Source organism: Echiichthys vipera, assembly GCF_963691815.1.
Source record: "Echiichthys vipera genome assembly, chromosome: 10".
Taxonomy (NCBI): domain Eukaryota; kingdom Metazoa; phylum Chordata; class Actinopteri; order Perciformes; family Trachinidae; genus Echiichthys; species Echiichthys vipera.
In genome coordinates this window covers 4581891-4653979 of record NC_139835.1, presented here as the reverse complement: position 1 = coordinate 4653979, position 72089 = coordinate 4581891, and the positions used below count along the sequence as shown (strand labels likewise).

The following is a 72089-nucleotide window of genomic DNA, read 5'->3' as shown; positions in this document are numbered from 1 at the left end:
ATTTTACTGATATTCAAAATGACTTCAGCTGTGCTCACACAGACTAAATCCACTGCTGGAACACCATGAAGTTTGTGATCTTTGAGAGGAAAACTCGCTCACTCATTTTCTACCTCTTACCTGGGATCGGGTCGCGGGGGCAGCAGCTCTAGCAGGGGATCCCAAACTTCCCTTTCCCGTGCCACATTAACCAGCTCTAACTGGGGGATCCCTAAGCGTTCCCAGGCCAAAGGAGCAGCGGCTCTACTCCGCGTTCCCCACGGATGGCTGAACTTCTCACCCTATCTCTAAGGGAGACTCCAGCAATCCTCCTGAGAAAACCCATTAAGGCCGGTAAAGCAAATGCAATACCGCCCCCTGCTGCTCCGATTCTCCGACCAAACTCACGCTCCATAGTACCCTCACTGGTGAACAAGACCCCGAGGTACATGAACTCCTTCAGTCGAGAGGAAAACATTCATCATTATTAGTCTAAAACTGTATATTCAGAATAGTGTTCAAAAGCTAACAAAACCAATTCAAATTTAATTCAATTTTATTCATAGTGCCAAATCATAAAAATTATCTCAGGAAATTTTCCATAGAGAGTAGGTCAAAGGACAAAGACCCAATTCCCGTAACAGCAACATCAAGCATCATCGATCATCATCGAGCATTATCTGTATCTGTTAACCATATGAATTATCTGTATCCGTAATTTGAAGTGGGCGGAAATTTAACAAGGACGTGGGTCTTCATATCTTGGAATGGGCAGGGCTTTAACCGGTATGTTAAGCATGCAAATGATATGGTTGATCAGAAATAGTTCTATTCATTGCTTATTAGAAAACTATTTCCAGGACAGCATCAGCATTGAGCTTCAGATCAAGGGTTTTAATCACAACAGAAAACTATTTACACAAGTTTACAACAATGAATACAACACATGCAGTTGCAATTGTAAAGTAATCTTTTTTAACTTAAAATTTTTTTATGATCAGTGTGATTTTTTTTTTTTGGTTCTTTTTTTTTTATTACCACACCAGGTGTGTGTGTGTGTGTGTGTGTGTGTGTGTGTGTGTGTGTGTGTGTGTGTGTGTGTGTGTGTGTGTGTGTGTGTGTGTGTGTGTGTGTGTGTGTGTGTGTGTGTGTGTGTGTGTGTGTGTGTGTGTGAGTGTGAGTGAGCGAGTGAGAGAGAGGGAGAGCCACCATGGTCTTAGCGGCCACGTGTGGTACTGCAGCACTCGCCTGTTTAAGTGGCGGCCTGTGCCCGGAAGCACATTCACCCATTCACTCCCATACATGTGGGGTAGAGGAGATCACCTCCGAAAATGTTTTTGGATAAAAATCGAAAGGCTCATAATTATCTTCAGAGCCTCTACTAACAAAATGTATGTGGTCATCATTTTAGACCCTACCAAAATGGAGTTATTTGCAGGAGAAGGAGGGTGCATGGCTAAAAAGAGCCGTAGTGAAATACCTCTGGCAGCTTGGGTACCGTCTCCGTAGAGCCCAGTGCAAGGCTACGGCAGAGACACAACTCTGCTGCTCAAAATGTTTATGTTTGTTTGTTCATTTAGTCCAATGTCTTTTCTATTGTTTTTTGTGTTGTTTCGTGCTTTGCGCTCAGCCATTTTCTTGGGAACACAAAGATTTCTGCATCCAGTATGTCCTCCTGCGTTCATGAGAACCAAAACAGAGGGCTGAACCTAATGAGGTTTTTCATTTAATCCGAGCACGGATACTGACTCGTATTACTCCTATAGTACTTGTATTCAGAAAAAGGGCCTTCAGCCGAGTATCCAGCTCAACTTTAATAAGTAATAATAATATTACATGAATAGTAGCAATACAAGTAGTGATAGTAATAATAGTAGTAGCAGGAGATATCAAGCTGGACCACAGCAGCAGGCACATTTTTTAAATTGAGACAGCTGTACCTCCGGTCACAGTCAGGTCAGTGATCAAAACAAAACAGCAAAAGGGCATGACTAGAGAAAAGTTGCGTTGGTAGGAGACTAGTCGGGCTCTGGTAGATGGTTAAGGAAGGACCATATTTGGTTAGTTCTAATCTTGTATGTCCAGCATGAGTTTAAGTACTCCTTCAGGAAGACAGGAACCTTCAGAGCTGGGATGGGATCTTGGAACCCCTCGGCTACCTGTCTGGTGGCAGATAAACCTCTGGGGGCAACAGCTTATATTTCAGGCTTTCCAGTGTAGCCAGCAGATGTCCAGGCCAAGACTTCTTTTTCTGAGCAGCACTTATTGTTATCGGTCCATTTAGCAACTTGAGACGCAATAATGGAGTTGGAGCTAAGACACGGCATCTCTATAAACAGATAATGAAAAGATAACATCATCACATAATAGCCTGTGGGTTCCGTGATTGTATGACGGGTAATGCATTCATCCTGGTTTTCTCTCCATATGACACTATACTGTGGTTGGCTTGTACTGCTTATTGAGTGTCAATAAATGATCCAGTGTTAAGTCATCAAATCTCAAACTCTTCTTCAGTCTCCAGTTTATTCCCCATTCACCGGCTCTCAAATTTTTTCACAACAGCAACCACGATCTAGGTGCTACCACGAACCGAGGAAAAGGTTCAGACCATTGTTTTCCTGGTCTACGCTCCAATCATGCGCTGTGCTCCACATTTTTCTAGTGGAGTCTATACACACATAAAAATTATACATAATACACATGAATATTCTCAACTTTTCAGCGCAAGACGCAGAGTCGCACAGCTCGTTAATGTCACACTTGGTCAGTCATTAAAAGCAAAATGCAGGCTTTACTACTTTACCACTTCCTTCGTGTTGAGATACCCGTAGCTCGTAAGTTAGCTGCATATATATATAGGACAATGAAATTCTAAACATGACTAGGGTGCGGGTATAAATATTGAACAATGAATGTAACAGGCTGCTTTGTGTACATGATACAGTTGGTGTATGCAGCAATGATTGTGAAAGAACAGTGAGTATTTAAACCGTGAAATATATAGTAAGGTTGTAGGTGGATGCTTGGTGTGACGGTTATTGCACTAGTTTTGTTTCTGACACTGGGTAATAACTAACCACCATCTTTATCCGTGTGTTATTGCACATGGAGCCTGGAGCTGGCTCACTTCACTTTCCACCTTAATCCTGTGTCAAAAACATTAATGGCGTTCAGGTTGAATTGCATTTATAGGCAAAAACGTTAGTTGTCACATTCACTTCACCGGTGTGTGTGTGTGTGTGTGTATGCATGTGTCTGGGTATGTGCCATGAACATGCACACTATATGCTTATTTTGTCGACAGAATCAGCTCTTGTCACAAATCGAAGACATTGTGACGTCTCTCCTCTTCAAAAAAGATCTGATGAAAAGCTTTAGATCTTGGGTCAAAATGTATTTGATTGACAGCTAGTGTGGACTGTGTGGAAAATTAGCAGTACACTGATCACACATCATGGGTGATGTCTGCACTACACACACGTGCAGGCCTGCACAGACACACACACACACACACACACACACACACATACATGCACGCAGGTACACACACATGCTCGCAGATACACACACACACACACATCTGACTTGACAACTAACATTACAATATAGCCTATAAGTTCGATTAATAACGATGAACGCGGGTAGTGAAGTCCTCACAGCCAGTTCCACTGTTTAACCTAAGTCGGCACCTATGCACAGTCCCATTATGTTATGACATTTGTAGTTCACTAATAAGGTAAAACATGTTGTTTATGCTGCATTTTGCTGAACTTTCACTTCCCTTCATTCAGTACAGCTTTCACGCCCTCAAAACAGTCTAAATAATCCTCAAAATGCATCTTGTATGTCAAAATAGTATCTGGTATGTAGGAGATAAACTTAGGTTTTAGCCAACAATGTCCGAAATAACATTTTTTTTCACCTTGCCTTTCAGGGCTTCCGTATAGGTGGTCTCTGAAAGACAAAAAAGAAAAACATAAATTCAGACATATACTAATACCATTCTTTCTCTTGTTAAACATTAATTATAAACTACTCCTTCAAACTCATGGATCTATTACACAAACCGATCTTTCTGGATCATATGGATCATTTATCCTTTCGACACTATCTGAAACAATATACCCCATGCTTTTTCTTACTTAGTTTTGACAGCCTGGTGCTGAACCACCAGCTTGTCTCCAGCAGCTGAAGCAGCATGTCAGCAGCTCAACAGCAGCAGCTTCAGTCCTCCATCAGTGTCACACTGGATGTGGTAAATCCACAGTACTGCTGTGCAATCAGAAGTTTACTTGCCACTGCCTTAAAGCCCAATGCAAAATCAATGTATAGTCAAGTTCATAAGATAGAGGGAAATAGCCTAAAAAGATGCTTTGGGCTGCATAATATCTGAGCCAATAAGTGATTGGTGTAAGAAGTTGTATTGATTAAAACTGAAGCACATGTTCTATAAGATGCACATTAGATTGATGACTAAAAGACACAGCTAAAACATGTCCTGTCCTGGACACAGGATGCTCAGGCAGTGCTGTGATACAGTCACATCTCACAGTACGCATTCATTTAGAACCCTACTCATAAATATAGTTTATTCATGACCAAGGTCTGCAAGAAAAAAAGGCCTTTTTTTCCTGAGCCCTTCCACCTCCCACTTAGTTAATTCAACTGTCTAAATGACTTGAGCGTGGATCTACAGGTACTTTTTATGTCCAGGTGGAGTCACACATGTGCAGCTGGGTATGCCTGGGTTTGCGTCGTTCAGGAGGTGTCATATAATCTCATCTAAGGGTTTGATTACTTAATCAAGACTATACAGAGGCAGAAATACTTTAATGAATGCATCATCATCCTAAAGTAAATTTTATTTATCAAATACATCTAGGTGAGTTCACTGAGTTTAGACGTACATGCTACTACATTCGTGCATAAAGCATTATTATCCAATATATTCAACAACAGCTCTCTCGCTTTTCATAAGTTTTTACTTATAAACTCCAGACAATGTCAGGACTTGTCTTTCACACATGCAGCACACAACAGGAGGGTCTCTGTGTCAAAAGAGTTCTCACTTACTGGAAATACTCCATTAGGTCTATGAGGGGGACACACGGTAGAGCAGTGCTGTTCAATTCATTTGGAATTGGGGCCGGTTGACGAAAATGATCCAAAATGAGTGGCTGGAAAAATAAAAGCATCACATTAATGGATATTGTAAAACAATGCAGTGACATAGGAGTACATATATTGTCTTTATTTTATCAATGTAAATATTAGTCATGACCTCAAAGTGCAACAACATGTCAAAAAACAATCCTTGTTAAATGAACAAACCTGTGAACCAAAGGTTTTATTGGATTAAAGTAAAGGTTGAGGCTCTTCTCCTTTACTTGAGTATTTTATTTACATGCTACTTTATTCTTCTGCTCCACTACAAATCAGTGGAAATATTCTACTTTTTACTCCACTGCATTTATCTGATTACTTCAATTACTAGTTACTTTACCAGGCTGACAAGCACATGTGAAATATTAGTTTATTCATCAGAAACTGGGCTGACACAAATTAACGTAACATAAATGCAGAGTAGCAGGATTTTTCTGAAAATGCCTTATTAACTTATCCTCTTTCCACAGATATGGCTGCAGAGTAAACTCAGGCTTCTCAGTGACAGACAAAAACAAAACAAAAACTTCTCTGTCCATTCTCTGGTGAACTGACAGTTTTCTGTGTCAACCTTTCTTTTTTCAGAGTAGAAAGAGACATTGATGTGGTGATTTAACCACAGATTTGACCAGACTGAAACGATTGAGAACAAGAACTTAGTCAGCTGTTGCCAAGAGGATTCAGAAACCCACAAAGAAGAGCGTAGCGGGAGCGTGCATAGCGTTGGGGCCAAGTACCTATGTGGAGCGCATGGAGCAAGTCTCCCAGCGCGCCGGTATTTGACACGCTGAGACGGACAGAAGAGAGGACAGCGGTCATGACTTACTTTTTCACACAGGCTTATATGATAGGAAATATTCCCTTGCGGCCCGGGGGCCGCCGATTGAATAGCCCTGCGGTAGAGCATGCAGGAGGCAGGATTTGAGGGCGATGACCATGCAGCCCTTTTTGCTGGTTCAAATTTTTCTGATAATTTCGGCGTCAGCCCCTTATCGACAGATGTTCGCAAATCTCTTTGTCTCTCTTTGTGTAAATCACCCTTCTTCACCATCAGAGATTTGTTTTCTTATGCTTGGGGGGGAAAGTTATAATTTCACTCACTCGCCGTGAATAAAATCGGCTGTAGTCACACATGGGTTCAAACGGAGATTAAACGTTTTTTGTACAAGCGAGCTGGGAGGATAATCACCATTTGATGTCTGATCCAACTGATTTGGACATATGTGTTCTCAGATACAGCTCTACTGGGTAATGTCTAGATAGTTTCAGGTTTGCAGTGCATGTGTGAAAGGGTCTATTGATTTCTTGTGGTTGCATTTGCAAAATTGATTTCTATTCAATGGTGCTTATTAGCAGCTGATTGTAGGAGATTACGTTGAATATGTAACTTTTGTTAGAAGTTGTCTGACAGCTTTGTTTATTGGGGAACATGAGCTTTCTTTAGAATGAAGAATGGAAGGTTTTAAAAATTGATTATTTTACTTTGCAAACAAAAAAGCCTGTGGAAATAAACTGGATGCAAATATTTGACTTCAGAGTGTGAAGAGTTGTGATAAATGCTATGAATGTATTACCTTTGTTGCGTACCATCAACTTTCTCTGCTCATCTTTGCTGTACATATAGCACACTGTCTAGCAAAGCAAAAATGCCCCATAGTTCAGTTTTTATATTGGACAGTATTAAAAGATAAAAAGAAAGTATGACGGAAAGTATTTCGACTTCCAGACAGTGTGACTGTGTTAAAATATACCATTGCACCCCTTGTGATACAGAATTAATTGCCTTTTGTGAAATGTCTTTGCCAAGTGAGTGTGGATTGCAGACACTCTTCAAAGAGCCTCAACATCACACATTAGTTCTTTTCCATCAGTTCCTGAATCTCAAAAGTGGCCTTTAAAATCAAGGCCTTGCCTCTGGCAGCACAGAGATCATTATAAGAATCACTGCATATTCTATCTTCACAAGAGTGTGTGTTCTATTTAACTTTTTCACAGTTCCACTTCAAAAGGATTGTTACAGCCACTGAAGGCCTCATGAAAATTCGGCTTGATTTCACTGTAATGCATTGCTTAAAACTGAATCAAACTTTCTTTGACTGTCCAAAACAGGTTCTTCTGCTGTTCTAGTTTTGCAGTCAAGAAACGTTTTGGTTCTCCAACTCTAGTGCTCAAAATCCAGACATGTCTTATCATTAGCTTGTTGACTAACTGATGTATGGTGGCTCAGCTCTTTACTACTCTGAACAGTTCTGATTTTGTGTACAACTTGGAATGTTTTAGTATTTGCACAGTATTCTTTATGCTGCATACGTGGTGTCAAAATAGTAAAATGCAGCTCTCAATTGTGTTTTATTCATTTACAGTTTTCTTCTAAAGACGTATTAGAAGAAAACTAATACTAATCAGCATTTTTCAATCTGGCATCTACTTCCTCATTTATTGTAAGTGACTTATGGCAACAATGTGTTCTGAAATTCCAGTATTGAGCAGAAGCGCTTCAGACTGGCTGCTGATACCTGGGCTGCAATTTAATCGAACAGGTTATTGTTGTTAGTTGTCATGGTGACCACACGTCAGTCGGGGAAAAAGCTTACAGCTTGCAGGGAGGAGAGCAAACCGACACTGCTCAGGAGACGTTCTCCAGAACCGCAGGGAGTGGAGAGGACGGACCACTAGACCAAACGGCAGCAGGTTTCTGCATATTTTCTGTAACCAATGCAGCATGAAAACACACGGCGGGACTGTCTGGGTCAGAGCCCAGGTCAGGGCCATATTGTGATTCTGGACTTCTTCACCATCCATCCATTCATCCATCTTCAACCGCTTGTCCCTACACCTGCATGTCTTTGGACTGTGGGAGGAAGCCGGAGAACCCTGGTAGAAACCCACGCTGACACGGGCAGAACATGCAAACTCCACATAGAAGGGCCCCAGTCGGGATTCGAACCAGTAACCCTCTTGCTGTGAGGCAACTTCACCAACGTATAATAATATAATCACTGTATGATCTGAGTTTGATGCAGTAAAGATTATTGGTCAAGTAAGACAAACCCAAGCCTGTACCTGTACCAGTACCAGACTGAAGAGCAATCGCCTGGCTTCTCAAACAGGCCTGCTGTTACGTCCCAGTTTGTTTGGGGAAAAGGGATGTACATGAAAAAAACAGATGTGATTGGTATATGTCAACTGCTGTTTTTATTGATACCGATAGAAAAGTGACAAATTGGTGACACGTTGGTTGGAGAGTGGACGAACTCGAAAAGAACTAAACAGACTTAACAGCTTCTCCCTCTTTTTTCAATAAATCAAACAAAGTAAAACAAGTAAAGTAGCAAACTTAGGGGGGAAAAATAGGCTCTTGCTGACTATCTAAACCAAACCAAAGATACAAAAGGCAGTCCAACACTTTGCCTAGTGTTTCTAACAACCGCCTTCCTCAGGTGTGTGCGAAGCTGGAACCCTGGCCCACATCTACTGAGTGCCCCCATTAGGCACAATACACCAGCAGTCTACCACAGATCCAAAGGGATAGAGCCCGAGTGACAGCAGCCGATCCACCCTAAAACACCTGGAGTCCTGGAGAGGAGGAGCGGAGCGGACAAAGGAGCAGAGCTCCAAGGGCAAAGGTCACCGGCCCTAGGGCCGTAAAACCTGCCCAGACATTTTCCAGGCCTGCAGGTTTGACTTTGATTATTTCTGGGCAAAGCACCTACTGTATTTTTAAAAAGTAAATGTATCTTAATTCATGCAATAACATATTGTTCTACACACTACCTAACATCAGGTTAATTGTCTTAGGATTTAAATGTCAATATTAACTTAATACCAAGGCTAATACAGTGTTTATACTTATCCAGAATATAAAGTGTTACTCATTTTACCATCACTCTTTTCTGCTACTACAGAACCAGCAAGCAACCAGCAGACAGCTGGCTAGTTACAGTATGTAGCTTGCTAACTCTGCCATTCCCCCCCACCACACCGGTCACAAAGAACAGCCGAACAAAGTTGTCACTCATCTATAGCAATAGCAATGTGCTTTCTGACGCAGTGACAGGAGTTTGTGGTTTAAGCAGCAAGAAAGATGGGATCGTGCAGCATCACATTCTGGAAAGGTATTGTACAGGAATCTAAAGGTCTACAGTGATTTTCTTGTTTTCTTTAATCTTTCCTATTTTATGTATTTACTGTCGAAAAAAAGTTACATTATCATAATGAGATATACAGTAAAACCATATAATCATATCAAATAGACTGGGCTCTAGCTTTGTAGCTCATCCTTGAAGAATAAAGTTCCGTGGTGTTTACTTCCCTTTGTTCACTGTACTTTTTGCCGTGATACTTCAAATCATTATTCCAATGCACCATGAGAGAGGGTATGCAGTAGATGACAAGCTCTGATCTAAGAGACTCCCCTGAGCAGTATGGACACTGAATGCTATATTAGTGTGAGAGCTTCACAAAAGCCTATGTAAGAGTGCTTTTTATACTACTTGTATTGGTCGCTGGGAATATGGAGTTCATTTTTCTGCTTAGAAAAAAAACACGTTTTAGCCTTGATGTGGTTTCCTACAGTGATTCAAGCATCACATCCCGCCAAGGCTAATGAAAACAAGACATTTTACTTTGTATCTAGTTGATGTGAGACAGCTGCAAAAATAGCCTCGGCATATAATTTGTGAAAGTGAAAACTAGGTTAATGCTGGTTTGCTCTGTCAAAGTATGGTTATAAGGCAGCACCTTGCATGGTGGCTGCCGTCATTCTGTAAGTTTGTGTATGAGAATGCATGGATGAATGCCTTGCAATTAGTTAATCGCGATTAATCGCAGGTCAATATTTGACACAAGAAGCAACATTTTTCAATTTAAATGGATTTTGATATGGTATATTCAAGAAAAGTGGAAACCTAACATTGCAAAAAAATTTATAATAACATCCTTGGCATAAAAAAAACAGTTAAACATAGAAAGCTTTTTCTCCCATGTTTTCAAAAACAGAAACAAAAAAGATCCATCGACTAATGACAGTCCCTCAGGAGCGTTGAGAACTGAACTTTAGAACTCAAATGTGGCCCACTGAACCCAGCAACAACTCATCATCTTGCTTCTCATCGGTTTCATTCCCCCTGTGTTGCGCCCTGTGTGTCAGTACTACGGCCAGGGTTGAAGTGCGTTCACGCCGGAAGTCTGTTAAGTGCTATATACTGCATTTATCCGGTTGGGCACTCAAAAATGGCCAAAACATTGAATGTGGATTGATTGGCCCTCAATTCCCGTCATTTTGTCTAAGTAGCGGAAGACATGGGACTTAATACAAACTGGAAAATGGCAGAACAACAGTGCAACAGAGCGGCAACAACTAGATTCACTTTCTAAATGTAAAAGGAGGATCACAAGGATTTTTGGCGGTGGGCTGAGTCAGAAGAGTTGTTGGAAAAGCTTTTAAATAAACAGTGCTTTTAAATAAACAGTGAAGAAATACGATCATCAGTGTGTGATTTTAGACAGCACTCACTGGGGGACTTGAGTGCACTGATCGTGTCAGTATATAAGGCACACAGTGCACGGATGTCAGTACACTCACTGCAGTGCGTGATTTGGGACACAGCATTGGACTTGGACATATTCATATACATTTGTTTGAGCACTTGAATACATCATAAAAAATGTGACAGATTCAGCTTTACAGGCTCATTTTAATTTGCAAAACATTCAAATTAAATAAATTATCACAGAGAAATAGTAAAACTATCCAAGCATTACCAACAACAAGCAGCTATTAGCACATAAATGATCAAGCTACATATAGATCTATTATCAGGTAACATTAGCGCTAGCTTGGTGAAGAACGTGCATCCATAATTCATGTTAACTGTGATATTAGCCAGCATGCTAAGTTTGGTTAGCGAGAGTTAAGGCTTAAAATAATATGTAACGTTACTTACCGTATAAACTGAACAGCAGACTGCTTGGAGTGTCTTTAGCTCAACCGGTTAAACTGAAAACTGCGAACACCGAAGAACAACATCATGGCTGCAGGGTTCAGCGGCTGACTAAACGTTAGGTTTGAGGGTCAAGATCTCCGAGACCTGTCAATCACACTTAAGCCACACCCCCAGTGCATCCCCTGCTTTATTGTCTATTTGACTCAAACGGGGACAGAATTTGAAAAAATAAACAGCAGTGAGCATTGTAAAAGGCATGAAACTAACAATAGAGGCGATAAAAAACTCTGTAACTGGCTTATTGTAGCCACGGAGCAAGTTAGAAGTTGATAATTTCACCATTGATTTGAATGCCACCGGATGTCTTCTGCAACCCACGTATCACCCCCTGTCGGCCACTGGCTAGAATACAGGCTTAAGGCACTTCCACGTTGGTTCTCTTTTTCAGACCCGATCAAAAACCGCCATTTTTAACATGGGGAACATGTGGATAAAATATAACATGTAGTATCAGGCTTAAAAACAGTGTATGAACTAATACAAAAGTTATCCCTCTCATCATCACTGATGACCCACTAGAAGTGGGTGGTGGTTTCTGTATCTGAGGAGACCCTGCCCTCAGCCTGGATTTGCTCTGGGTGTAGGCAAAGAGGCACCCACCCCACATGGGTGTTTAACCTCCACCCGTTAACAGCAAGCAGGGGGAGGATTCCCAGTGATGGGCAAATGAGACTTCTAAACCACTTTCTTTATTTTCTGAGTCTACTAGAGGGCATTCTATGTTCAACAAAGGGTTGAAAACACACTGAATTACAGTTCATTAAGCCCTTTTCTTTGCCTGGAAGCCAGACAAATCAGCAAACCACGTTTCACTTGTTCTGGCAGGTACATCTGTAAGTGAGTATAGCAGCACTGTGAAGCACATGAACACGTCCCAATTTTTCTCGGCCGGACAGAGTTAACCGTGCTGTACTTCTACACTCTCTTGCACTTTTTCTAGCTCCAGTTACTTAAGGGAATTATTTCTAAAATCTCTGAAAATCTGTGTACATTTCCTTTTACTCTATGCACAATTCTTTAAATAAAACTCCCAGCGATAATCGCTGCTGTTTATATCTAAAGTTTCTGCGGTGCCTTGTTGCAGACATTCAGATCAACACACTGGTCTAATAAATATAGTGTTTTGGCCAAGGAACTATGAGTAGCATATGCTTTGAATTTCCAAAATGTGATTTTAGTCTCAGAGTGCTGATTCTGGAAGTGCATGCTGCACATCCGGTGAACACATGTATTTAAAATAAGTCTCATTATGACATATTTCATATTGGAAAAATAATGCTATGCTAAAATATTTGTATACATAATCCCAAATGATGTGATCATAGATTAAATATACTGTGTCATCATTTTCTTCTCTATTTGCCCTTCATGTAATAAATCATGGTGTTATTGCTCCCATGATATTTTTATTGCTCCCATTTGATTTTCCCGCAAGTTACCAAATGCCAAGATAATACTGAGAAATGAGGAAAAGCTTCATTTTCACAGCAATAGCCATTTCACAAAGGCAATGAATGTCTCACTGCAAGCTTGCTGTATTTGCATACTTTTATTGACTCCTGCTTTCTTTATTTGCATCATTTTTCAATTGTACCACAGCAACAGGAACATTAAACCAATTCTTTGGTGTTAAGCAATTTTGTATACAGTTTTTTTTTACTTTCCTCTTGTGTGTTCTGGGTCCGTTTTACTGAGGGCATATCATAGACAATTTGCTTTCCCCAAAAAAATCTTAAGGCTCTTTTTAATTTAAGAAAGTGTAAAATGTATTTTAACATATTGTTCCCATGATGAGTAGGTGTTACATTTTGTGAAACCCACATTAAACCCCATGATATCTATAATAAATCCAAGTTCCTTAGGCTCTCCTGATGACTTTGGGCACTGTCATGGTCCTTTACTGCCTCGACTTCAAAATGACTAGTTCCCACCACCAAATTGTTTATATTGTTTTTTTTCTTTTGAAATCAGCAATCCTGACAAAACATGACGACATATTTGTGATCAAACACAAGCCATCTAAGACCAGGCTTAGGCATTACATTTTCTTTTCTTCGTACTGTCTCTTTCCTCTTTTCGCCCCCAGAGGTCTGTCCAACCACTGCCACATTTAGTTTAGTTTAGTTTATCTGAACTTTTGACTTTACTTTACTAACGTTGGCTAACTCCCTCCTCTTTAGTCATTTAGTTTATCTGAAATGTTGACTTTACTTTACTAACGTTGGCTAACTCCCTCCTCTTTAGTCATTTAGTTTATCTGAAATTTTGACTTTACTTTACTAACGTTGGCTAACTCCCTCCTCTTTAGTCATTTAGGGCGCACTCCCACTGTCCATCCGTACCGTGCCCCATGCTTTAGGGTACCTGTCCCCTCCTCCCTCTCCCCCCTGCGCCCCAGGCCCATTTGTACTAACACGTCACAGGCATTTATTGACGTCAGCGCGATGCGTCGCTTCGTTTACAAAAAGGCGCTGTCTTTTGGCCACATAATGGAAGGCAGTGCGTCTTGTCGACTGTTTTTGAATATTTTCTTCTGACCAAATCTGCAGTAAACACTCCACCTACGCATCACACCAACGTGAACCTTTCACCGCCATTGTTTTAAATGTCCAGAATGGTCCGTCCTTCTTTTTTCTATGTCCCAACAGGCGTACATAAAATTACGTCAGAACCGCCGTAGGCCTCGTGCTCATACACGTGCGCACGCTCATGCTCGTACATGTGCAAACGTGCTTTACAAAAGCCCACCTCTCCCAAACGGGCCGTGGCCGGCAAGCGTGCTGCAGCTAGACGCAGTACGGTTGCACTCACACTGGTCAAACGAACTAGACTTTAGCCGTGAAACGTCCTGGGGCATGGTACGGATGGACAGTGGGAGTGCGCCCTTAGTTTATCTAAACTTTACTAACGTTAGCTAACTCCCTCTTTAGTCATTTAGTTTAATCTGAACTTTTGACTTTACTAATGTTAGCTAACTCCCTCCTCTTTAGTCATTTAGTTTAATCTGAACTTTTGACTTTACTAATGTTAGCTAACTCCCTCCTCTATAGTCATTTAGTTTAATCTGAACTTTTGACTTTACTAACATTAGCTAACTCCCTCCTCTTTAGTCATTTAGTTTAATCTGAACTTTTGACTTTACTAATGTTAGCTAACTCCCTCCTCTATAGTCATTTAGTTTATCTGAACTTTTGACTTTACTAACGTTTGCTAACTCCCTCCTCCTTCAGTCTATTTTCCTGCTTCGGCTCCATTTCATAGGAAACTTAGGAAGTACTGTCACGGGGATAAATGACTGAGAACAGAGGCTTGTATCATGCATTTAAGGCCTAATGTAGTAATCCCAAACTGGCTAGTAAGTTATGAACACATGCCAAAATGAATTTTTACCTGCATTTGGCAGGTTGGCTGGTGTTAATTTAGAACCCTGGTTGCAACAGCCAATCAAGTCTTGGCAAAGTCTGCTGGTCAAGTCACTTGACCAGCTGGTTAAAAAGGTCGTTTTGGACAAAGGCTCAAGGAGCCTGTGTGCGGGAGAGAAAGGGACGGACAGAGAGGGTCGAGCAAGCAATAAAATAAATAAGGAGAGGGAGCGCCAGCCGTAATCCAGAACAAAGCAGTGAATCAGGGAAATAAAATGGTATTTTCATCACAACTAGAAATGCAGCTGTAGCAAGTATCTCACCATCTCTGTCCTCATATTTTATAATGCTACAAGTGATATCCAGCTACGAAAAAAGCCTGAAAAGTCTCTCGTCTCACTGGTGTGAACGGGCAGGTTTGGGAACCTTGCAGAACTTGCAGTAGTTGCAAGCTTCAACTTTACTCTAGGGCTGCAGCTATCAAATCTTTTTGTGATCGAGTGATCTATCGATTGTCTGGGGTTGGTGTGTGAGGGAGAATACTCTCGCAATGTACCATGAATAAGTTCACTATTTAAACAATTCAGGGTGCATAAAATTCTGTGACATGTGTTTTACTCAAACAGGTTTCGAAGAAATAGATTTTAGAAAATGAATTAGAGATGGATATTATCAGGAAGAGCGACTCGCTCTCTTCCTGTTTACCGTAACATCAAGCAACAAACAAAACTCCACTGACACATTTACTCAAACAAAACTATAAAGACTGATCAGGGAGGTGACGTTATTTAACAGTCATAAAAACTAAACATAGAGGCGTTCACGAGGACGGCTAACATTACATTTTCTCCCCCTGTTTCTCCGTCACTACGGCAACGGGATAGTGGCGCTCAGTGAAGTAGCGTTAACAATGGGCTGATTTCAGCTCGGACGCTGAATCATCGATGTCGTGCTGTTGTGGTGTTCTAGTTAACAGTGGACACATTGCATCTTTTTGGCTTTTTTAAATGTGAAATGATCCCAAACTAATTCTCTACCTTTTCCAGATGTATTAGTGTGCATCCGCAAAAAATTATCCGTGTGGAACAATGATCCCTGCGCTGAGCAGGCCGCATAACACGCGAGATAGGAATTAAATGAATCATCGAGGCAAAATCTCTGCCTCGATGAATTGTTTCAGCCCTACTTGACTCGTTGTGAATCTTTGGTCTGAACTACCATTAAGATTCAAGCAGGGGAGGTCTTGTGTCCCTAAAAACAGGACTTTAACTTGGACGAGCGGGTTTCGCTTCCCATTACCGTTCATGTCCTGGATGTACTTAGCCAAGCAACAACCATTTTTCTAATCCTAATCAAGTCGTTTTGATGCCTTACCCTAACCGTCACCTTTTTTGTAGGCTAAAATCGGCCATGTAATGGTAGTTTTAGTGCCTAACGGCACAAAAAGCATCTGAAGCCATTTCAAGTCAGTTGTCATCTCCGGGTTGGCTCAGTCCATCGCTATCACCTGACTTCCATTCGCCATTTCGTAAGAAATCATACCAATTTTTATGCAGAACTTTTCAGACTATATCATATGAACCTGTTCATGAGAATAGTTGCAGTATGTAGTTGCCCAATTTTGTCCTTCCTTCCGCACAAATTTAATTCTGTTCTTACAAATCTGCACCTATGCACTCTCAAAGGTTGACTGAGGGCACACTCACACTTGTCCCAGATGATATGTGCTGTGCTTTTGTGTGCTTGTCCCCTCTCAATCTTCCCCGCGGCCCAGGCCCGCTTGTACTCAAATTTTTTGAAATGATCCGAGCCTCAGCTCGAATGCTTCTTGCTTATACGTCATCACCCCTCAGATTCAGTTTTGTCTGATTGTTTTATAGTATTTTTATCTGACCAAATCTGCAGTAAACACTCCACCTCCGTATCAGACGTCTACGAACTGTTCGACTGCATCTTTTTACCTCTCTCAACCGGGCCACAGCCAGCAAGCGTGCCATTGCTGGGCGCGGTACAGTTGTACTCACAATGGTCAAACAAACTAGACTTTAGCCATGAAGCGTGCTTGGGCATGATATACTTGCTTAAAGGCTTTCTCTGAGTAGGCCCTGAGTCACACTGAAATTTGTTTTGCTCTCTTAAAATATATTTTCATCAATATGCTTCCATATTGCACTAGAGAGGCTTACCCAAAGCTTTTGTTGTATATGTAACCAATTCAAAAAATAGATATATAGCTGCTCAGCGAGCACCACACAATGGAATTTTCATAGGGGGATAGATGACATTTGTGCGAGGAATGCTCATCCATCCCAATTGAAACTTACAACTTGTCTGGTATTATGCCGTACAGGGTGATGGATTAACATGAAACTATTTGAAAACTGCTTTTGTTTAACTCAATATTTAAGATGAGAAATTCAACATTGCAGAGTCAGGTCAAAGCCACTGGCTTAAAGGCTTTCTCTGAAAAAAGGTCCTATGTATGGAAATGTGGGTAAAATCTGATTACCTCAGAGTGTTTTTGTGGCTCCTCCAGCCTATCTCAAGACCCATCTTATCCCCCCTCTCTCTGAATAAACAGCCCATATCTCTGGCAAGAGGCCACAATTGATTGTCCCTTCTTTTTCAAAATGCTGTACCTTACTCCTGTGCCCCTTGTGATGGGATTCAATCCACCCCCTCAGCCCATAACAGTTCATTCACATTTAGCTGGCAGACCATGAGAAAATTTGATGAAGAGAGATGAGCTGAACACACTACAAAATGACCAGCAGTTTTCACAAGATTACCGAGGTCATTGAGGATCAATTACTGTGAAACTGCAGAGGTGGGGAAATCATTTTTCCACTTATTGTTATTGGAAGAAACAGTCAGATGCCCTTCCCGTGCATTAATTTTTGTTTTACTCTGAACAATTTTGCTATACCCAAGAAAGAGACAGCATCTGCATGCTTTGATTAAAAGTATCTATTAAAATGCATAGCTTGTTCTCTGGTGTGTAGGAGAAATAACACAAATGTTTAGTAAATTTATAAAGAAAGAGGCTTTACCCAGACCAGTGCTTTACCAAACTTAGAACCTCTGAAACCACAATGTGTAATGTGAGACAATTGAACATGTCTTCACACATAAAAGGTTTGGCTTCCCCCAAGAATTTGTTCAAATAAGTGAAGGCACAGTACAAATGAATACTAATAGTATGTATCCAATTCCAACCCTGTTTGTATGTGTTTCATGTATAGTTTAGAACGCTGATTCTCAAACTGTGGTACTTAAGCTCTTTCTGGTGGTACTTGAAAGAATATCCAAAATAAAAAAGGAAACATTTGTTACTAAATTAATATAATACTAAGAAAAGACTTAAACTTTTAAGATGCTTGGAATGTAATTTAAAACTTTAGCATTTCCTGTCATATTTTTGTTTCTGGAAAGCTTCCAGCAATTTACCAAACATTAACCGCCCCTTTGAAACCCCAGCTGTGGAAGGTTACCTACAGTGTCTCAACCACATTTTAAGAATATAAGGTAACTGGATAGGAGGAAATCAGTGACACCTCTTGGTAGATTTGATCAAATGGTTCAGTCATGTAATTATAATGATTATTATATTATGAGCTAATCTGTGATTGCAGGATAGTAAGCTGATGTAAAATGATTGGTTTGAAAACTCTGACATGTCAGTTCTGATGTTCTTCCTACAGTGGGGCTGAAGACAGTCAATTAATCTTCTGATTAGGAATAAACCTTCCTGTCCTTCGCTGAATAGTGTCAGCGCAGGAAAAACATGGCAGCCTGCAAACAAACTAGGGCTGAAACAATTACTCGATTACAAAAATTAATTGAGGCAAAATCTCTGCGCCTATTCAGCGCAGGGATCATTGTTCCACACGGACTGATTTTGCGGATGCACTCCACTACATCCGGAAAAGGCAGAAAATAAGCTTGGGATCATTTCACACAAAAGGTGCAATGTGTCCACTGTTAACTAGAACTGGTATACCACAACAGCAAGACATTGATGATTCAGCGTCCGAGCTGAAAGCAGCCCGTTGTTAACGCCACTTCACCGAGGACCACTGTTCCGGTTTAAGGAGGGCAGTTGCCGAGAAACAGGAAGAGAAAGCGTAACGTTAGCTGTCCTTGTGAATGACTGTTTAGTTTTTCATGAATGTTAAACATAACATCACCTACCTGATCAGTCTTTATAGTTTTGAGTAAATGTGTCAGTGCTGTTTTGTTCGTTGCTTGTTGTTATGGTAAACGGGAAGAGAGTGAGTCACTCTTCCTGATATTATCTACCTCTAATTAATTTTCTAAATAAATCTATTTGTCTTTAAACCTGTTTGAGTAAGCATATGCATCACGTTGAATTTTATGCACCACTTTGAATTGTTTAAATGGTAAACTTCAGTGGCGTCAATTCAGCCAAAGCTAAGGTATGGGGAGGTTACTAGTCACATGACTTAACTACAGTGTCAATCAATATACATGCCCAGCAAATCATCAGAACAAAAGTGACAAGTCTGCTATGTAGCTTATCTGTGTGGTTAGGAAAATTTGAACTTTTTCAAATGCAGTCTCACTCACATCCTGCTAACATAACTATGGACACAAACCCCTCACTACACACGGCAATCAATCAATTCAGTCAAATGCGCCGTTACGCATCCGTTTTCAGCACCATGGATAGCAGCAGGGTTAGAGATCAGTAATAGCCTTTCTGACACACACAATTTCACTCACTCTGTTCACTTCATTCACTATGTAATTGCAACAATATCACCTGAACATACCAGGTCAACTCAAAACTGTTAGAGTCCAAATGCAAAGAGGAGAGGAAGGGAGGGAGAAGAAAAAAAAGAGATTTTTTTTTTTTAACAGATAAATAAGACGTTCGGGTAATGTATCTTTAAGATGAACTTTCATAATTAATCCATCAGTGGATAACGGAAAGGCCTCAAACTGGCAAAGTCATTGACAAGTTTATCTGGGCCCAGTGATATTACGACAGCAGGCTCAACACCCATTAACATAAGGTGTGTCAGCCTGTCATCGCCCATAGTGGTCCACAGCTAGGTTTTGACTCGTTTTAAAAGGGAGTTTTATGACCTCTCAAAAGGCGACAGACATGGTGTTGAGCTGTCAGAGCCAACATGATGTTTTGCTCCTCCTCCACGTCCTTCATCTCAAGTGTCCAAGTCTGATCCATCTATTTCAATCTGAGAAATTGGTGGAGACTCAGACTCTAATTCAATTTGAGAAGTCTGTGTGGACGAGTTCTCAGCCTCCATGCATGTAGTCTCCGTCTTCCTGTTAGCATCTGCATCCCAGACCCAGGTGCAGGAGTTGCTAACAGCCTGAATCCTACCTTCACCACATGCAACTCCTCCCTCCGCTGCTGGGGCAACATTGGACCCATCACCTGCCTTTTTTTTTTAATATAAAAAAGATTCTAAAGTTCTCTGCTTCCTTTTCCTTTTAGTTAATTAGCTTAGCAAAAAAAAAAAAAAGGCGCGATAACACTAATGACCCAGCTCTGACCTTCGTCGTCTCTAGGGGGCGGCCGTGGCTCAGCGGTTCGATCCCCACCTCCCCCGGTCCACATTTCGAAGTGTCCTTGGGCAAGACACTGAACCCCGAATCGCTCCCCGTGCTGCACATGGGTGTGTAAATGTGGTGTGAATGGTTAGATTAGATGGTATGTAGATGTCCACTGCCATGTGTGTGAATGTCAGTGTGAATGTGACAAGTAGTGTGAAAGCGCCTTGAGTAGTCAGAAGACTAGAAAGGTGCTATATAAGTACAAGTTCATTACCTTTACCATCAGGAGAGGCCACATTTCAAGATATGGAGGGGGGATACAAGTGTTGGGAAAGTAATATCTACAGAAATCGATTGTGTTGTTCTGATTTTCATTTGTAGTTAATTTATATGTATTAAATAATACATTTATTTCAGAAAAACCAACATTTACATTTATGGTATGGCAGCTGCTATACCTTGCCATACCCAATTGACACCCCTGGTAAACTTATACATGGTAAATTGCGAGTGTGTTGCCTGCCATACACACACACACATCGCCTCTCTGTCTCTCTGCCTTATTCACACTCAAACACAACACACACACACACACACACAAACACCTCTGTTATATTACCAAACCAAATAGGCCTACCCGGGCATAATATATATATTTTTTATCCGAGTTTTATCCAGTACACTAAATTGTGTTTCTGAAAACATTTTAGACAAGAAAACAATGATGTCCAAATGAAGCTTCATGAAGCATTTTCATTATTTTCCACTAATTGGAGTTCTCTGTTCAACAAAGGGTTTAAAACACATTGAATCACCATTATTTGAGCCCTTTTCTTTAAACCAAGAGCTCCATCTAGTGGACTCAACAAATACAACTAATGCTTCATTTGGACATCACTACAAGGAACAGGCAATGCTGTAACTGAATCTTGATTCATATTTGATCAGCGCTACCTAGTTTGACAGATGATCTAACTTTTGTGAGCCTGGTAAGCTGCTCTGCTGCATAGAGAATGCCAGTGACGCTCTGTAACTACGTTCAACCATGACTCTTCTGTCAGTCATTGTTAGTGATGGGAATGCTGGCTCTCCCAGATCTTATGGCTGTGTTCCTTATCAAGAGCCATTAGGAAAAAAATGGCTTATCGTTCTATTTATCTATGAATATCAATCAGACATCATGCGCAAACGTCTGCCTGTTATGCATGTTGGAAAAAAGTGTCAAAAGCATGTTGGCTGTGTTTTTTTAGTGTAACAGCTGTGTGTGCATCCTGGAGCCCGCTGCTGTCACTGTTACAGCCACAGGAGGAGGTGTAAATGCTGACACCTGGAGCTGCAGATCTTGGGTAGTTAGTTAAATTTGGGCACAATAATTAAAAATCAGCTCTCAAGTACATCTCAGTTCCCTCCTTTCAGTCTGAGGGCCGTTGAAAAGAAAAGGATCGTTTGTGAACATAACATCACTATTCATTAGTTGTGATTGGCTTATCAAATGTGCTCATGAGAAGTTGCTGGATATGTCTGAATGGGAGGGACACTCACAGTTACCTCTGTGTTGGTCTCCTCAACTAATAATACATTCAAATGCATTATAGCATATGTCAGTACCTTAAAATCCTGGCATTGAAATAACATCACTCCCAGAAAAAAGGTAATCTTTCAAACTGTGAGCAATCTGTTTACCTGAACACTTTTAAACCTTGATCAGTGTTCTCATCTACTGTGGTACACATGGAGGATAGTTGAGATTAGACCTGAATGGGAAAAGGGCATTCTAGCATGACCTGTTTGAATGGAACAAGGGGGGCAAACTGTGTTCAATTTCCCATGACTTTCAAGATATGGGTTACAGGAGGTAACACATTAATCACACTCTTCATGTTCCTTTAATGCCATAGTTGTGTGTGTGCATGGTTGTCAGCAGGCATACGTGTGCAACTAGAGTATGTATGAATGTGAGCATCTGTACAAGTTCCCCTACATTGGCTTTCTTTGATGAAACTGAGTGGAAAAGTCTCACTGTGTGCAAACATTTGCCTTTTTCTATCAGCAAGCTCACAGGGTCGACCCTAACCTTTGGTGGGCCCTAAGCAGGCTTTGGTTTGGGGATGCATCCTGTCCAACGAGGTTTCTATGGAGTTCCCCAAATTGCATCAACAATCAGATAAAATGCATCCAGCTCTCAATGCTAAAACGTTATCTGATTGTGACAAAAGCACAGAGCTAATGCTATTTCTCAAACACACTCTAAAGCTTATAATGTTTGTACTGATAAGCAAAAAAAGCTTGACAGCACTATAGAAATCAACATATTGATAGGTTTCGGACCAGTATTTGTCATTTAGAGTGTGTAAAATAGTTATTTTGGAATAGAAAGTTCTGTAAGAAAAAGTAATAAGCAGAAAAGTAAAATAGTACTATGTAAACACAACTATTGCTACACAACCCTGACTCCTAAAAATTGCATTTGCTCTACTAAATGGCTTTGCCAAATTCAATTTGAAGTAAAGGAAAATTGCTGCAAAGATTAATTTAACTAGACTGAGGTTCACGTCTTGCATTCTGTGTGGTTAGGTTTTGGTTAGTTTGGCTTACCAGATGTACTGTGCTGTGATAAAGCCTTCACCATCTATATTTAAGGGGATTTTCTGCTTAAATCCACCCAAGAAGATTGTGAGTAGTCTATTGAAAATGAATCCTGAGCCAGGTTTTTCCCCTATTCCAGAATAAGCAGGCTTATAGTATTTAGCACTGGAATATGGTTTAGCAATGCGGGAATAGGTTTAGGATATACAAATGCACTAGAGGTTAAGGAAAGATTATGGGCACTGACTGATCAGCAAACCCAAACCCAAAGAGATTCAATTACATCAAACAAAGAAAAGTCCTTCTCCACAATTGAAAAGCTCAACTAGCTGGTGGGTTTGAATCAATTGTCAAAATGTTTTCCTGATCATCTAATGGTTAATTGACCAAACATTTCAGTACTAAACCCAACTTTTTCTCAATGTACCACAGAGGTTGAGCTTTTTCTTTGTCACACTGTTATTTTTACAAGCACACATCAACCACTCACATCTCCCCCAGAAGGCTCTTAAGAGACGATTGCTCATCAGGGCTGCTGTCTTGCTCTCGAGGCTGTGGTCACAATACAAGCCTTCAAACCGTTGACTTGTACCACAACCCCAGACCTGTGTGTGTGAGACACGGGCTTTAAAATCCTGCTGCCCTGACAGCAACACTACGCCTTGCCTCACACCTTATTAGCTGTAAGCAGTATCCTCAAAGGAATCCCTGGGGTTACAGACAGGGTTATTTACCACACCTGTCGCCTAGCTCAAAGGCTTTTGTTGTCATTGCAACAACTTTGATCTGCCAGACACAACAACGGAGCAGCAACATGCTTTTGCCAGTCTTGGCCACGCTTCATTAGACAACCTTTTTTGTTGTAGAAATACATGTGGGAGATAAATCAATGTTGAAACCTTGAAATACTGAAAGTCGATACATTGCCAGTGTAAACACTGCTACAAAAGAGTCACATTAGGCCACATGCCAATTAGCAAGAAAAACAATGTGTATCCAGTATATGTCCATATGTGTTGCTGTGTTTCTGTCTGAAATATGTCACCATGGCGTTTGAGACTGTTACTTTCTTTTTTTGGCCAATGATCATGCAAACTTGGCTGATGATTTAGCCTGAATTGGAGCTGTATTAGCCGTCTGATGTTACTTTTAAGCCTTGCACAATAAAGAGCGGATTGCCAGACCAATTCATTGCTGGAAAATGCTGCTAATTAACATCCATCCTGTCACAACTCACTTTTGGAGCTTTGTTACTTCAGACTATAAAGTGCTTTTGCATGATGTGGTTGCGTTGTCATGTCCACGTTTTAAAGAGGACATTTGATAACACAGCCGAATTTCCTTCCCAGGGTCCTTGGCAATACCAATGCGCTAGGCACTGAGTGTCTGTTTAAAACACACCAGGCTCTCAACTGTAAGCCCATCCGCATCATAATTAGACACTCAGTGTAAGTACTCCAGGGGCCGGTTTCACAATAACGTTTAGATTGATCTTTAGTGTTAGACCAGTGTTACAGTACATCTGCTGCTTGGACATTTTTGACTATTTAAGCATAAAATGCTAGGCACCCTGTCCCCAAGCTAACTGTGGACTAAGAGCCAATAAGGTTGAATTTAGACGTCTATCTAAAGTCTGACAAGCGGTTAGATCTTAGCCAAAGTCAAAATTTATTTTTGAGAAACCAGCCCCAGGATTAGGAGCAATAAAGTACATCTAGTGAGGATGGCAGGGTGGTAGATGAGTCACACAAACACAGGGCATGTCCTGTATGCCCCATTCATCATTGCACTTATATTAATAACATACTTTTTAATCCTACCCACAATCTTTTCCTAAATCTAACCAAGTCCTGACAAAATAGCTGTATGTGAAGATTTGGTATGAGAACAGGTTGTATAACAAGATATTAAAACCAGTAACGTATATTGTTTATTAAAGAGGCCCTATTGTGCTAGTTTTCAGGGTCGTATTTGTATTTTCAGATCAATTCAATTCAATTTTAAATATAGTGCCAAATTACAACAAAAGCTATCTCAGGACACTTTACAGAGTAGGTAGAGACCACATTTTAAGACTTATTAGATCAGCTACAGCTACATGCTTTGATCTTTGAAAAGATATTATATTTCTCATTTTGCCCTTTGCTGGAGCACCTGTGTGGAAGGTTCTGTCTGAGCTCCCTCCTGGCTGGTCCACTCTGCTGTGATTGGTCAACCATCTACAGTAGGTTGCGTGTTGGAAATGTTACACCCCCACCATATACGGAATCAGTTACCTCTGAAAACACGTGTATATGGAAGCTAGCCACTTTGGCCGCACAACATGCTAACATTAGCTTTAACAAGACACCAAAACAGCATAAAAGTGGCTGATTTTACAGCTTCCAAGTTTGAAGTTTGGTCTTAGACAGCCGGTAACAGTTACAGATCCATCCTGAGCTTGACTGTGTGACATGAAGTTACTGAATCCTTGTTGGGAAGTTTACAGTCATTGTGAGGATATTTCAGGCAAAGATCCAAAATGAAAAATCTTTAAAAATATAGTTAATCCACTGGGTCTCCAGCTCCACTGATGATGAAAGTACATGACAGCTATTCTGTTGGTTCTTGTAGACGAGAGCAGGGCAGGTAGCTGACAGGTCCTGGTGGCTCCATTGGCCCTCCAATGGCGGGAATTGAGGGCCAATCAATCCACATTCAATGTTTTGGCCGTTTTTGAGTGCCTGACCAGATAAATGCAGTATACTAAATTTTACCGACTTCTGGAGTGAACACACTCCAACCCTCAAAAAAGCCAGTTTGAGGGTGCCCTGGAATATAGTTTTCTTTCCTTGGAAAACCTTTTACATGCACAAACAAACTATATAACACTAAAGGACAGGAGGAACCCCCAAAAGCATAATAGGGCCTCTTTAATAATGCACAACCATCTATATCAACATGTGGCATCAAGCAATTAAAAGATAAGAATGAGACAAAAATACTTGTGATGAAGTAGTCACAGGGTCTTATGCAGCTAGTGCCTTACACAGCATACATGTAACTAATTCCTTATTCCCTTATAACAAGCGTAATGTTTGCTACAAAAAACAACCAAAAAACTAATCCCCCTTACTGTATTTAAAGAAGACTGCCTTTCTTATTAGAAATGGAATTATATATTTCCGACCTGTTTTTAAAGCTGCTCATTGCAGCGACACATGCCATGTTATCACTTTCATAAACTTATGGAGAAAGTGATGGCAAACAGTTCCCTAAAGAATTATAAGTATTCTTTTGTTGTGTTTCTGTTCATCTGATAAATGAAGTATTCACTCACCTTTATTTCTGCTTTGGTCTCCAACTCCTGAGAGAAATATCTAGCAATTTTCACATATGAACTCGGGTCATTGTCCGACCAATCAAGCCAGGACATTGTTTGAAGTGTCCCATTCACATAGCACAGAACAGGAGTTTGTCCATGTCAGGCGCGTTAAGTCAGACATTACACAGACTTTGTACTATGGAGCTGGCAGGGTAAAGTCCATGTAATGTCTGAAAGTTCTGATTTGGGCAGTGGTTATGGAAGCTGAAAGGCAGAACCAAAGCGGTAAAGTTTTGGGCTGTGAAACCCAAATAATGAGCTTGAAGACACTAAATTGACAAATATAGTCCTATATATATCATATGTAGGGGAGTAGGAAGAAGGGAAGGGGCCATTGGCCCACCACTCTACGCCCCTGGCCTGATTTGGCATCACGGCTGGTGTGATCCCATCACAAGATGGTCACTTGTTATTTCTGTGACAAATAATCCTCCTTTGGCATGCGTACTGTTCAAATGTGACATCCCATAATGCCCTTTGTTTGGGGAAACACAGCTTTAGCTATTGGAATCGCTCACTAAGGTCAGCTTGACCATCTGCCCCTCTGTCCTAAATGTGCACATTTGCCAACTGAGCATGGCTGACACGACCTCCTGGAGACATTCAAAAACTGCCTGCGCCCCATCTACAGTAGCTAACCCGACATACTATTAATATCCTTATGCTAATAAATTCTCTCTGCCAAGGATATTACCTTGGCAATTGTGCACAGGTTGTAGAGAATAAGTAAACATTCTGTTAGAAATAATAGTGCAAAACATGAACAGATACAGTATCATTAGATGCACATTAATTTTAAAGTTGATGTTTTTTAATGTGTTGAATCTCTTGTGCCTATAATGCCAAAATCAGTATTATCTATGCCTTTTTAGAAGGAGATAATCTTGACAGAGATAAGAGGCAATGATTAAGCGAATATGACGGATTGCCTTATTCAGAGAATCGTCTCTTTTCTTCCCATATCCTGATTGCTCTCAGCAGCACAAGAAGAGGATCCATCCCTCCTTCAAACTCCTATCACCCTCCACATCTCTGCCTGTCTCCTTGATATGTCCTCCTGGGCTCTATCTCATCCACTTCTATACAACCCTCAGACTTCAGCTGCTTTTATCTCCGCTCTTCTCCCCTGACTCTATTTTTCCTGACTGCTCTAGGTTCAGCCCCCAGATGATAAAAAATCCAACAACCTTGATGTCCTCCTTCCATTTTTCAGCTTGACCATGCTCTTTGTAGTTTACCGAAGGAAATCGACATAAAGTAAGATCAGACAAAATAGAGGCCTTTGTGGTGTGACAACTTAAATTTTTGAGGGATACCATTCCTGCATAGCTCTTTAAATCCAAACAAGGAAGCGCTGCTATTGGTAGTTTATGTATTGTCAAAATGTATTCACGATTTCTGTATTCACAAATAATGTAGCCTCGTATTGTCAGTGGAGTATGGTCTGGCTCACTAAGCGGTTTCGCCATGTTCATTGCATTGATCTCAGGCATAGATCTTCTAAATTTCACATGGGAAAGCGTCTCCAAACTTTTGACTGGTACTGTATATTCTATGTTAGTCAGACATTTGGAAAGGAAAATTTAGTTGTCACTGTAAAATAATCACCCAAACTGTCTTTTTTTCAGGTCAAACTTTGACTTACTGTATACTGTACTTGTATTTTTGTGTTTTTAACCTGTCTAATCGTCTGACTGCATGTGAGTCTGTTAGACTTGGATGTAGTAATGTTGTTCCCAGATCTCAGCAAGTACTTTGGTGAGTAAAATAATCCTCAAATGACTGGTTTAACATTTTAGTATATTTTTCATAATTGAAAAGATCAATACCACTTATCTGTCCAGCTATTTGCAGCTAAAGCCAATAGCTGGTTAGTCTAAGCTTAGCACAAAGACTGAAAACGGGGGCAAACAGCTAACCTGGCTCTGCACAAAGGTCACAAAATCCACCTACCAGCGACTCTCATGCTCAAAAATACCACATTAGTTTGCTGTGTTTAAAGCAATGCGTACCTTTCTTGCATGTCTCAGCGCTTCCCTCCAAAGTCCCACCCTGTTCCCCCTACCTGACCTCTGACAGTCCCTCCTCCCCCGACACATGCGGCGAGAGAGAAATGCTGCATCCCAGCGCCATGGGAAGTTTGAAGTTTCGGACCTCTAACTAGGCAAAGTGCACTGGAATGCCTGTCAAAGTGGGACCTCCTGCTATCAAATTAGAGGGAGATCAACCCAACCCCAATTCGCTAGTAGGATGTTTCACTTTGACAGGCAAAATGATTGGTCAGACTTTTATCAGAAATATAAGAATTGAATATTTTTGAGTTTCAGCACCTGGTGGATTTCTTTTACACTTTAGTGTGTCATACGTTTATAAGGAGTATTTTAAGATTACAAAAAAAATGTAAAAATGCCAGAAGGGTAAGAACTGCTTTAATACATGCACAAAAGTTTGAAAATTATAATTTTCCATTTTAAAGGGGGGAAATGGTAAGCCTGTCCAGGCCACCAAACCCGGTGGCCTGGACAGGCTTACCATTTCCACGTGTTTACAGTCTTTGTGCTACAATATGTCATGGGTAGTAGTGGTTATCTATCTTCTCATCACAAATAAGTCATTGTGATTGCTGAATCCTGACAACTGCGGGAACAAATGTGGCTGGCAACAGCTCCCTGGAAACATGTCTGATTGTTTTTGGCAATAAAGAGAAGAGGGCTGCTTGTAAGTAAACACCCTGTCTTTAGACTAAAGTTGTTTTCGTCAACGAAAATGATGACGAAATATTGTCGTCAACGAACCTTTATCACTTGACAAAAACTAGACGAGACGAAACGAAAATGCTGGGCATGTGACGATGCAACAAAGACTAAATATATAATGCAATTTCGTTGACGAATAAAAACGAGACGAAATGTCTCTTCATTTTCGTTGACGAAAACGAGACGAAATAACGTTGTTTCGTCTCGTTTAGGCAAGTTATTATTATTATTATTTTGAAGTTTTCTCCCAGTCTCGCGTCTGGGCGACGTCACTTCCTCAATCCCCTCACGCGCATTATTTAGTTTCTGAAGATGCCGCTGCTGTGGGTCATCGTTACCGTTAGAGTTATCGTTAACGACAACTAAAGAAACATGAGAACAAAGTCTGACACCAGCCGGGGCTCGTGTTTGGAGAAATGCGACCACAAAATCACAGGAAAAAACACCACGGATCTTAAGAGACACCTAAGAGCATCCCATAATGACATTTAGGTAAGTCAAGACATAACGTAACCATACTTTCTGTTTTAGAAAGCTTGTGCGACACGATGCTACGGTTAATGTGTCGGGTTTTAAAGCTAGCTTTAGACGTTAGCCACTGGAGCTGCGAACGTGTGTGTGTGTGTGTGTGTGTGTGTGTCTGTGTATGAGACTAGCGTGTGTGTGTGTGTGTGTGTGTGTGTGTGTGTGTGTGTGTGTGTGTGTGTGTGTGTGTGTGTGTGTGTGTGTGTGTGTGTGTGTGTGTGTGTGTGTGTGTGTGTGTGTGTGTGTGTGTGTGTTTAGTTCCTACCTGACTGACTCACTGTGCAGTGCACTAAACTTCCCCTTGTTGGCCAAATACTTTCACTAGTTTTGTATTTCACAGAGCAAATCACACTGAACTGAATTTGGCATCAACATAAATTGGATTACTTATTCTAGAACTGTACATGCTGTAAACTTAAGATATCTGCACAGGTTTTGCTCAAAGGAAATTTTGGTTTTGTCAATACTACTAGGTACTTTTATCATATCGATTAAATATAGTTGCATTACTAAAAAAAGAGACTAATACACAATTTCCGTCTACTAAAACTAGACTAAAATGCTCAGACTTTTAGTCGACTAAAACTAGACTAAAATGCTCAGACGTTTAGTCGACTAAAACTAGACTAAAATGCTCAGACTTTAGTCGACTAAAACTAGACTAAAATGCTCAGACGTTTAGTCGACTAAAACTAGACTAAAATGCTCAGACTTTAGTCGACTAAAACTAGACTAAAATGCTCAGACTTTTAGTCGACTAAAACTAGACTAGACTAAAAGTAAAACAGGCCGCCAAAAACAACACTACTTTAGACACTAAAGTCCAAACTTTGGCATGGTGATAAGACTCAGATCTGACCTTCAACAGCCACATCAAATCAGTCACCAAATCAGCCTTTTATCAACTTAAAAATTCTCTCCAGAATTAAGGGTTTTATGTCCCAAACTGATCAGGAGAAGCTGATTCATGCTTTCATTTCAAATAGACTGGACTACTGTAACGGTCTTCGGACTGGACTCCCCCAAAAAGGATCAAACAGCTGCAGCTCGAGTTTGAACCAGAACAAAGAGATCTGATCACATCACCCCAAATCTTAAGACCTTACATTGGCTCCCAGTCAGCTACAGAATAGATTTCAAAGTTCTGCTGCTGGTTTACAAATCACTGAATGGTTTTGGTCCAGAATACATGAATGACATATTAGTAGAGTATAAGCCCAGTAGAGCTCCGAGATCTACCTTCTCAGGTCAGATAGTGGAGCACAGAGTTCAAACTAGACATGGTTAAGCAGCATTGAGCTTTTATGCTGCACACAACTGGTACAAACTACTAGCAGAACTGAAATCAGCCCCAACTGTGAGCACTTTTAGATTTTTTTGCTCTAAAATCTGTCTGGTGGTTTCTCCATCGAGTCACTCGATGGAGAAATGGAGAAATGTCTTAAGTGTGCAAAAGGTACGTGATCAACCCACACAACACACCATACGCACAAAGCTTAGATTTTGGCTGGGTCATTTTGAGAATATAGCAGCACTTTTCTACCATCAGTTATGACAATTAACACAAGACATGTTGCAGCAGGAGGGTGGTCCAAAATTATAGAGCAACCCAATATTACAGCTTTGTCTGGCGTAGGCATGTAGCTACATGTAGTAAACAGCAGCACGTTCTACCGGAGCTGTGCTTAACTGTAGTTTGTGGCCATGCTTTTCCTGGAGCAGATGACCTTATTTGAAAATCTGCGAAGGCTCGATGTCAGACCGCAGAGAAAGTAGAAATAACTGTCTGAAAGGAGGCCTTGACAGCAGTCTGAATTCTGGGCAGATCTGCTTATGGGGTGTTAGACTGGCTACCTATTACGCCAATTGTGAACACTTTAAGAAATAACTTGTGCTTCTTTACACTGAAAGAAAGGGACACATTTTGAGGTGTTATTAATCAATTATTATGCAGTGGTTTCACTAGAGATCAAATTGGTCTGTATGTTGCCCTTTTTAAAATGAATTTCACTTCCCTGCAATAGACCATGTTGCTGCTGACACTTTATCTGCACAATAAAGGATGAAGTTGTATATTACAGGTATGTAAAATTTTAAGTTCCTGGAAATTACCAAGGAAAATATACAAGAAGGAAGAGTCATTACATCATCAGTCAAATTTTGCACAAGATGAGTTGGAACTTGCAACTACTAATGTGCAGGTCTGCAACGTTCTGAAACCTGGCTTACATTAGCCCTCATGAATATTATATTATTAACAGTTTGAAAGTGTTCTTAGTTATGGAACAAAGATGCTCTAATACAATAAAATACTTGTAGAATACTACTGGCTTGGCACCAGTGATGTAATGACTCTTCCTTCTTTTAGAGCTTCTTGGAAATAACTATGTAATGAAGTACTAATTGTAGGGGAAATAGAGACTGCTCAATTAGTACACTAGCAATTAATTGATTCAGGAGGTCAACAACTGATTATAAACTCAATACAACTAACCTAACTCATATGATGGGCTCAGAACAATGTCTCCAAAAGTATCAGGGTAGTTTGGAAGTGTATCAAGACATCCCAGAAGTGTAAAGTTAAGTATTACCCAATATATAATAGCTAGTAACCTCCTCTAATATCAAGCAAGATATTCCAGTGTCAGTCCTTAGCTTCCACAGAGTGGATATACTTTTTGATACCTCCAGGTTCACACTTAAAGTGAAATTCCGGTGTAAAATCATCCCATGGTCTTTTTCAGACAATACACTCATCAAATAAGCCATCGAGACAATTTTTTTTCATGTAACAACTATTGAGAAATCACGGAAAGTCGCCAACAGCTGAATGTAGCTAACAATGATTAGCTCGGGGCAGTACGGTGAAGGCATTAAAACGTCTTTTTTTAACCACTAATACTGCTCAAAATAACAGCAAACCTCTGCAGTAGCATGGGAAGAGTCCCTACACAGAAAACAAAGCACCAACAACGTAGTTAGTGAACCCAGAGTTTATTAAAAGAGTGTTTTAAAGACTTACCTACTGTCAGTTGTCCAGCTGTTAATAGTTCGTACACGAAAAAACTGTATTAAATATAAAAAAGTGCATTTGCCGAAAAAGACCCTGAATGATTTTACGCCGGAATTACACTTTAATATGGAGGTAGTAGGTTTGTAAATAATGCAACTCCTATTACAGGCACCTGTCAATACTTATGCATTGACAATAAAGCAAGCAAAATTGGTTTCAAGAAGTACTTTTATTTTGGTAAGGATTTTTGAAATGTTATATTGAAAAAAACATTTTTAAATAAGATGGGGGGGGGGGGTCTATTTCCAGACTTTGTGAGTATCATTAGACTTGCTGCACATGTTGCAGTGCCACATGTCAATGTACCTCTTCTTCCAAATAATTTAACCTTTTCAATGTGTCACTTACGTCACACCTTGGAGCCTTTGTTTTACACCAGACAAATGATGTAGTAAAGCTAGGCTGTAAAATAACACCTTTTCTTCTCAGCCCACTGGCCTATTGGATTTAGTTGAATATGTAATTAAAAGCTTTTATTTTATTCATTGTCACTAATATTACATCTAAGAACAGTATCATTTCTATCATATAGATATTAACAAATACAAAACACATCTGTGTTTCTGTGGTCTGCATCAACAGAAAAGCAATAAGATCCAGCCGTCTTTAGCTTGATGTACGTCTTGATACAGCAGCCAACTTTCACAGAGTGCCAGCCCTTATCCTGTGATTGGCACTCACTCAAGTGAGCCAACATCTGATTTCTGACCTGTTATTGAAGGTAAAAGATATTACTTTCTTCTATGAGACACAATGACCTACAATCACTATAGTATATGTGTCATTAGCCCTCAAATGAATCAGGACATTGGCTGTGTGGAGTCAAAGTGATGGCAATTTAGGTTCCAAAAGGAAATGCCCTGTCAAAATGATCTGCCTGCTTTGACATTTCTGTATTTAACCTTCCTGCAGTCTCTTTCGAGGGTGCCTGCACATCATTTTGCACACTGTGCTGGTCTGGACATTAATTCCCCCCATTCCTCAGACCTTTCACCTACACTGCTGCAATAAAAAGAGGAGCGTATGAAGACCCTCAGTGGTGTTTACGGTCACTGAGCCCTGAGAACATCTTGCTGCTTACCATATAGCTCAAAGACCCAAATTAGTTGCTTTCCATTAGGGTTGTATGTCCATGCAAAGGTACAAAAGTCATAGCAGTTCACAAGGAAAAGAAAAATCCAGAGATGCAGAGAGAGGGACATCTGTTGGACAAATAGAGAACTTCATGTGTAAGGATTCTTAGAATAGAAATACAGTATAAGCGATATTAAAAAATGTTGAAAACATCAGCACTGGGATGGTATTTAATTCTCATTAACGGAACAATCCCCTCAAAAAGAGATAATTTAAAAGGAAATATTAACCTGAAACTATTAAGAAGAATGTAAAAACTGTCAAGTTAAATGTAGATGTTGAAAGCTTGATTATAGTTGCCTGCTGTGCTAAAACAACACAAAACGTTAATAATTTCCGATGCGCCAGTTTTTTTTTTTTTTTTAAATCGACTTCCTAACAGGAAGCTACCACTATGTAAATGCCGATTTCTACCTGGTGTGGTGTTGTATTGTTTGATTACCTGCACGGGGCGGCACTCCCCCACCATTTAGAGGCAACCTTAGAGATCAAAATGTTGACAAGACTTTGATCACAGATCTCCAAGGACCAAACTGACAACCAAGAAAAACTGCAAATGCAGCAATGTAATGTATTTTACTGACATCTACTGTAAAAAGGACCAGCTACACTATATCACCAAAGGTACAGAATATGGGCACCTCAAAATTATATCCATATGCGATTGAGTAATATTTTATTCTAAAGCCATGGGTATTAATATGCTGCTATAAAAGCCTCATGTTCCTGGCAAGGCTTTCCACAAAATCTTTGGAGCCTGGTCCATTTGTTCTCATTCAGCCGCGCTAGAGAGTTTTCAGTATTTTGTTGATCTCTGTAGCAGGGCTCTCAGGTTTTGAAGAAAGAATAGAGTTAAATTCTCCCCTCAATTTTGTGTGTGTGTGTTTGTGTGTGTAGCTGCTGATGGTCGGAGCAGAGAAGAAATTAGCAGTTAAGATGTTAAGTTTTGGTAAATGTTTCATATTTTCTGACGCTGGTTTGTTTCTGTAAACAGCTCCTCTGCTAACAGAATGGCATTCATCATGTGTACGGGAGAACACAGGCCAAGCCTTAGTTTCTTTTTAATTCAATTATTGCTTTTGTTATTTGCACTGTTTTGCAGGTCATATCTCAGAAATGTAATTTCCGTCATGGTGCCAAAAAGATATTTCAGTCAAATAAAAATGTATTTCTGCAGATCCAAGGGACTGGGTGGCTCTAGCGTGTCCCACATAAAAATATACAAGTATAGCCTAATAGATGTCTTAATCACATAAATATCAGCCCCATCACGCTATAACCTTCAAATTGGATTGTGATTATTCAGTTCCAAGAAACATTCAAGTTCTTTGCTGTACCCACAGACATATAGTTATGTATGTTTGCATATTATGATCCAGTTAAAGCAGTTCACATATCTGGTGTCAGCGTTTGTACAGGGGAGAGGTCAGAGCCCTTGCCCCTCAAAAGGTCTCCGTACGGCCCTGCACCACACATTGCTACAATGAAACAGTGTTCCATACAACAAGCTTGAATGAATGGTAGTGATGTCCATACCTTTCATCACTACGTAATATGAGACGCTGTAGTGTGACACGGTAGGTTAGCTGCCCTTGAGAAACATGTCCTCCTTTAATCAGTCTCAACTCTGTGAACTCCGACTCTCACAGGAAGGAGGCAGATGGGGTCAAGATTCCCCAGAGGACTCCAGCGGCAAGAGCTCCTTAAGTCTTTTCAACATCGCCCTTGCTATCTCATGTGCAGACAGCAGTAGTGGTGGCAGCTCATGCTCTTGAAGCACTCAGCCTTCTTCTGCTTCTGATGCGAGACACTCCTGTCCACGAGGTTATTTCATAGATGCAGTGGGAACGTGAGGGAATTTACCCATGAAGTTACTGTCCAGAGGATAGACCTGGCCAGTAAAATGATTTCTTGCCTAATGGTAAGTTTACAGTCAGAAACAGTCACTAAAGACGGACTAATTTAGTGTCAAACAGGCAAAGACTTAATCTGAAATGCAATTGTGATTTTCTACTTAAGGTCTGCTGTGTTTCAGCTTTCATTTATCATTAGGGTGGCAGTAGCTCAGTTTGTAGGTGACTTGGCCAGAAACCAGAGGGTCATCGGTCCACCCGGTGTGGACCATGAATGGAGCTTGGACTGCTGGCTGGAGAAGTGCCAGTTCATCTCCTGGGCACTGCAGAGGTGCTGTTGAGGAAGTCACCGAACCCCCAAGTGCTTATTGCTAATTTAGGGCAGAATTAGAAATGTTTCTGTAATTGTCAATTGACAAAAAGTTCAAACTTCAAATTTCATTTGAGCAAACAAAAATAAATTCTGTGCTCAATAAATGTATTTGCATGTTTGCTATTATTCATTTTAACGTGCAATAATTACCCCCCTCACTCAATTTTACTCACGCCCTCTCACAAACTCTTGCTCGCTGCACACATGCTCTCGCTCGGCTTTGCCATTACAGTCGCTCAACTTGGCACAGTGTTACAAATGTGTCACAACCTCAATCAATCGGAGACTTGGAAAGGCTCAATTGAGATTGGCTGTTTCGTCCCCAATCAGATCACTAGTAGAAGTATTTACAGCGTAGCCTTCATCCAAGGCTATGAAAAGAGGCAAGGACACCAATCGAAGATGGCGTTGCTTTGGGGGTATGACACATGCGCAGTGGAACTGGAGCTGCACTGTTCTATTTCATTGATAGTGCGCCCCTATCCCACCTATCAGACAGGCTGTGTATTTCTAAACTTTTCTTTCTTTGAGCTCACGAGTGTCTGAGGTTCCACACTCCTGGAATTGTTCCTTGCTGTCGTCTGGGCAGGAAAGGTGAAACCTGGAGCAAGAGCTGTTTTCGGGGAGATGGCCAAATTGTAGTCTACCTCTAGTGATGGGCAAATGAGGCATAATGAAGCATTTTCTTTCTTTTCTGAGCCGATCCCAGCTCCCAGCGTGAGGCGGGGTCCACCCTGGACAGGACGCCAGTCTATCACAGGGCACATAGAGACAAACAGAGACAGATAACAGTTCACACTCACATTCACACCTACGGGCAATTTAGAGTCATCAATTAACCTAACACCTGCACTTTGGACTGTAGGAGGAAGCCGGAGAACCCGGAGAAAACCCATGCAGACACGGGGAGAACATGCAAACTCCACGCAGAAGGGCCCCAGCACCGTGCCGCCCATCTAGTGGACTTGAATGATTCAAATAGCTTAATGAAGCATCATTTGCCCATCACTACCTACCACTCCTCGCCATGTCATAGGGGAGCTTCATTCATCGTTTAGATATGTTTGTTGTTTCTTGATATACATTATATTATAAGTATTAAAGCATTTTGGTTCATGTTTAATTTAGTTTACATTTTTTCGGGGTAAGTAAGGATCATTTTTTGATGTAATGTTTAGTTGTTAGGTTCCCCCTCTGTGTCAAACCTGGTCTGTGATCAGCCAGTGTATATATAGCACGTCCCCTTAGTTTGTTCTTTATTAGGTCAGTCGTAGGTTGCTTTTGTTTTATTAGTAGCTTAAGTTAAGTTCCATTTAGTTGACCTCTTTTACAGGCCCAGAACTTTATCTTTTTTTGTAAAATGTTTAATGTGCTTCTTTTTGGTAAAAGAAAAAAGACCTTCCTTTTTTGAAACTCACCTGTGACTCCTCGTGCCGAACGTCTTAGTCCCTCACAAAGCTATACTAACCATTTCCTTTATCTTCCACTAGAGTCCACTAGATGGAGCTCTCTGTTCATCAAATGGTTGAAAACACATTGAATCACTATTCATTGAGCCCTTTCTTTAAACCAAGAACTCCATCTAGTGGACTAAACAAATACAACTAATGCTTCATGAAGCTTCATTTGGACAGCACTATTTAAAATACGGCCTGATTATAAAGAGTCTCAGTGGATTTAAACCTGGGGTGGGTAGTTTGTTTTTGGATTGTTCCATATATTCCATAACACTATTTCATCATAATGTAATTCAAGTGTACAGAGAGGTCTTCTGCACTTCCAGTTCCTGGGTTCCTTTTGTCTCAGGGCACAGAGGAAAGAAGGAGAGGTCTCCCTCTGCTCTGCTGCATTGTGTGGGCTTTTTTTTCTTTTTCTTTTTTTGCCTTTTTACCTGCTGCTGATTTAATTATAGACTAAACCAAAGGAAAAATGTGAGTATATCATTGGATTCAGGAACAGCAAGGCACAGACAAATGTCAAGCAATTTTGTTATGATCTTAAAACAGCTTGGTATTCCCATATGGTGATAGTGTAGCGTTCCGAAGTATACAGGGCTTCTAAAGTCACTCTTTACTGCTGACAAAAACTAATGAACAGAATACTCTTTGGAGCTGAGCAACACATTCCGTTTATTCACACCTTTTTCCCCACGAACACAATAATAACAGCTGTTGCCTCTCTCCGACGTCACCCCTGTCGCCTCACTCTCACATGCGTCCTCCCATACAGTAGAGAATGTCCCCATCTCTCAGTACACATGTAAACAATACACACATGGGGGAAAAAAACATGTTCATCCAAAACACAACACATGCATACAGCCCTAACAGGCCGTGAGGCAATCATTCAAATAACACAACTGTAAAGGGTAAATAGCCCAGTTAACCCACACCATAGAAGCACGAACACAAAAGAAAACATACCTGCAACCCCCCCCTTAAACACAGGGAGTCAGTAAACGTGGGCATTTATAAATAGTCACCCCATCACATAGTCCCTAAAGCGAGCAGGGGGTCGTGACGACCTACCAGCCCGAGAGAAGCTCGGCGGGGCAACCGCCTGGTCAGGACCACACGCAGCTTCTAAGCCTGTGCCACGACCACAATCCACGCCTTCATCAAAGAGGGACCCGTCTGCAGGGCTACCAGGCGTGGCAGCATCCTCCAACAGAGCAGTGGGCAGGGAAGGGGCAAGGAGGTTCCTAGACGGGCCCTCCAAGGGAAAAGCCACCGGCAGATTGTAGCGCCGCAGCCTGTCATAGTGGACTGTCTGAAGTGGAGGCTAATCCCCGAATGGGCTACTAATCTGATAGGTGACCCCCACCTCATCATCCCTGTCCATTCGCCGTTGTACCAAGTATGGTCCCTTCCAGTTTACGACGGCTCTCCGTTGGGTCATTCAACCACACAAGGTCCACAACCTCATATGGTTCATGCCTCAACCTGGTATCATAGTAAGTCTTTTGCCTTCTGCTTGCCGCCATATTGTTTCCCCTTGTCTGACTAAAAGCAGTGTCCAAGCGCTTGAGAAGAGAACCAGCAAAGTCCTCTGGGGACCCATCTACTGGCCTGCCTTGCACCAGTGGACCCAGTACCACATCCACCGGTGTCCGAGGACCTCAGGGACCAAGACAGCGGGGACCACAACTTGTGTTGTTTGTCCCATTTCAGACAGCCAAACAACCCTGCACAACAGTCCATCAATGAAAGCCAGTCGGGAAAACTTGTGGCACAGTCTCCTTAAACTCCGACCAGCATCCTTCAACCTCCACCTAGGGGGTCTCTGACCTGCCTCCAGCCAGGCCAACAACTGTCTAATATCAGCGTCACTCTGTTGGAGCTCCCTGACATTAGAGCCATCACGTGACAGCGTGTAGATTAGGGCTCAATCCACACAAGCCTGGGGGTCGGAAGGCGAATGGGGGCTGGGGCTAGAGCCAGGGGCCTCTGAAGAGGTTGTGGTGGAAGTGGGAGTCTCTATGGCGTACACCGTGTTGGGGTCATTGTCCATGACTGTCTGGGTACTTTTGTGCACAAGAGCGGGGGTAGCAACAGGGGAGTCATTGTTCGTCAGCTCTGCACTGAGGTCGGGTCTGCGTGAAAGAGCACCTGCGTTAGTGTGTTGACTCCCACTCTTGTGCACGATTACCCAATCATAAGGGTCCAGTTCCAGGGCCCAGCGGCTGCGGCGGCCCGTTCTGTGATTATCAATGGTAAGCCGTCGAAGGCCCAACAACGGACCTGTAACAATGGTGAAGGGGCGAAGACCCAAATAGTGCCTAAAATGACGAACAGCCCACACTATCGCCCACAGCTCCCTGTCATACGTAGACCATCGTCGTTCAGTTGCCTAGAGGGAGTGACTAGCATAAGCCACCACCTTCTCCAGACCGTCAGCATCTTGTGCCAACACTGCCCCTGTTGCTACCTGGGAAGAGTCTATATATAGAACAAAACGATGAGTGAAGTCTGGGTGACACATTATAGGTTCGGCACAGAGGGCGTCCCGCAGAAACTCAAACGCCTCCTGGCAATTTGCAGTCCACTGAAACGGGACATCCTTCCCCGTAAGGTGACTAATATGTCGTCAAGATACACCATGCAGATGTGCCATGGCAGCCCCTTTAAGTTTTCCTGCCCTTCTCTGTGTGGAGATGGAGATGGTGACCCTCGCGAGGGGGAAAGAAACCTCACTCCCCGTCGTGGTTGCCGTTCCTCTGCGAAGCGCGCCTCCCTCTGGCCCTTGCTGTCCAGCCGGCAGCGAGAAGCCAATAGCGGTGTCTCGGTTCCCCTGCTCTCGTGGAGACCATCCCCCATCGCCGTATCCTCCCTGAAGTCTGCGCTGCGGAGACCGGCCTCTCGTGCTGTCTATCCGGAAGTCCCTGGAGGTGGACCTGCATCCAAACCCACCACAGGCGCAGTGACAGGCCACTGCTCCCTGCGCTCCCCTGGGCTACGCTGACGAGCCACGACCGTCACACACAGTCCCACCGGAACGTGCTCTCAAATCCCTCACCTCCGTTTGCAAATTGTCTATCTTTGAGGTGAGCCGTTCCATGGCATGAACAAGTTTCTCCGTGGTGGCGTTAGCATTACTGTCCAACACACCTGGTGGCGCCAGATTGAGAGCCGCCACAACCGCAGGATGTGGGTTGGAGTAGGGCAATCCAGGAGAGCTCGCCCTCAGAGCCTGCCTGTCCTGTTCACACCGGCCTGCTATAGTCAAGGCCTCCTCCACATCTGTTGCCCCCTGTTCATGGCACTTAGCTTGTAGGGCAGGGTCGAGCCCAGCAAGAAAACGTCTAAAAGTTCTTGGCAGCTCTGTCATAGTCAGGAAAAGCCTCAGCCACGAGCCTGGAGACGTCGGCTGAGTAGACCTCCAAACTCTCATTTGGCTGACGAGGCCGCACAGAGATGCACGTCTGGAAATATAGGAGGAGCTGCTTTTGTCCAAAGGCGTCCTTTAACCTCTACTTCGCTCGTTCATAGTCACACTGAACATCCGGTGGTAGAGTGTCCCACAACAGGAAAGCCGCGCCGTCCAACCTCGTAGGAAGGAGATTTACCAAAGCGGCGGTGTAACTCCCGCTCCTAGCCCCTCTTGTCTGTGCGCGGCTTCAAACTGCTTCACCCACGTAGCAAACGGCTTCAAACTGCTTCACCCACGTAGCAAACGGCTTCTCGCCGTCGCCACGGAACGGTCCACCAGTCCATGTAGCGGTGCTCCCGCAATAAAGTTCATCCATGTCACAGTCCGTAAATTCGCTCTTCAGTCCTCCGAACATGTCGCTCAAAAACATCCACACGAGTACCGCTAGCCAGCTAACAGGACCGGCTGAAAAGTATAGTAATTGCCGAAAGAGAAAACTGCTTCAAAAGCCAGAACTCACTCCAATCACCGCTGCCACCAATGTAGCGTTCCGAAGTATACAGGGCTTCTAAAGACACTCTTTACTGCTGACAAAAACTCATGAACAGAATAGTCTTTGGAGCTGAGCAACACACTCACACACACACTTTTCCCCACGAGCACAATAATAACAGCTTTCCCTCTCTCTGACGTCACCCCTGTCGCCTCACTCTCACAATAGTGACACTTGGCAGTTACAATATGAGTTGCATCTTAATATCCGTCTGTTAAGTCGTGACGTAACACCCTTACAAAATATGATTTCTGGGTCCAAGCCGGTCCGAGCCTTGTATTTCTACAGCGCTGCAGTGCCGTGTTCCCCGTTGTTGAAACAGATCTGAGTTTTTAAAAAAACAACGTAATTGTCATTTTACCTCTTTCTTATCGATAAAAAAGAGGTCGAACTGACAAAAGAGGTGTTCACATGTTTGGCTGTTGTCTGTTTTGTTGCAAAGCGTTTGGACCCGGAAATCGTATTTTGCCTTTTTGACAGAATTCCATTGCTAGGCAACGACCTTGGCTCTTGTTATCTTCCTGTCAGTTTATGTCATTCACATGAACTGCAACAAGAACAAGAACTAGGGTACATTTAAAATGTTTATGTTTACATCTTTGTAAAGGTCTATAGTGTGCATGCCAAATGTCATTTCACTTTTAAAATACCTCATGTATCGAGGCCAGAAGTCCTCAACACAGTGGCCGGGTTCGTTTCCCACCCTTTGCTGCATGTCGCCCCCCTCTCTCTCACTCCTGTTTCGTGTCATTCTTCAAGCTGTCCCATCCAATAAAGGCCCGACAAGGCCTCTATTGGATGAAATAAAAAAATCTTACAAAATACCTCATGGGCCAATCAGTTAAGATGTTGGGCCACACATGGTCTACAGGCCATAGCTTGGTCACAGCTGATGCAAATTTTTAATAAGTAGGGAGCTAAACTTTACAGGAAATAAAATTGAACAGTACCTCTGAGGTAGAAAGGGTTGTTGACATTGGGAAGATTGGCAGTTCCATCCCCAGCTCCTCAAGTCTGCATAGAGCAGATGATGGGCTTAGCCTCTGCCATCAGTGTATGTGAACGGGTGAATGTGACAAGTAGTGTAAAAGCGTCTTGAGTGGTCAGAAGATAACAAGAAAGGTGCTTTACAAGTGAGTGCATTTACCAAAACCTACATCCCATCTTTAACCGTCAGTCTGGTCGCATACGTCGGCATATTTTGGTGGTGTATCCGTCTGAGACAATATTACTGTTTGTAGTGTCTTTCGGGGTCCTGAAACGTGAAATTATCAAAAGTTGCGGGAGCGAGACGACGCATGTCTACTCCATCTCAGCAAAACCATAAGTCTACATCCCATCTTGTGATGGGATCACACTTGCCGCTACACCAAATCATCCCCTTTCCTACACCTCTGCTTCCTCAGACCACACCCATCTTTGAATTCAGCCTTAAATTCAATCTCAACTACACACCTGTTAAGTTTCTTGACTCTATCTTGCACAGTTATAAGGCCAGGGGAATAAAGTCTAACACACCTGTAACGTTTTGTGACCAAATCTGTCCACAGACATAAAACAGGTGTCTCCAGCACCACATGTTGCCATGATGACATAATACCAGCATCTTTGTTGCGGCTGGTAATAATTCTTGGGGGTGCCCTTGAGTAATCTGGACCTCTGTTTCTAAATCCTTACTCCAACCCTGCTAGCTGAGTAACTTTTGAGATCTTTATCAATATAAAACAAAACAAACATTGTCTAGTTTCAACTTTTTTTTCCTTGATTCAATTCCTTTGGATTTTCACCTTTTCAAATGTTCAGTCACTTAAAATTTCCATCTATTTATTTGTCTTTTAAGTAAATATCTATCACAGAGTGAGTTAAAACAATGGTGATTGATCAAATGACCCACTAATGAAAGACAGTGTTACCTTTTTGCTGAGTATTCAAATATCTGTGTCTGTGGAGACATTCCCTCTCTAGATGTAAAAAAGCCTCCATGTTAGTGACGCTGCTGACAGAGGTTGGTCTGTCGGCCTAGATCGTCACCAACAGCTATGCTGCGTTCACTTGTATCGGAAATCAGGAACTTCCAACTTGAGTCAGGCTTGTAGTAAGGGCAGAAGTGTAATAGGAACATGTGTTTGTGTTTATGGATTTAAGAGGGGAACATGTAGGGGACTGACCAAAAGTAGAGAGGTGAATGTGTTTCAATAAAGTTTATAAAAAAGCAAAAAAACAAGAAAATAAAAAGAAATAGTCAGCACATAGTGGCCATGAACTTGACAAGATGGAGGCTCTGAAAGAACATGCTCACATGCAGATATATCTTACTGCCACAGAGACCGCTAGAAACAAGGGATCTCAAATCTAATGGAGTACATCATTAACTTATATTGTATATATTTACAATGGATATATTAAACAGTGACATTTCTTACTGAATGCAGCGCTTACAAAAAAGCAATTAAGGAAAAAATAAGCAAGCAGTAAGGACAAGACTAGTATTTAGAAACAAATTTGAGCCTTTATTGGAATGTTGCAAGGCATTAAATACACAAATCCCATTCTTTTAATAATTTGGTATTTAATAATAAAAAAAACTTCTAGTCTAACAATACTGGTCTGACAGTCGTTCTTATTCAGTTTCATCTTTTTAACTCAGTATGTCCTCTCTTTTCTTTCACTGCATCACAGAGGTGGAACCCCGACATTGTCTCGAGTGAAAGCAGATGTGAATTAAATGTACTGTACGAAGAATTAAAGGGGAGACGCAATGACACGTGAGGGATAATAGGAGAACACCTACTCCAACTCAAGAAAATACTGCGTATCAAAGCTGCATCGTGGGTTAAAACAGTCTCTTGCTGATACTGGTATCTATTAATTTTTTACCCCTGATTTCCCAAGTTTTACATATAAAAAACTTTTGTATGAAATATAAACAAGCTCTTACGTGATACACAGACATGTGCATTTGAAGCTGCAGAAAATAAAAAGGAGACAATAATATGTTCTAAACTTGTCAATGATCTCAAGAGTCATAGGATCTTGCCCGGACTCATGTTTTATAAACATAAATATGTTCTGGTGTCAGGAAATTACTATCAATGTTTTTGTCATCATGCTAGGTCTCCTCCAACACCATCTTTATAGTCATCATCATCATCATAATCTTTATCATTATCTCTCACTGCATGTTGCTCCAGAAATGTTCTTAAAACTGTTTTGACATACAAACCATTTTCCCTCATTTTGACAAAAAAGAAAACAGAAAAAAAGGAAAATACACAATAAATTTTCCAGCCGGTCTGTGTTTGGTCTGGTCTCTTTTTTTCCCCCTTTTTATATTCTGGATCACCTCTCATCCCACACATCCATAGCTGAACAGGTATTCAAAAAGCACAGACGCAACACCGTCCCCCCACCTCCTGAGCCTGTCCTTTACACAGCCTAACGTCCCCTCCCTCCCTGCCGCTGTTAGACTTTTGGAGGTCCAAAGTTAAGACATGACTCCAAACACCGGGTTGTGGCGACAGATGCTCGGCCCGATCTCTTCGTAGTCCTTTTTGGTGTGGCAAACCTGGTAGAACTCAGGCTGTGGAGGCACACATAAACATGAAGGTGAGTACAAACAAAGGCTTCCGTAAGAACCGAAAAAAACAAACTAGAACTTATCATTTAAAGGCTGTATATATTTGCATATCCATTTCTGCTGGTGGTGTGATGGTTATTTTATTCATCATAAACAAACTGCTACGGCTGCTGCTGCTGGGAAAAGCTTCTTTGTACCAAAGGATCCTCTGAGACCGATCTTCTACCAGATGGCAGTTTTTTTGGAAAGCAAATGTAAAATCTTTATAGTCTAACGGATATTTAAAGTGTGTTTTTTTGACTACAGCTGTGCTGAAAAATTCCATCTACTTGAAATAAAATAAAGTGCCCGAAAGGGATAAATATGTAGTTTTTTTGGGAGTTGCCAAGTGGGCTGGTTCCTGAAGTGGTTTTCAGCATTCTGTGTTCCAATTGAAATATTTTCCTTTATTGATATCCTTAATGTTTCTTGGGGTCTACTCACACTTACCATTCGCACTAGGCCCAAGCACGATTCATAGCTAGGGTCTAGTTTGTTTGACCAGTGTGAGTGCAACTGTTCAGTGCCTAAGCACAGACTTAAATAAAGCATGACTGCACATGTACGAGCATTGATGGCGAAGTCCCTGTGAAACAGAAGTTGGAGCGTTTTTAGCTGTTTTCAGTTAGAAGAGGGGTTTAAATCAAATCCTTCACATCTGATGGACTTTAAAGTGGGCAGGCTTAGAGCTGGGCGTGATACACACACACACACACACACGCACGCACGCACGCACGCACGCACACACGCACACACACACACACACACACACTCTCACCTGCTGTTAGATCAGGAGGAGGAGGGAGATGTGAAAGAAACCTTTGCTGACTTTGGTGAAAGTCTCATTTGATTGGATTTGTTTTTTTGATTATGCTCCTGAGCTCAGGACGATTCATCGAACATTTGAAACTGCATCACTTGGTTTTACAGGTAGAGAAAAGGGATACAGGGATGTTAATGTAGAAATAATATCCAATACTAATTTTTGACATATTTGGCATATATCAAGAAATAAATGAATAATGAACACGGGGACAGCATTAAAACTGAGACAGTGTATTTTTCATTTCACTGGGACTTTAACAATAGAAACACAGGACTCTTCTGGATGACGTGATCTTTGTAGGTTTATGTTTTGACCAGCAGTTTTAATTACTTCATTATTTTCTTATGGGAAATCATATTTGTTATGGAAGACGACTCAAAGTACTACAATACCCATGGGTCTCTGAATCATGTTTCTGACTGGTCAAATCTCAAAGTGCTGTTGAATTCAAAACAGCACCATACCATCTGAGATTGTCCAGAGTTTAAAACAGAATCTTCAGGTGGTGTTTTAATTTTCTTAGCAAGATAAACTCCGGCACGCAGGCATGAATATCCCCCTGACATAATGGTTGCCTACAGAATCACTAATGGTGATTTAAAAAGTGTAATTCCAGCGTAAAATCCTCCCATGGTCTTTTTCAGCAAATATACTCATCAAATAAGCCATGGAGACAATTTTTTTTGTAACAACTATTAACGGAGAAATCCAGCAGAGTCTCTAACAGCCGGACGTGGATAACACTGATTAGCTCGGGGCAGTACGGTGAAGGCTGTGTGACTGTTATGGAGGTTCCCCCATCCCTCATCAACTGCACCGTACTGGACAATTTTTTTCCATGTCCCCAGAATAAATAGGATGAGCCGACCAATTCTTAAATAAATCATCACTGGGCTCCTTCCTTTTGGATTGACTATGGTAATCCACTTGAATGGACTTTACTATGAGAGGAGCTGGTACATGGGCCAGTAGGTAAGTCTTTAAAACACTCTTTAAATCAACTCTGGGTTCACTTACCACGTTGTTGGTGTTTTGTTTTCTGTGTAGGAACTCTTATCATGCTACTGCTGAGGTATGATGTTATTTTCAGCAGTATTAGTGGTTAAAAAGACCTTTGAATGCCTTCACCGTACTGCCCCGAGCTAATCAATGTTAGCCACGTCCAGCTGTTTATAGTTTGTACAAGAAAGAAATGTCTCGAGGGCTTATTTAATGAGTGCATTTGCTGAAAAAGACCCTGGATGAATTTACGCCAGAATTACACTTTAATATTGAGGTAATATGTTTGTAAATAATGCGACTCCTATTACAGGTACCTGTCGATACTTATGCATTGACAAAAAGAATTACAAAAAAATGGTCTCGATTGGTTTTACGCCAGAATTTCCCTCTAAGCTGGACTACAACTGTGTTGTAACAGAAATGCATCTGTATGAAAAAGTCATGATTACTTCAGGATCTTTCATATTTACTGCCCATGTACAACTCAGATGGTGATGAACTAAATTTCTACAAAGCTGTTAATATCGAGCATAAAGTCTTTACCTCACAAAAAAATGAGAGATACAAAAAAAGAGCTATTCTTATAGAGAACTATTCTATTAAACTCTAACATCTATTAGCCGTTTGTGAATCAGCTGTCAGAGACCTTCGCTCACAGTCATATTTCATGCTGGTAAAATGATCAGCTTCACTCACACAAATAACTCAGGGGGGGGGGGGGATAATGAAATGTCACAACCACCCACAGCATTCACCTCCACTCAGTAGGACTCAAAGAAACTGCACAAAAAAAATAAGGAATGAACAAAAGAAGGCATGCCTTTCAATGTCACACAAGATGAAAGCCATAATACTGGTGAGTGAGTGTGTGCTGGTGCGGGTTTGAAACACTTACAGTTGATGCTAACATTGATCCACCAAACCACACTGCATATCTCTGCATATGATGAGTGATAACTTGAACATCGATTGGTTTGGGCTGTGAAGGGAGGACAGAGAGAAGAATTAGGGATCAGTTACAATCAACCTCTCTGGGAGCTTCAGTACGGGAGGACATGGGATAGAATGAGGTGGATTAAAAGGAAGGGGCTTTTAAAGACATGACTCTCAATCCCAAAACTCTCCATGTTTTACCGATATTATCAGAATACATTCTATACAGCAGAGCAGAATCTGTGCTCAGTACATAATTCACAATTACACTAAGTCTTTCAGTTTGAAGATGTAATGAAAGTAAATCAGGGTTTTTTCTGCATTATAAATTTGGAGGTGGCCACCTCGCTGAAATTGTCGGCCGCTGCGCTCGAATCTTGGTTGAAAATAAATAAAGTTCTCCCTCTCGCCACCAAGAGAAAATGTATTAAAAATATTTTGCACAACTTATAAATTCCATATAAATATTTTTGGGAAATCATTTTGACACGTGTAGGCTATTACGTCTATTTTGGATTTTTGTTTTTCTACAGTCTAATGACAGAACGAGGAGAAAATATGGCACAGAAACGCATTTCGGATTTTTTGGGGAAACCACCACTAGTGAAGAAGAACACTAGTACCGCAACCATGACAACAGTAAGCAGCCCGGTAGGCCCAGAACCCGCAACCCAGTCTAGCGTGACTGGATTAGACGAGCCTTTCCAGCCAACATCCAGTTTCAGATTCCCTGCACTGTGTTGTAGTACTGAAACGTTCTCACGTTCTGTGGCACCAGCTCGGTACTTGGAACTCCAGCTGCCGATCACACAAAAGACACAGGTCCGAAGTAGGGATGTCCGATAATATCGGTGGGCCGATATTATCGGACATCCCTACTTCGGCCGATATTGAGTTAAAAATGTAATATCGGGAATTATCGGTATCAGGTTTTTACAACCGATGTTAGTTCTGTAGGCTTCAGCATTTCCGAGTGTACCTGAATGCAACACGGGCCGTTTACAGGCGCGTGCTTGATGACGTATAACAACAACAACACGCTTCACTCGTGGGTTGCTAACCGTGGCTAACAAGCTTCAGCTCTCCCGGTGCATGAGATGTCCGTGGTTTGGAAGTATTTCCAAGTGTCATCTACTAACAGTAAATGTGCACTTTGCAATGACTGCAAGGCGTTGGTTATGAGAGGAAGAAACAAGGCGTCTTCCTTTAATACATCACATTTGATCATCCACCTCAAGAAGAATCATGCGGAGTGATACGCTACATCTGTGCAGCACAGTGATGAAAAGAAGCAACAGCCGACACCGAAAAAAAAAACTTTTTCTATCGTTCAGGATGCCGGATTCACCAAACGTGTGGAGTTCCTGGAGCCCCGTTATGTCTGTATAACGCCCAGTCACAAGTATTTCTCAGACCAGTGCTGACCCGAATTGCACAGCATTGTTTACAGTCACGTCGAGAAGGTAATTTCTGGTGCTGTATCCATTAGATCCAATACAGGGTTAGCATGTTGAGCTTGACTGCTAATTTATTGATTGTATTATTTGTCAAGTTACGGCCGGTTACTCAGTCTGGAAAAAGAGGACTACGTTTGTTTACTACTCTGGACTGAAGCTATGCATCTTCCTTGTTGTGATGTCGTCTGTAGTGTGTTTAAGGCAAAATAGTCTCTCTAAAAACACAAACAAATAAATGAATGGCACTTTTTTCAATAACTTATTTTGTACGGACTGTGTTTACAATTGAAAAGCCGTGTTGCATTTATGTATGCATCCAGTGGGGCATCACAATAAAATTAGGCATAATGTGTTAATTCCATAATAGGTGATATGTGATTAATTTTGGTGTAAAAAGGCTGCATATATCGGTATCGGCTGATATCGGTATCGGAAATTAAGGGTTGGACAATATCGGAATATCGGATATCGGCAGAAAAGCCAATATCGAGCATCCCTAGTCCGAAGTGTGTCACAGTCCAAGATGGAGCATCATGTTTGACAAAGCTCCAGCCACAAACAAGAGCCATGTTTTCAGAGACAGAAAAACTGGTTATTCACTTCATCGTCCCCTCATGAGAGACTTTATCTCCACGACCCCAGAGCGCACCTCGACATTTGTTCACCTGTAACCATGGCGCCCTGCCTGCAGCTCAAGGTAAGGGCATGGTGCCGCCGCGCACTTTAGTCCTGTATCTATTCATGCAGTTTGATGTCACACTGTCGTATTTTTGCGAGGTGGTGAGGATGGAGAGGGAGAGTGTTATTTTGTGCGTGTGTTCTTTGCGTAATGGATGTGGAGAAGTGTTCTGTAACGTGCTTAAATAGTCAGATATTATTTCCTTGTGATGTGCGTAAAAGGATGTTGGAGCTAACAGAGTGTGACGTAGATGGTGCAGTGACCCAGGTTCATGCCAGCTGACCAAATCGATTGCATTGTTATAGAGTTATTGTGAAGTTTAATTAATAGCACATATTCATTCACTGATGGCTGTGTGCACTGAAGTGTATATGACAATAATGTAGTGTATCTCAATCTATTCATTTTGAAAATGTTTTTTTTAAATAGGCCTATAGTCTCAGAGGTTTTTTATCAAAAAAGAACAAACTATTTTTTTACAGCACCCCCTGATCGAAATGACTTCCAGGGGCCCTGCTGCATGTGAAGATTGACTGAACAAAACGTGTAAGTATCATAAATGTGAGTCACAGATCTTGTTTTCTGACATAATCCGTTTGGGATTATGCGAACCAGCGTGATGCTAAACCACCGGTTTTTGACGTCAACCCTGGCACACTTACTGCTCACAAATAATAAAGGTGTAAATAATAATAATAATAATAATGTAAACAGTGAGTGATATTATGGAGGGAACTGTTTTGGTTCTTGGGCTGTGGGTGACAGTTGTATGAATGAGAAAGGTCAGGTAGACGTGGTTTTGTGCACATAACCTTAGTTCAGTATTCAGTGGCTGCACGTGTTTCTTGACGAGCGACGTTTCTCGTGCACACGCATGCGCATATTTTTCGCTCCCCTGCCCGCCTCAGACTAAATTCTGGCCAGAAAAAACCCTGATAGTGATGGCCAAATGAGGCTTTAGGAAGCTAAATTAACTATTTTATAAACTTTGAGTCCACTAAGTAGTGTTCTCTGTTCAACAAAGGGTTAATAAACTGAATTATCATTCATTGAGCCTTGTGCTTTAAACCAAGAGCTCCATCTAGTGGACTCATCACCATGGTTTCATACAAACTGAGAGCTGAATGACTAAATCCCTGAAATGTGTTTTCATCCATGTCAGTAGGGCTGCGCAATTAGTGTTTCTATTGTCCTCATGATATCAATTTGCACAATAAACACATCCCCAATACATTTTTTGAGTTAGTTGAAAGAGAGTATTAGAGAACTGCACTTTAAAATGTAACTATCATTCTTTTTTATAATGGTAAATTCTGTGTCCATTTTAATGTTCAGTTAAATTATGTTTGAAAATATTTTGATTTTTTTTTTAATTCAAAAAGCAATTGCCCTCGTATCGTGCAGCCCTCATGTCTAGGATATTTTGGGACAGATGTTTTTTTACTTTGTTGTGGACAAACTTGCTCACATAATGTGAGATTATTATGTATGTGTTTGGACTTGGATTAGTTACATGTGCTTGTTCCATGCCTGAGGGTGATTTACAGATGCCAGTCAGCTCAGCCTCAGGCTGGATGACATTTAACATCTCAGCAAGATGAATCGCAGGTATGACTTTCACAGCTTGACCAGGAGAGACTAACTATATACTTCTGCCTGGAAGAAGAAACATCTCAGCTCTATTCCATTTTAGGACCTCCGTGGGTTTCAACATCAACAACTAATCTACATTCAATACACACCTGTGCCAACAAGAATTGTAGTGCGAGAGAACATAAACTTTAAAGACATTTTTCTCATTTTCCCTCCTCTCACAGTAATTGTGTTTTGTCGAGCAGTATCGATCTTGCGTATAAATTATGGAGTACTCTCACCTTGAGCTTGCCTCCACTCAGCTCCTCACTCATCTTCAGACGGGCATCAACCGATCTCTTTAAGTCTCTCTGCAGACGGCGCCCAAAGTCCCTGAACATGGTGGAGCCTCCTGACAAAACAACGTTCTGTGGAGGAGAAGGTGATGGGGATTACAGAGCTGACGCAAAAACAAGTGAACATGTGCACTGTCGAGCCCTGTTGGTTTTATAACTAGCCTTGGATGTCTTCCAAATTGACATATGATGTCCACAGTGAAACATCACCATGGATGATGACACTGTAATTATCTTAAAGGCAGCAAGGCCGAAAAAGAAAAAGAAAGAAGTGTAGGGATGTGCACGAGTAGTTAATTCCAAGATCGAGGGGTCGCATCAATTCCTCCAGGGCCAATTGAGGACTCGTTTTTTTCAAATCTGTGTGTAAACTCAACTCATCGTTCTGTAGGAATAATGATGCACACACACCTAATGCTTATTCTCAATCAAAACAGTCACAGTTCCCCTTTAAGAATTGATTTTTATAATAACCACAACTTTAAAACATTGTTTCCTTACAAAAACATGATGAAATCCTCGTTTGCATTCTGTTAATGATCAGTCCTGCTGTGGAGAACAGGTGCTCCCTCCTCTGGCACAGAGGTGGCAGTCATAACACTTTATTTAGCATCATCAGCTACTTTTCGTGCTTCTCAGTTGTTCCTTTGAAGCTTTTTTGTTAGTTATTTCATGTGCTGCTTTGCCTCAAAGCTCAGTTTTTGTACTGGTTCCTGTTGGACTTCCACCACTCCAGTGGGTTTTGCTGAGGTTGAATGCATGGCTCACTGAAACAAGCTTCTAGCTTGCTGACATCCATATTTCCCAACTAGTTCTCTCCGAAGAGTGTTTCCAGTGCCCCAAACATCACTGCTTTCTCCCTCCATAGGGTCTGGGCCTTGCACAGTAACCCTCTCATGTAGGTCACACGACAACTCTCTGATGGTGAGGCCAGTTACAAAAATTGAAGTTGTTTGTGTCTAGGGTCAAGCGCAGAAGCAAGAGGTGTCCCACGAACTTGTGTGCCATTGTTTACCAATCGAGTTCATTTGTAACTCCTCCAGGAATTTATCATTCACAGCCATCACTAGTCAAGTAACAAATAGTCTAGCTCACGGAAATACAGTTCAGGGCACATGGCCCGATGTCAGGCCCCTACTGCTAACTCCGCTATCCGTTTTGCATGGGCACCATCTGCTTAGTTTTGCCCAAGATGATTGTGATTGGTTCTAAGAGGCTGTGTTACCCAGAATTATAATCATGTAGACCTGTTCATCCAGACCATACTCCTGACAGCAGACACAGAGCTGTAGAGATTTGTCTGGCTATGGGAGACCATTGAATCAGTTCACTGACAGGTCTGACTGTAATGTCAGAAATCATATAACAATTCCAGGTATAGCAGATCTTATTGAATGATGAAAAGTATTCAGAAAAAGAGCTCAATCCGCTCTGACAAGCTTGTGAACCCATCAACAACAGCTTTTCACACAAGTTCATGGAATGACAGACAAATTTTTTGCTAGCATACAGCTGAAAAAAAAGTAAATTAAAAGACCCTCAGTGAGGGACAAACACGTTTCTCACTAAATTGATTTGAATTAAAACTGCAAATTAAAACTGACCTTAACTTGTCAGTTAAAAGGTTGTTACGCCCCAGCGGTTGTTTAGCATGTCAGACACTGTATTGTACCTCTTTATATAGGCATTATGTTTACTACTGAAGATGCTTAGAGCTGGTCAGGGGGTGCATTAGTGAAAACAATCTGAGAACCACTGGCTTACCTTATAGAGAGGACGCCTCACATCAATAGGGCAGTTCTGAATGACCTCGTCCACAACTTCAGAGATGGGCTGAGTGAAGTCAGGATTGGCAAACTGGGAACAAAAGTAAACAAAGAAGACATTCTATACTGTGTGTGCATTACAACAGCAATACCTTAGCAATGTGCAATCAAAGATCCTGGAGGTCATGGAAACAGCTACCATACAGGAATATAACAGGGGAGAGGTGGGTTAGCTAACTAAATGTGGGGACAGACACTGCTTTAAATCGCACCGCACTGACCTCTGGATGAAAGAAAATCTCAGGCCCCAGGAAGCGCTCGTAGCCCACGTCTATGGTGAACTCCTTCTTGCTGATGGAATTGATGCCGGTGTACTGCTTGATCCACTTGGAGCCGTCCGTGTCGTACTTGTTGAATTCTTTGACTAGATCTGGGCACACATAGCTGTAGCGCTCCTGGTGGGGAGAGTATGAGTAAAGTGGAATAATCAGCTTCAGCACAGCACAGACTCTGTCTTAGTAATGCTTGTAAAGGAAGGTAACAAGGCTGCAGTATCTCAGGTGTGCTAATCCTTGTTTTCATCTCTCAATTCTTTAGTGATCAGCTTGATGTGTGTTCAGAGTTCCACTGTGGGATTTGGGGACAGCTGATAGAGGATGGAAATGTGTGTAGAAAGTGTGCAGAGTCTCTTTTTATGATCCTGTGTAGCTGATAATTAAATAGTTCTTGTGTAATCCTGTCAGACAGTTTCTTGTGAGAAATGCTTTGCCTGTTTACACTGCAGTCATCTCGAACATGAGTGGAAAAAAAAACATCTGGTATGTTATATCCAGTGTTTGATAAAATTTAAGGAGGCAGCAGGATTTTCATGCATGCCAATTTCACAAATATAATAAACAAAATTGAGTGTACCTGTGCACTAGCAGGCAGACAGCAGGAATTCCATATGAGCTAACATTATTTTTAATCGACGTAAACTGTGTGTGTGTGTGTGTGTGTGTGTGTGGGGGGGGGGGGGGTCTCTTCTGTGCTTTTAACCCGTGCTTCCTGTTGATGGTGCTTCCTACCTGTAGAGCCAAATATGTGTAGCCTGCGTTAGTGTTATCACTACTACTGGCTGCTGTTTCTGATAGACAGATGTCTATCAAAGGTAGCATGTGCTGTGTTTCCCATTTATGTTATTTCATTTCAGCTCAGTGGGAGAGACTTTACTGCATTGCTGCTGTCATTTAGGGTCTTGTTAGTTGGTGCCCTTGCCTCTTTCCATAGCATTGGTCCCAGCCAGAGCACTAGCAGCTCTCCTGCTGAAACAGCTGCACCCCCTCTGGCTCTACCAGAACCATATTGGTGAGGTAAGGTATGAAAGTAAATAAAAATCATCACTGGGAAATACAATATGGGAAGAAATGTGACCCCTTTAACGGTTTGTTTGTTCAGGTCCAAATGTTATGTAATAAAGCAAAGCAGTCAACCAAGGGGAAACACGGATGTGGTAGGAAAAAAAAACAAATGATGCATACAAACTCACCTCTAAACAGTCATTTTACTGGTTTCCAGCTATTTGCTTTATTTCTAAATAGAAAAAAAAAAGTCCATTTATAAGCTATTGTGGTATTGTAGTTGTTTCTATCCCGCTGCTGCGCACACATCCTTATCATTTTTAAAGCGGTATATATCATTAGTCATTTTGAACCAAGCAGCAAAATCAACCCACAAATGCCCTCTTCTATTTGTGCCAACATTTTGTTATTATTGTGTTGTAATGATACAGTGGTGATGACAGCGGCAACTGTTTTTTGTTTACCTTGCTAGTGTATTCTTCTGCTATTATGGAAGTTTAAAAAAATGTTTTATTTGAAAACGTACACAGGTATGGGGTGTAATGGATTTTGCTTCTGACTTTAAGAGTGAATATGAACGAGTAGAACATGACAGCATACTGTCGGGATGTCATTAGTTTGATTTGCAGGGAACATGGTCCATACTGCAGTGGAATCTACATTTCCAGACATGATTGGCAATTTGCACCATGCGCTTCCCCTCCATGCTAGTGTTAATGATTTGAATTCACATTATATCTCGTTTGTCTGTCTTGAGGTAATGAAGGATGGTCTTTGACATCAAGAACAACGTCTTGGATAACAAACTATTTAATAAACATGGGGAAATAGTGGAGAGAATCGAGGTGAATAAATAAAATGTGGTGACTAACAGAGGAGCAACAATAAGAGAAGGCAAATGGAATTAACATGAAGTCATATCTATTTGTGACCTGGAAAAATGGATAATGAAATCATCCATAGCCTGGGCTGGTCTCAGTTTGGGGAACTTTGTTAATTATCAGAAAACAAACAAAGCAAAACTAAAGCAGTGGGTTTTTGAACGACATCAGCTGCATGGAACAGATGTAACAATAGTGCCACCTGGTGTCCGCATGCTGAAAAACAGAGTTTCAATTTACCATCTCATTTTCAAGAAATCCATAGTTCATCACTATCACTACAAGACTGGATACAAATCTAAAAATTAATAGCTATACTGATTGTCCCTTTAGCAGAAATCCTGAACCTCTGCACAGTTAAAAAGAACTTTATCTTTACAGTCACAATCCCGACAGTGAACCTCAGCCTTCAGACATTCTGAGCTTGACAAAAACCTGACGCCTTAAAAAATGTGGAAATGTTTTTCCTAATTGTCTTCTATTGAGGTTTCCGAATGCAGCTTTGAATGTCAGCTGTCAAACTTTATGACATCTTCACCCTAAAAAAAAAAAAAATCTTCAATTTGGTATATAAATCTAATTGATGGTGTTTGATTGTTGTAGACCACCACATTCATACAGGTGTGTACAGTACAAGTCTCATTCTACAAATAGTATAATACTAATATGCAGCAGGACTGCATACAAATGGAACCACAAAGTACTAACCTACTTCACATTATTCCAATGGTCTCTCTAAAAGAGAGATCAGAGAGATTTTATTATGTGGTTTAGGTGAGACTGAAGTTGAAGTCCATTCCCTTTTTATTACTCATTATGTGATGATTTAAGGACTAAAAGCTGTTTCACATCCAACCATGGGTTTTTGGCAGACAGATTTGCACAGAAATGTATAAAACTGATGTTGTGGGTACTTATGAAAGCTTCTACATCCCTGTAGAACATTATTGCAGGGGAAAAATATTGATATTCTCAATATCAGCAGATTGCAGGCTGCAGAAATATATGTTTGACCCGCATTTGACATTTGGAGCAGGAACATGCGAGAACGGAGAGAGGGAAAAGAGACGTGTGGCAGCTGCTCAGAGAATCTGTTACAGTTGTGTGTTCTGTCCTTGAGGCCTAACCACACACGCCTATACTCAAGCTCTTAAAAAGAGAGAAGTCATCTGCGTCCCTGTTTTAACAGACACACACAGACAACATGCTATTTAATTATATGATGTGGAGCTGAGCTGTTCCTTGCTTCAGGTATCCTGTTCATTTACTTGTCCACATGTGGACACTGCCAGTGAACACTACCTACAGATGAGGCAAAGGCATACCTCACATACTTATGTCATGCACCAGACCAAGTGTGCACAGCTGTCATGTGGAAAAATCACACCGGATTTTCACAATCATATTCTTCTAATATTACTTAAATTAATATTTTATGTTACTTTATCCACCTTGAGTTTGAATTTATCATCAACTGATCTGTGTTCTGTTGTAGTTTGATATTCTACTATATACATAGTAGCCATGGCCAGCAGGATTGTGTGCTAGAGGGAACACAGTGCCGTTATCCCCACTCTAACTGCAGTGAAACCAGACATCTACAGTATGTGTTGTCAGCACCTTCTTAGCAGAGGAAATGGCTGATGACCAACCTTGACTGCCTTGGCTGTCTCCAGCGACTGCTCCGGTGGGATGCCCACCTCCCTCTCCCTCAGAAGCTGCTGGGTGAAGTAGGTGATGTCTCGTCCTGCGATGGGAATGTGCTTTATACAGCTGCCAATTACATAACCTTCAGCCTGAGAGAGACGAGAGGAGAAAGACAGAGAAGTTATGTCATATAAGTCATAAGTCTACAGTTGTTAAAGCCTTATATTCATTCATCAGATCTGTGTAGTGCGAGGCCTTCTCCATATCCTAATGCTGTTGTGTTTGGCTCCTTTTTTGTGCATGTTCAGCAGTGGCTACAGACATGCTGACGCAGTCACCCAGCCCCAAAATGTATTCTGCAAGCTAATTTCCTAAAAGTAAGTCATTCCTTCCAGCCTCTGAAACGCTGTGGCCTACTTTTAGAAATCAACACTATCCTGTTTCTGAGTCCACAGGCGTGTTGTCCACATAGCTTATAAAACCTCAATACAACACTTCTCTACACATCGTTCTTAAACACTACTGCCCCTCATATCAAATGTGAGTCGTCAGTGTTTATAAGTAGTCAAAAATGAAGGGAATTAACACAAAATTCCATAGAAATGCTGTTTTGTACAAAAGTAAAAGAAACGGCCATGACTCTCAGAAATTAAAATACCAAGGGCAACTAAAGAATTGACATTGTAAATTAAATAAAAAAATATTTTATTTACACAAGATAAATAAATATAAAACTTAGAAGTTGAAATAGGTATTTGACCACAATGAATGTCCTTAAAGTTAAAGGGAAAGTCTTACAACATACACATAATGTTGATGGTTCAAAAATCAGAGAGTGTGTATGTGTGTCAGAGAGAGTGAGAAATTGATGGAGCCACGGCTTTTGTCGTGGATCTGGAAACTCACCACAGGGATGACGTGGGTGACACCGTCTCCGCTGTCAATGACTGTGCCTGTCAGCGTCCTCTCCCCCACCTGTCTGGACGTCCAGGAGGCTGCTAGAGCAAGCACAGCCTGAAACACACACACACACACACACACACACACGCACACACGCACACACGCACACACGCACACACGCACACACGCACACACGCACACACGCACACATGCACACGAACACACGCACACACACTTAGAAGTGACATGTATAACATGCATTTTCTTCACATACACAAACTAGCTGACCCGGCATATCTCACCTGCACAGCGATGTACAGCCCTGGTACATTAAAGGACTCAAACATGATCTCGGCTGTGTACTCTCTGTTTTCCGGTGTGTTCAGAGGAGGCTCTGTCTGCGGACGGAGAGAACATTGCACAGACAGACACAGTACAGTTATTCAGTAACAAAGTGTGGTTTTGATTCACCATTACAAAGTACAACATGGCTGCAAATAACTGTTTATCGTGCCTAAGGTTGTCAAAAGCATTGATTCTTCAATACTTTTCAATAACACGTTTCAAAAAGATACAATTTCCACATTTGAGATTATTAAAAGTACTGATGCTATAGAAAAGCATATCTACAATCATTATTTTTTCAAGCACTGTGCAGGTTTAGAATAAAAAAAAAATGGGAAAATTTTATATAATTGTATTTAATGCTAGTATTGGAAAAGAGTACAAATTCAGACATTGTAACAACCTTATTTGTGCCAACATGTTGTAGTTTACTGGCCCTTGGACCAGGAGCCAAAATGTTAATTTCACACTGAGAGAAGAGGGCAGAACTTTGAAAATGTCAATCAAGACCAGGAATCCATTTTTTTCACCTCTTACCAGGAGGAAGTAGTGGTCCTCGGGCTCAGCCCTCAGGTACTTAAAGATGATCTGCTCCATGAAGCGCTCCATTAGGTCCCAGTCCTCCACAATTCCATGACGGATTGGCCACTGTTGGCACAAGGGTTCAGCAAATTAGAACATTGCGTTGAGGTACAATAGCAGAAGAAAAGCCTAAATATAAGATGCAAAGCACACACACTGCAGCACACATACTGTAATGTGTGGCTGCCTATACAAACTGCTTGCAACACTGCTGTGAAAGAACAGTAATGCCGTCCACTATATATTACGTATATTTAATTTGCCTTTTGGATTAATTTCCTCTGTATGGTTTCTCTAGCAACATCTCTTTTGAGGTCACTGCACAGTTGACCTCTTAACCACTGAAGCTGAATATCTGCACTGCAGTCCACCATATAGGTTTGTCCATGCCAATGCAACTGCAAACACGATGTACATGTAGTCACTGTATATGAGCCGCAGCCCTTCTTTATTGGAAGTAACCAGGCAGACTTTAATTCTTCATAACAGTATTTTCGAAATTAAATCTGACAGGTCCATCAACAGGACATTTCTTCTCTGTTTGCAGGTTAACCATGCAACAACAAAGTCAAAAATGCACAGCAGCAGTGCAGCGGTTATGTCAGTTTCAGCAGGTGCAGCTGATTGGTGACATAGGTAGTTCAGTGAATAATGTCCAGAGCTTATTCAATAATGCTTCCTCCAGAATGACACTAGTTTGAGACTCTGGAGCTCTTTCCAAATCCCAAGTGTCACTAATAACAATCATTATATTTCATTTATTTCAATCATTTATTTTAGGTGTTCCAGAGCCCTACTCTGTGTCCAAAAGATCCTAGATCGTACCCAACATTTGAGTCGACGTCACACATGTGACATGCTGCACACTATTCAATAGACGTTACTGCAGTGTGTACATTTTGCATACACTGCTACGTGTAGCTACGTGCTAACATCAGGGACTCCTGGTTACTTTTGTTAATTCCGCCGAAATTTCGGATCAAGTTCCTGCTGGAATGTTCCAATTGTGTAGTTTTTGGTTGAGAAGACTTTAATGGTGATTTTTCATAGTAGAAAGTGGTGCTATGCTCTGTATATCCCTGTGTATCTCTGGATATCTCTGAATATCTCTGGATATCTCTGAATATCTCTGGATATCTCTGAATATCTCTGAATATCTTGTTACAGTCAGTCCCTGGCTGCAATGACGGAGGGTACCAGTCTGGTGTTGTAACAGTGTGCACACAACTGTGTTGAAGTCTGTCCCGTCCAGAAGTCCTACAACCAACTGACTGTAACTAGTATAATACTAATCAGCAATATTAATCTAGTGTAAAATAAATCAACTTTCTTAACCATTTATACTAACAGGAAATGCACAATACGTGCAAGCAATCAAACTGCAATTAGCTCCATCTCTTCCGTATATGTTGCATTGTAGAAGAATATCATACATTTACACGTACATGTACCTTATTTTGTCACTGCAACCTCAAAACCAGTTTATAATTAGTATGTGGTACAGAAGTGGGACACAGTTCTGGTGGTTGGGCATGCTGGCTAACTGGGACACCAAAAGGGAGCAGAGCCATCGTTTGATGATATTATCTGTACCTGTGCTTTTCCTGCTATGACAAGTCCACTGTGAGAGGCCTAGTGCCTATAACAAAAAGGAAACGACTGTGTGGGCTGCTTCTTTTTTTTTTTTTTTAGCAAAGTAATAGAACATACTAAATTTGGTGTTTTCTTATACATCATCTTATCTTCATCTAATCTAATGTTATTCCATACAGTTGTGTATTTGTCATTTCCCAGAGAAATGCTAGTCATTTAAAAGACCATATAGCAGGAGAAATACAGATTGTCATTGATCATTTCACATTAATTGCATATGTTTAAAATATTAAATGAGTATGCAGAGTGGAACACAACACTGTGTTTGGCCCAGGTCAATTATCTCTCTTCTTGTTTGGGTCATAAAAAACAACATTTCAGCTAAGTGGTGGGAAAGTCTCTCTGCTTCTTGTTTATGTGTCAACAAATGCAAAAAACCTGAAAAATCTAAAATTGTTTTGAAACTGGCTTCTGTGGGTGTGCTGAGCTGTCAGGATCACGCACCTTAGTGGAATACGAAGGCTTGTCTACCGCTTCATCTCCAATGTAGAAATCCAAGTCATCCACCCCCTTCATCATCCTCCGCTGGGCCTGGTCTCCAACCTTGGCTGACTCTTTGATGGCAATACCTGACAAGAACATACAGAATTCAATAGAGAGCAAAGTCTCTTACAAAGCCATGTAGCCTACATATCTAACAATGATTAAACATTTCACAATTGTTCTTAAAATCATCACATAGGTCTCTCACCATAACAGGTGAGGGACAGTCTCAGGCAGACTTCTTGTTTTAAAATGTAATTCTTCATGGTCATTGTTAGTGTCACTAGCCTGCTTGGCCGGTTTGAGGGGAATTCAACACATGGTGAAATACTCACATGATGGAACGATGAACTGTGGCTCTGTGTTCCCTGCATACCCTAGTTTGGTGTATCTGCAAGAGAAAAGCGTCACATTTCATTACGCAATGTTGTGAGCAAGAACAACCACCTGCTACACTGCAGCCACTACATTTAGATGCAACTATGCCTGAAAGTTCACTTCGGTGAAGATTATTTTTGGCTGCCATCTCCAATGCTATCGTGTTGATCAATGCCATCACTGTCCTGTGGAGGGTTGGTTGGGTGCCAAAAGCAGCGGCAGCGCTGGAGTTTGCTAATGGGAGGCTATTAAAAGAGCCATTCATGTAGTATTGGGGAACTGAAGACTATTCATATTTATCTCGGGAGGAAAAAGATCACTTCTGTAGAAGCTGACCATCCTTCATATAAACCTGACCGTGACCTCAACACTGCTGTTCTTTATTGCCTACTTCTCTGTGATAAAGAAGCAAGCAAAACCCTAACCAAAGATGGAGATTGTATGAATAAAAACATAATGCAAGATAATCCTAAAAATCATTATGACTGGGACACAACATTTCCACCTCCATACAACATTCAGTGAAGACCCTTTCACCCTTAGCATCAAAGGCATTAGACTTTACAGCCTTCTCCATGTCTCTGTACAAATGGTGTTTTGTGGGGCACATGCTAACCAGATGTAATCCCGACTGGGTAGGCCCAGACAGGACTCTGATACTTCCTGCACACAAGGCCCAAGGGACTGATAGGGGACACTGCTGACGACTGCCAAAACACTGTGGGCATAATAGGCCACATCCTGGTCATAATAGTGGCTCCTTTGAATTCAACTTTACAAAAAAAGAAGCAGCAAAAATGAAATGACCTAGGAATGTTACGAGCAAACTTTCAAAAAGGCTTAATGTAGGTTAAAATACAAACAACTGTGTTTTTGGTTTGTTCTTCTGCATAAGAACCAATGTGCAACATTTTAGATTCAACATGTAACAAGTTTATGAAAGCTTTTACATTATCTGTCGTGGGGCCTCATTTATAAAACTGTGCGTAGGATTCACTCAAATTCATTCACAGGTAGCGTATGGAAAAATGTAGGACGCACGTGCACATAAAATTATTGAGCTTATAAAACAGTGCGCACACGCACGTGTCCTACGCCAGTTTCCTTTTATAAATCACAATCAACTCTATGGCGCAGTTTCGTGTCACACCCATAGATGCACATAAATAGTCAATGAAATGCTCAGCATGAATATTCATTCAAACTGACATTGTGACGCAATGTGAAGATAACGTTCTCGTTGGAGAGTTGGAAAAAAGGAAACATTTTGTTTGGAGGACACAATGTGGCCATTATTAATGACATGAAATGAAACAGAGATAAAAATAAAATAAATAAATTGTGTAAAATAACAATAAAAGCATTTTCATTCTCATTCGGCGCACTTATAGGCTACTGCCCAACATGAGTGCAGTCAATAAACAAAAGCACCGATTACATTTAGGAAACAGGGCACTTTTTATTTCCCTGTTCCCAGAGATCCAAATGAACCATGAGAACAGTGCGCGGCAGTCCGTACTGCCTCATCTCTCAGTGTGCGTGCGTCATTACTTATGGTCATTACGCATTGTGATGGCATGCCTTTTTATATCTACCCATTTGATTTGATTGATCTAAAAAGCTACAGGTGTGGGAATTAATCTTATCTTATTTCTAATAAAACAAACGCATTGAAAACAAAAACAATACGCACTTAAGCCATAAAAATACGGACTTTATAAAACACTGTGATATATGATATATTAAAACTGGGCACCTATCTGCCAGACGGAAGCATCTAAAACAGCATCACTGTGTTAACATTATTTGTCCTGTTCGCTGTATCATTTATGAGAATAAACTCCATAAAGCAAGTATTGTCTAATCATTACAGAAATTATTTCTGAGTTAAATCCTAAAGATTGCTTAGAAAGTGGCGTGCGCTCACTTCTGTGCATACGCCACCTTTATAAATGAACCCCGGGACACCGATCAAAGTTCTATTTCTTTTGGATCAAAATCTTCCTTATGCACAGGAAATTGTGTATTTAAATTTTTATTGTAGGCAACAACAAATACTGGTGTAGAATAACAACAGACAGGAAGCAGAAAAATTAAAAGAGGGTCCTTTTTATTACCATCTCAGAAAAAGAGAAAAAAGATTAGAGCTGGATAAATCCTAACAACATTGATTTATGAACTGTTTTATTGTGGCTGGTATCAAAAATGTTACTGGTGCAAATCTACTACTTGTCCCCCCTCCCTCTCCCCCCGCGGCCCAGGCCCGTTTGTACTCACACTACCTGGGCCCCGGCGAATGCTTCTTGCTGCCTATACGTCATCACGCCGTAACAGACACACGCATTGAATGACGTCATTGCGATGCGTCGCTTTGTTTACAAATCTTTCCATTGACCTCTGAGTTTTTGTGCGTCTTGTCCGACTGTTTTTGAATATTTTCATCGACCAAATCTGCAGTAAGCACTCCACCTCCGCATCACACCAACGTGAACCTTTCACCGCCATTGTTTTAAATGTCCGCCCTTCTTTTTTCTATGTCTGTACAGGCGCACATAAAATGACATCAGAACTGCCATAGGCCTCGTGCTCGACACACGCTTGTGCTTGTACAGGTGCAAACATGCTTTACAAAAGCCCACCTCTCCCAAACGGACAGTGGACGCAAGCGTGACTCAAATAGGCACGGTTGCACTCACACTGGTCAAACGAACTAGACTTTAGTCTGGACAGTGTGAGTGCGCCCTAAGGTAGAGCCAGGAGAAAGAACACAATGAACATGCAACAGATCATGTTCAAATACAGTAGAAAACTGGAGAAATAGCCTAGTTGGCAGGTCCTCTCTATGTGCAGTATTACTGTAAATAACAACCCAATGTGTCCATTTCGAAGGTCTAAATTCAACCTGCCTTGTACAAGGGAACTTCTCATGTCTCTGGGCTTGTTAGAGGCCTGTATGCAGGAGTGTGGTCACCACTACTACTTGACTCATTGTTAAAATGTCAGTACCACTTTGACCTACTGTCTGGACCACCCTCTGAAGTGACATAATCACTTTAATCCAAAAAAGCATGGAGTGCAGTTCAGTGATAACAACAGCAGTCTTGTGAAAGTAACAACATCATGGGCTGACAGCAACAGAATGAGGCAGCAGCACTGTGAACACCTTCATACCACAGAACAGTCCCAGCTTGTCTACCTCAGCCTGCCTCGACAGGCTTAAAAAATGCCACATATCTGATGGTGGATCTCATCGCCCCGGACAGCTGGAGCTGAGCCCAACAACCAGCTGAAATACTGGAGTCAACCCCTTTTGGGACATTACTGTAACATGTAATTATCTTTTTTTAGGGAATCTTACACTTTGTTAGCGTTAGCTCAATAAAGAATCTACTTTTTGGCAAATAGTCATCTGTTTGTCTGTAATATAGGCCTACTTTACCTTGTCATTTAATTTATGTACCCATGCTGACTGAGGGGCATTAATGATTGCAGCCTTAGTTGAAATTTCAAATACTTGCTTACGACTTGATTACTCCAACCAACCCTTTGACTGCACTAAACTGAGATTTCTGTTTTCCTCTATGGAAGCCTTGATGTGACAGTGCAATGCTAGTTTGGCACCAAAGACAACACATGTGGATCTATACCCAAATATGGATGTGACTGGTTATTTCATTGCATGGTTAGGTCATTTATTCTAATAGTAGTAGTCAGGATGATTAAATGCTTGATGTGTAAAAGGTGGAAGTGGGGATGTCACTGTTTGCACATCATGAGCATGACTCAGAGACAGCTGTTGAACTCCCTCAGCACTTTACAACAGAAGCCTATAGCTGGTACTCTCTGCATATCTGCTCTGCTATAGCTGGCTCAGCTGCAAAGCCGAAGCTTGTCATTTTCACTTAAAACAACTAATCATTAACTAAATCCACACATAAAGTTCGATTTAATGACCAAGCGTCGTTTCTGCACATCAAAAACTAAGTCATGTAGGAACCCATATTGGAACATATGTGTTACGACTGTTAGGCTCTGCCAGAAAGTAGAAGCCATCTGCTTGATGAGTGGAAACGAGTGCAGGCCAACCTTATTCTCAGCAGCACTTTCTTTAGCGGACCCAGGCAGTGCAGATCAGGAGCAGCAAACTGGTTAACAGCCTGGAGGGAGGAAAGGGGGTGTATGGCGAGGTATGTGAGGGAGCTCAAGCCTCAACATGCAAGCGATGCAAACCACTTTTAGCCCCCAAAAGTAACTGAGCATGCCTATCATGCTGAAAACTGTTTTTAGTAAAAATCTGCATGCACTGGTTATAAGTCATTTTTCCTCCTTAAATAAGAACAACTTATTGAAAAGGACACAAAAAACAACCAGAGGTGGAACTCGATCTAAAACCAAGCTGGTATGCACACCAGTTACTACAAACAGTGTTGCAGGAGAAGCCAAACAATCTAGTCACGCATTACTCTGTGTGTCTCTTAAAACAACATCTGCATTTTATTATGTCAATACAATTAAAACAATTTGTTTAGGAAAAATAATCAAACGCCTGGCAAAGAAAAGAAATTAGAGAAGTCAAATCAAAAAAAGCATGCTCGGATGCCGAGAAACGACCATATATGGAGTAAAAAGCGTGAATGAGGAAGTGTACTGTAGGCTGGATAGGAAGTACGAGTGCGCCTGCTCAAATCCAGACTACCGAGCAAAAAAAAAGATTTGTGAATTACACTCGCTACAGCCGCGGCTGTCTTAACGGGACACACAGCCTATCATTGTGGAAAATCTAGCAAGTGAACACAAAACGTTTGACTACACGGGCAATAAAGGCAATGAAGGCCTGCCAGCTCCAAATGAATGAAACCAGCTGTGAGGGGAGCCTTCCTCGGTCAGGTTTCGGGCTTTCAACAACACACTAGCTGGGATCTTGCTGCGGAAGAAAACACTCGTTACCCCAGTGATGAATCCGTGCTAATGATGACACTAGCTAACAAGAACGGACATGTGAAATAACCGTGCCAATGAAGCCAGGGCAGCTAAAATGACCTGACTGGCTTTATCTCGGAATACAACCGGGAGAGACTAATAACATGTCACAGTTAGCTGTTTGTTAGCTTGTTGGCTAGCTGTCTACATACACAGGGACAGACACACAGCCAGTCGCTCCTGACACTGACAGTCCCTAACCCACTCAGCCTCTCGATGACACCCGAGCCCCACTGTCTGCACGGCGGGTCGGGTTCAACTGCTTACCCTGTGCCGCAGTCGACAACACACGCCGGTAACCGTCCAGCCATCTCTCCCAGGGTATTTGCTGTTTACAAATGGCTAGATTTAATGGATAATTAGCCGTGTCGGCTGGATGATATGGCGAGCCGTCCACAGGCGGAACCCTGAGACCGCACAGTGCCGTTTCCACTTCCGCACTCTGGCAGGCAGGGAAAGAGGCAAGATGGCGGAGGCCGGGTACAGAGACGCTGGCGAGGGGCCGTGCGGCTGTCAATCATCGCGAGAGGGGAGGACGGCATCAGTTTACATCATAACCATGAACTGCTGTAGGCTACTGTTATATTCTTATATGTTTATAAAACACTGTTTTTATTTACTATTTTTAAGTTATTTGTACTTTGCTTTAATATATTTTTGTATTATTTTCATGTGAGTTTTCAATAAAATATAAAGCCGATTGGGATTTGTTTGTTTATTTATGTATTTGCTCAGATGTTCTGCTCCTTTTCTCACTATATTGTATTATTCGTAACCTATCTTGATTAAAGCTTTTTCTGTAATAATAATAATAATAATGATGGTGATAATAGTAATAATAATAATAATAATAATGATGATGATGATGATGATGATGATAATAATAGGCTATAAAATAATAATAATTTAGGCTATAATATTTCATGGGTGTACTTACTTAAATTAGTGTACAGGGTAGGGTCATTTAAATGTACACTAAAAAAAACAAGTGTTATCATAATGCTAAATGATCGTTGGAAAACGTATATAAATATGTTTTATATTTATATGATGCTGATGTAAATAAACCCCTGCTCCAGATCAGTTGGCGGCAGTAATCGTCCTGTAAAGTTTGACGCCATCCGGGGTGAAGCTGAACTAAAGAAGAAGCCAAACATCCTGCAGTCTGCCATACCAACTCATAACCTATATTATTATGATCCATAACGACGAGAGTTCTCTCCGCAGACCATGACACACTTCCGAGGGCAGATACGGGGCCCGCACTGGGGTCCTAAAATGGACAACATGCTGATCGACTTCTGGCACAAACACGAATGCCTTTTCAATTCTTCCGTGGATTCTTACTACGACAAGGATTTGAAGAGCAAGCTGTGGACCGAGTTCGCGCTGTCCATCGGAAAGCCTGGTAAGGTATGGCGGTGGTTACAGGGGCGCAGATACAGTCTGTGGTGCAGATCCGATGGCAGGATCGGGGTATGCAACTCACACCATGCCACCATAAATCACAACTTCGTAGAGGCTCACCATATCATTCAAAAAGTACTGCACATGGAATCATTTACTGTGCTTACCTTTCATGTTTATTTGTCCTAAACAGCCAACAGAGTGTTCCTCTGCTTACTAAACTGTTATATTATATTCTCCAATTATTATTATTATTATTATTATTATTATTATTATTATTATATACAGTATATACAGAGGTGAATTAATGCACATGCTGGCCTGGGCGGCAGCATAGGGGCCCCGGGTGTGCAGGGGCCCGGGATTGGCCAGACTATTTTATTTTATTTTATTTTATTTTATATTGTTCTTTCAATTTTATTCATATTTATATACTTGTGACATTGCACATTTTCATGTCCTGTTTTTCTATTTCTTTGCACTATTCATTATTTTGTGTTTAACAATTTCTCTTGCACTTTTTAGATTTTAGACGTTCTTTATTTATTGTATATATTTTGTACTATTGCACCGTGGGTCGGAGTTCCTCTATGTCTGGCACATATTGCAGAATTGACAATAAAGCTGACTTTGACATTGAACTACAACACTGGAAGAACAAAAAACAACTTGCCTCCTATTGGGGTCCTTTAGAAACATTAAAACAATTAAGTCACTGATTGGATAGATATGGGGCACATTTACCCAATCAGCTGCAATCATGTGGCTGGGTTCATGTCAGTTTTGTTGTCAAATGATGTCACTCGCTGTTACTAGACAGTACAGCTGCAAAATGTCAGAAAGGAAATGTGATAGCAGAGCACGGAAGAGAAAAGCACAAAGACTGAAAGAACCAGGGGACCCAGATCTACTAAAGAAAATTCCTAAATTGACAGGATTTTTCAAGGTTGCGGACTCTTCTTCTGTTCTAGCTGTTTTTTTCTGATAAAGCTGATTAATAATGTGGGGGGCCCAAACAAACAGTAGCCTAGGGGCCCCTGACCACCTTAATCCGCCCCTGAGTACATATATTATATTAATATCATTTTAAGGGGCTCAGGCATGGGATGTCTACTCAGCCCCAGTTCTTCTCTCCATCTTCATTTTCTCCCAGTGTATGGGACTACTTTATGGATGATTCATTGGTATGGCTGAATATCAAAATATAAAGCCTTAACTAAGTGATCATGTTTTTACAGTACCAGTTATGCTGGTAAACTGTTCTAAAAACACAGTTCTAAGAGAACAATCAACTCAAATAAATAAATAAAACACAAGTTGACCCAACAAAATTGTTTGTTCCACCATTCCAATCATCTCTTTTTAGAATCTAAAATGTGAAGAATGTCAAGTCTAAAATGCATTGGTTCAAATTTGAATAATTGGGCTGGGATTCACAAATCACCAATATGGCGGCTGATTTAGTGAATCTCTAGCTGGAATGAAAACTGAGATTTTCTGTGTGGATTTGTGCACTCTACACAGGTGCTGAGATTAACCAGGAGCTTTCTTAAACAAATAAACTTTCTTAGAGAATATTTAAGATTATTATACAATACATATAATGTATGACATTGTCAACCCATTATGGAAATGAACACTGAGAAATAAAGAATATTTAAAATAAATGTCATGTTCAGTATCAGTCAACTGCTGACCATTTAAATAATGAATACATATAAATAAAATAAATAGCTATATAACACCATTTCTAAATCACCCAAGCATGTTCTTTCATTCTTTTTTTGCATTATATTTTCTATTAAAAAAAGGTTTTCATATTGGATACAGATAGATACAAATATGACTGATTATGTTACCTGACAAATATTTCCGTCTGACTCTATTACATTTACAGTTTACACTTTATGGTTTATCCTTACTTGTTAAGTCACTATTTAGCATGTTTTGCTAAACCTCAAAGCAATTTCAGTCAAAAGCAACTGGACTTGGTTATTTGTCTCGGAAGACGTTTCACCTCTCATCCAAGAGGCTTCATCAGTTCCTGTACGCATCTGACAAGGCTGGGACTGGTCCGACGGACATCTTCCTAGACAAATAACCAAGTCCAGTTGCTTTTGACTGAAATTGCTTTGAGGATAACAATGACCTGGACAAATGAGAACATTCACAGGCATGTTTTGCTAAGGCATATTTTCACCTTTCAGTATCTGATGTTGAGAGAAGATCCAGATCGCTCCGGACTCAGTACGGGAGGGTGTTATGGCACCCAGAGAAGGTCAGCACTGCCCAGCAAAAGATGCTCAGTGAGAAACTTGAATTTTTGAGGCCTTATATAGTTCGCAGGCGAGGTGATTCATATCTGGTAAGTTGAAACTAATGCAGAAAAGTCTGCAGATGCTTCCCTGCAAATCTCATATATTTATGTTTCTCCTTACCCTTTTTGCAGGGGGACAAGTTTGATGATCGGGATGAGGACAACGAGGAGTTGGAGACTGAAGAAAGTGTTGACCAAGACATTGGAAGCTCATTTGGTAGCCCACTGGATGCGGATGATGTGGCTGTGCAAGATCCGGATGATGAACCCAACCCTGCCTCCATCCTGAACCCTGCTTCTCTGCACTGTCCAAACCCACAGCCTCAAGTTACAGAGGTCCTGTCTCTGAGCTGTCCTCACCGCCACAACGATGATTCTATTGATCAGCCTAACCAAACAGCTGCACCCAACACATCCAAACACAACATACTAAACAATTTTGCAGAGGTCATGTTGGCAGATATGCATCAGATTAAAGACCCTATGTTGCTAATGAGACTTCGCCGAGATATCACTGACCTGGTGTTCAAAGCGGTGGAGGAGGACGTGCAAAGACGATGCATTCGAGTGCCATTCAGAGAGACCGTGCAGTTAGAGAGCTGTTCCGGCCCCCAACAGGCATCTTCACAAACAAACTCTTCTTGGAGGCAGAGGCTTTTGAAGAGAAAAAACAAGGGGTGTGAGATTGTGAGGAAGATACAGAGATGGGATGAGCTGAAGCACATGAGGAGAATGTCCAGGCAGCCAGGCCAAGCACTGGAAGGGATGAGTGAAAATGGCTCTCAGAGTATTATTCATGCGTCTGAGATCAAAAGAGAGACAGAGCCACACACGGTTAAGATTGAGGAGGAGATACTTATATCGGTTTGACCAGAGGTTTTCAAAGTCTGAGACAGTGGACTTTCCCTTGAGACAGGGAAACATCAGCCTAGAAAGAAAAAACTAGAGGCGACAAAGGCCGACTGTGGCGTGAGGCGGGGTACACCCTGGACAGGACGCCAGACTATCAAAGGGCACATAGAGACAGACAACCATGCTCACCTACAGGGGATTTAGAGTCATCAATGAACCTAACACCTTCATGTCTTTAGACTGTGGGAGGAAGTCAAAGAACCCAGAGGAAACCCACACAGAACATGCAAACTTCACACAGATTCCTGGGATCGAACCAGGAACCCTCTTGCTGTGAGGCAACAGTGCTAACCACCAGCCCACCGTCCCGCCTCTTTTCTCTCACTGACAGGCTCCAATAACTCTTCCACTGAATCGTGATGAAATGACCAAAAAGCAGCAGACTAGGGCTGCCTAGTGACGATGGTGTGGGACACACTAGCGGCTTGGTGTGTCCCTGCCTTTAGAGAAATCTTGGGAAAATACCACTAGCCTACTCTGCACTAGTGCTGTCAATCTTCCACTATTTGAATTTCATTCCTTATATTATGTCTTGCTAAGTAGTAATTAAGTTTGGGCACGAGATGAAAAACGTTGACTTGTCAACTTTTTGCAACATTTTCAATCTCAGCTGGTAAATCCCATGATGATGAGGAGGAGGAGGGAGAAAAAAAAGAGAAGAACGTTAATTCTTGCCTGCTCGGACTTAGATTGGCTGATGTTAGCTTGCCAGGATGTTATCAGGTATTCTCTCAGGTTGCTTGTTGTTGAATGATACTTCATTCGTATCATTGTGTATTCTGCACGTTACCTTATCTTTATTAGTTATTTTCCGTTTGTTGCTGGATAGCCAAAAATTACCCACGCATCGCGAAATGGTCCGGTGAGCTGATCTCTGTGGAAGATGATTCACAGTACACCAGTATCTACCATCTATTA

The 72089-nt window shown here is 41.3% G+C and overlaps 2 protein-coding genes across 2 annotated transcripts; one reads left to right on the top strand and one right to left on the bottom strand.

Moving 5' to 3' along the window:
- Window positions 1–43634: 43634 nt before the first annotated feature.
- LOC310952786 (actin-related protein 3) lies at window positions 43635–66976 on the bottom strand. The gene is made up of 12 exons (XM_083921496.1): window positions 66803–66976; window positions 61513–61568; window positions 61139–61263; window positions 58997–59107; window positions 58417–58512; window positions 58121–58228; window positions 57220–57363; window positions 53628–53801; window positions 53345–53437; window positions 51527–51652; window positions 47479–47562; window positions 43635–44719 (listed from the first exon to the last, which is right to left on the bottom strand). Exons 1-12 carry the CDS (start codon window positions 66844–66846, stop codon window positions 44624–44626), a joined length of 1257 nt encoding a protein of 418 aa, XP_083777622.1. The 5' UTR covers window positions 66847–66976; the 3' UTR covers window positions 43635–44623.
- A 791-nt stretch (window positions 66977–67767) lies between these two features.
- On the top strand, window positions 67768–71675 carry LOC310953235 (uncharacterized protein). Its single transcript, XM_083922197.1, has 3 exons — window positions 67768–67943; window positions 70150–70307; window positions 70392–71675. Exons 1-3 carry the CDS (start codon window positions 67814–67816, stop codon window positions 71127–71129), a joined length of 1026 nt encoding a protein of 341 aa, XP_083778323.1. The 5' UTR covers window positions 67768–67813; the 3' UTR covers window positions 71130–71675.
- The last annotated feature ends 414 nt before the right edge of the window (window positions 71676–72089 follow it).

What these genes read in the sequence shown, in the direction of transcription:
- LOC310952786 (XM_083921496.1), bottom strand. Translation starts at nt 66,846, where the DNA reads ATGGCTGGACGGTTACCGGCGTGTGTTGTCGACTGCGGCACAGG. An exon ending in AGGACCACTACTTCCTCCTG is followed by an intron (nt 58,513 to 58,996) that starts GTAAGAGGTGAA and finishes CTCCGTCCGCAG; the next exon opens with ACAGAGCCTCCTCTGAACAC. An exon ending in TGAGGCGTCCTCTCTATAAG is followed by an intron (nt 51,653 to 53,344) that starts GTAAGCCAGTGG and finishes TCTCCTCCACAG; the next exon opens with AACGTTGTTTTGTCAGGAGG.
- LOC310953235 (XM_083922197.1), top strand. Translation starts at nt 67,814, where the DNA reads ATGGACAACATGCTGATCGACTTCTGGCACAAACACGAATGCCTTTTC. An exon ending in GCTGTCCATCGGAAAGCCTG is followed by an intron (nt 67,944 to 70,149) that starts GTAAGGTATGGC and finishes TTCACCTTTCAG; the next exon opens with TATCTGATGTTGAGAGAAGA. An exon ending in GGCGAGGTGATTCATATCTG is followed by an intron (nt 70,308 to 70,391) that starts GTAAGTTGAAAC and finishes CCCTTTTTGCAG; the next exon opens with GGGGACAAGTTTGATGATCG.